This window comes from Corapipo altera, unplaced genomic scaffold (assembly GCF_003945725.1).
Source record: "Corapipo altera isolate COAL_440 unplaced genomic scaffold, ASM394572v1 113, whole genome shotgun sequence".
Lineage (NCBI taxonomy): Eukaryota > Metazoa > Chordata > Aves > Passeriformes > Pipridae > Corapipo > Corapipo altera.
The window spans coordinates 839,673-890,749 of NW_020884895.1; the positions used below are offsets into that span (position 1 = coordinate 839,673).

The following is a 51,077-nucleotide window of genomic DNA, read 5'->3' on the forward strand; positions in this document are numbered from 1 at the left end:
AGATGCCAGATCAGCACAGTGCAGCCCCTGTGCCGCCGCAGGGGACCAGCTCTGGTGACAGGAGCAGGGGGACAATGCTGGCCTTGCTGGCACTGAGTCACAGCCATGGTGCTGCTCGGATGTGGGTGGCTTCTGCTAAAGGCCTGCCCCACCTGTTCATCATTACCTCCTGAAGTGCCAGAGAGGAAAGTTTCTGGAGCAGCCGCCTGGCAGATGCAAGGAGGGTAAACAGGCCTAACAGATTAATCAGTTTTTAAATGGAAATCAGTATGATTATAAATGTCATTGTGAGCCTGTGAAAGCAGAGGGCAAGGCTCAGGAATGCTCCTGGTAACTTCTAGTCCTGAGTTTCCTCATCTGTCTTCAAGGGAAAATCAGAAGCCCTTAAAAATTATTTTCTTCCCAGAGGCAGGAAGAGGGTTTGAGCCAAAATTTGCAAAGGTGCAAAAAATACTATTAGCCTCTCAGGATATAACAAGCTTGAACAGAGGTTTTTGGAGGAATAGGTGAGCTATAGGAATATTCCATTAATTGTGGATAGTGTTTAGAGAAGAGCTATAAAGGCCAGCAGAGGAAGTATTCAACTTGTGTGAAGAATAATGAAAGGATGCTGCCTGCATGTGTGGCTACAACCTATGGCTCTCACAGGAACGTGGGCACCTTGAGAAAAATATTTTGGTTAGGGCAGTTAATTACTGCTATGTAATTTGACAAAAAAAGACTGAATTAAGTCACCGGATATTGGACAGATATATAGGCAGCCTTAAGACACAAGCCATGCTTATGGAAACTCTTTTTTTTTTTTTTTTTTGGAAGCAGATCACCCACCTGCCTCTTCCTTACGAAATGAGAGATCTTAAAGATCACTGAAGAGGAGGGAATCAAGAGCAACACATTTGTTAGCAAGTCATAAATTTGCAGGGAGAAAGCGAGGGGAGCAGAAAAAGAATGAACTTGAATTTCACAAGGGCGAGAGGCACCCTCAAACCCCAGCAGTTGCTCTGCTCATGGCAGAGAGCCACCAACTGGGAGATGCAAAGTAGCAGAGCAGCATCTGACAATGAAGTTCACAAGTCGTTAACCAGCAATGTAAAGACATACTCGACAGGCTGCAAGTGCAACGACCTCCCAGGTTTAACACTTAGTCTTCATAATATCCCAGAGATATTTCTGAAGAGAGTAATTGGCCAAAAGGAAATGAACAATAAACCCTGTGATGGAAGTCGATGCTCCTGGGAACTTTTAATTTTTTTTCAGTTAAAATTCTCTGTATTACTGTTTCTCTGTGTAAAGCATGGATGAAAGATCCTGGGTGAGCCAAAGTCCTCTGCCCATCCTTAGAAGGCTGAAGTTAGAGGACGTTTCGAATCAAGGTTGCTTATCCTGGTAAACATAAAATCTTCATCTGATCTGAAACAAAAGGTGTCCTTTCATGTTTGAGCCACTCAACTTTTTTTAAAACCACTTAAAATACTTCAGATTTGCATTTTTTTCTTTAAGATTTGACTTCTATTTTGAGCACATTAAAATTCTCCCCTCCACTCCTTTTTAGTCAAAACTCTTCACTGAATTCTTCTTCAGTTTATAAATAGTTTTGGTCCCTCTAAACCATCATTTTTATGACTTTCATATTTCTGGAAAAAAAGGCGCTGCTATTATTAGTCATCTACAGCCTTCAAGACATTACCCAAAGTATTGTCAAACAACTTCTGTTCCACTATTACTGGGAGGACACCCTATTAAACGGATGTTTTTTCCTTTGACTAGTCGCTTCAGACAGGTTTCTCAACCCACAGTTGTTTAATCAGTTAGCAAATTATTTTGAGGTTGAAAAATACCCTCAGAGAAAATTTCCAGTTTGTTCTCACATGGTTGTGTGCTCCCAGTAGCCTTTTGATTGAGCCAAGCCACCACATTCAGGTTCACCAAGAATGACCCATGTTCATAGGATGGGGAATACACGTGAGATCCCACCCTAATGGACAGGAGCAGTGCATTGGGTGTATTAAGTCAGGAAAAAGCTATGTACCTGATGCTACAGAATAACATAAGAAATTAAATGTTTTGGATACAAATGTGGGTTTATGGGCAGGAAGCTATTTGTAAATAACTGTAACTCCCCATCACTTTCTAGATATATCTGTGCATAATGTCTGGCTGGTACTTCCCTTTAGCTCCACTTTCCCGCTTCTGCCACACCTGAGATATAATTACAACCTGTGTTACCTGTACTAAAGTCATGTTTAGAGTATAATTTTTAACACATCCAAGATCTAAATGAAAGCTCTCCCTTGCAAAGAGTGGTAGAAGAAAAGGTAATAGAAAACAAATGTTACCTAGGAAGCCAGTTGAATAACTTAAAACCTGGACTTCCTTGTGAGGAAAAATATGGGGCTACAACTCTTCCCTTCCTCATGAACACTCTGCTTTGCTGGTGAAAAGATATCTCCTTAAGCTTTTTACCCGGTAAAATCACCTAACCTATCATTTTCAGCCATGGAATTTTTCTGCTCACACATGCTGTCAGTTGTTCTGTGGGGTTATTTCTCATGCAAACCAAAATAGTTCCTGATTTAAAATGTTCCTCAACCTGACTGTTCACATGATAAATGACATAATGGAGTCGCATTCGTTAGCACCAGAAACAAACTCCAAAATAGAAGCAGACAATTACTAAACAAACATTCTGTAATTATCTTTTCTTTCCTGACCAGCTGAACGATGAAGAAAGCAGCAATGTGTAGAGCTCATGATTAGAGCTGGTCATTTAGGCAAGAAAAAATATCGGACTCTAGTGTATTTCATCAATCAGAATGTGGAGGGAGCTGGTTACAGCTGATGGAACCAATATTGTGGTGGATGTTGATCATTTTCCCAGTGTTGACTCCCACTTACTTCCCTTTTTATATTTTTAATCTGTCTCTTAAATCACTTCACGCAGCTGTGTCTGGCTTATTTTCTTCTGTCTTGCATTAATAATTAATTCCATTGCTTTTGGTATGCCCTTGACCTTCAGCCATTTCCAACACCTTGATATAAATCTTTGGACGTATCACACTATATATTCCATTATACATGTTTGAATACTACATGGAGGTGTTCACAAGCAGGCATGTCCTCATAAGAATTGTGAGTCTTTTGCAGACCTTTTTTAGTACTTCTCTGGAGCTCATTAGTTCATTATCTGGCAACGTAATAGTCTCATTCTGAGGCACACCATTATTTCAATTACAGAATGATCATAATTAGACTCTCTGCTCATTAGGACTTCATTGCTTCATCTACATATGGGAACCTGTATATATCTTAATTAAAAGAAGAAGAATTGCTTGTTGTTTAAACATGAGTTTAACCTTAAATACGATTCTACAAATTAAGGACAAGCTTAAGTGCTCTTTTATGTATAGTGAGGATAACATTTATTGATTAGTTGCCAAAGCAAAATAGGTATTCCTGACATTCAAGGCAAAACAGTTTACAGATGTTGCATCTGCTTGTGAATGAATTCATGTGGTTTGGACTCTGACTCTGGGTTGACACCTCTGCTCTCTTTGTCTCAGGTCCAGTGCCGAGGGTTGTGGTTACCTTGGAAATGTTGACTGTGGGGCTATTTGTTGGGAATGCAAGGGAGGCTCAGGGGAGTTTCTGCCTGATACACTGGTGGGTTCCTTCCGCTGGCTGGTAAAGCCACATCTTGCCTGGTGGCAGAGGGGCAAAGAGTTTGGTTCCTTTCACATTAAATGTTAGGAAGAAATTCTTCCCTGTGAGCGTGGTGAGGCACAGTCATGGGTTCCCCAGAGAAGTTGTGGATGTCCCATTCCCAGAAGTGCTCAAGGCCAGACTGGATGGGGCTTTGAGTAACGTGGTCCAGTGAAGGGTGTCCCTGCACATAGCGAGGGGGTTGGAAGTAGTTGATTTTTATGGTCCCTTCCAACCCGAATCATTCTATGATTCTATAATTCTTGATATGTCATTCTGGTAAACATTTCATTTGTTGAATGAAGAAGCAGTTTCTTTCAATGTGAAGCAAAAGTTGTCACCAGGGAATATCCTGAAGGGAAGAGTCTGAAGTTTAGTCATTATTTGTTCAAAATATTCAGCATGTATTTACAAAGAATGAGGCACGACTCAACCACTGCAATGCAGGGTGATGTTTTGTTTTTCCCAAAAGTATTTTTGACATATCTTATCATTAGTTTAACTCCTGACGAACCCTAACAATGGAGAGTTTGGTACTGTGAAGTTTTGCGGGTCTGTGGAACAGAGTCTCGGAACAACCATGGCACAAGTCCTCTCTCAGACTTGTTCCACATAGTGAAAATCCAAGCCTAGTGGTTTGCTAGAGACCTGCCTAAAGGAGCAGTATGGGCACCCTGTATAGCAGAGCTGGTGAATCCTGCAGGCCTCCTGCGGGCCTGCCTGCAGAGGAGGGGAGCTGCTGCAAGTCCCCAGGGAGCAGCTCTTCATTTTTCTCTCCCACTGTAGCCAGGTGTGCTTGTACTTCTGGAAGTAGCGAGGCAAGTCCTTTGCATTTCAGCTACATATCCAAAGGGCATGTGGTTCTGTTATTGCTGGTAGCATCTGTCATCTCTTCCTAAAACAACTCTCCAGGCATGAGGTAGATAAAATTTGGTGGTACTATGGATAAAATCAACTACTGCTAGTTTCTGTAACAAAATAAGGAACACTCCAGCCTTGCATTCAACAAAAGAAGGAAGGTTTAATATGCAAAGCAATAATTCACAAGGCATCTGTTGTTCTCTTTCTTTTAACCCTTAAGATTAGCCTAGAGAAATGTAGAAGATCAATCCTTTTCCTGTCCTGGTACAGTGCCCGGGGCTTTACCTGATAAAGTGCTACCAGGTAAAGACAACTCTATCATAAGTTGTTCTGTAACAAGGAGTGGATTAAAGATACAAGCAGAGCTACTTCATCACCATGGCCACATGATATTCAGTAAATGCAAGCGCTTTGAACCATTTGGATTCCAGAAGCAGGACAAGCAATGATTGATTAAATCTTTCATCTTCAAGATCAGAAATAAAGTCAGGGAGATGCTGCAAAAGGGCAGGAAAAAGCAGGAAATATTGATTGCAAGTCACTTCAAATGTCAGGAAACATCTCATCCTCCCAATGTCCAGGGAAAACATTTAATCTTTTAATAACTTTTTTTTTAAATCAGTCAATATCACCAAAATCATTCTTCTGGGAGACATTATTCTAGTCTTCCCCATTTTTATATGCTGAGCAGATTATGCAATATCAGAGGAAATATTATTGCTCAAGGACTCGTGTCTTGTGGTTTAAAGATGCAACACACAAGTGGAAGTACTGGAACAGAAGTGGGACTGCCTGTGTCCACCATCACCAGTGGTGAGAGCAGGGAATGGCAGGGCAAGCAGAGCTGCTGGCTCATGGGCCACCTGCCCAGTTGGCAGACACAGGAGTGGGAATTTTTGGGCTTTGAAGATGAATCCAAAAAGTGTAATGATTGTTCTAAGCACTCTTAAAATCAAATTTGGGGAATTTTACCATTTTTCCAGTGAGTACTCCCCACCCTTGTTTCACACTAATGCAATACATACTCAGTTTTTTAGAAGACTCATTCAAGGACTGAATTGGCCAGGTCCTGAGAACAGTCTTATAGGATTAAAACTTAAGAAACTGCAAATATGACAATCAATCAGCTTTTTTCATTTCCTTACTTTTTGAAAATACCTTTTTTTCTGATGGTTTAGACAAAATTATAGAGTATGGTCTGCATTAATTTGTTGGGGTTTTTCCAAAAAGTATCTATTGTCTTGCTAAGAACAGAAAATTCTATCTATCTATGCAATCTATCTCTGCATACAAATTATTGTTTTTAGCTGTGATTTTCTAACTCCTAAGGGAATTAATGAGCAAAGAAGAGCTCTCAGTAATGCATGCATGTGCATATGACTGTATATAGATTTTATATTAGTTATTTATTATTTATGTCACAGGAGCTTTTTCAAAACATCACTGTATATTTTTCTTTGAAAATATTGATCTAGAAGAATTACTGGCCTGTCTCTCTGCCTTGTCCCTCTCAGTGCCAGCTCAGGTCCCTTTTTGTGACCCCACTGTGGGTTCAGTGCAATGCCTCAGCCAGTGCCATGCCTGGGCTGGAAGCTTGAGGACCTAAATCATTCTTATGGTTCCAGTTGCTGGTACATCTGAGACCTGCTGTATGGCACCAGGGAAGTCCCCTGCAGTGATGGCACTCTGAGAAACGTGGCATGCAGTGCATGGCCCCCGTGGAGCAGACCCTCCTGTGTGCTGCACTGCACCACACTGCCCCAAGGAAAGCCTCCATCCCTCCCCAGTGAGCTGGGACCTGTGATTTCAGCATCCTGCTGGCAATGTCAGTCTTCTGAGGCAGAAAGACACAGCAGGCTCTTTTGATTAAAAATAGGTCAAGATTTAATTGAAATGAAGAAACATTTTTGGTTGTGCAGAAATTTGAACCAGCATTGAACTTTCCTTTTTTTTTTTTTTTTCCCCCATTTCATGCTCATTATTTGAAAGATGTGCAAAATTTCTGGATTTCTGGAGTCAGTGGTAATACGATAATGTAGTAAAGCTCTCCCCTTGCTGTCCTCTCCCCCAAAATCATTCCTGAAATTTTAGTCATCATTTCACACATCACTAAGTAAACATCCCCTTCCCATCACTGGCCCAATGGAGACTTAGTACATTACTGTGTAAAGCAGAGTAATCATGATATGAAATGCAATACACAGGCAATTTCAGTATCCTTGAGGTATCTCTGCCAGGAGCATGGAAAGCAGTTCAATTTCAAGAGTAATGAGATTAATTTGCAAGTCACTTCTATTGAGCCTTTTGTGATTTTGCTGTTCTCTCCTACAGTTACAGGTCTTGACTAATAAACAGTGTTATTATATATAATAGAGAACATTTCCCTGTCTCAGAGTGCAGTGTGGTTAGAGAGGGCAGACTTCAGCTTGATTTTTGTAATATTTTCCAATTAGATGACCAGATATCAGTGTTCAAAATTCCTGTTTGGTGGAGGTTTGCAATCATAGCTCCTTAGCAACTGAAGTAACATTAAATTAAACTGATAAATGATGCTCTAAAAAAAAAATTAGGAACTTCAGCAGAGTGATTAATTTTTGATGCCCTTTTAGGAAAGATTTACAGGATGTGATGTGCATTTGCTATCTGCCAAGTGCAGTTCTTCATCACCTGAGTACACAAGCTTTGCAAAACAGTTTTCTGATGAAGTGTAGAGTAGATCAATTCACCCTTCCCAGCTGATGAGGAAAGATCTACCCCTTTGTTAAAACTTTTCCTTTCACCCTGGCTGCAGCCTTGGAGAGTCCTGGCCAGTGTGGGAGATGGCAAAGCTGTCACTTGAGGCACAGGCCAGCCACAGGCACCCTGGTGGCCCAGCTCTGATGTTACGGACCAACTCTCTCCAGCACCTCTTTCTACCATGCTGTGCCACTTCTCTTCATGCACAAGATACTGAACTTACAAACAAAAGAAAACCAAAACCTCCACGCCCCAAACCCTGTTTGACCATTCTTCCTCTTTCCTTTCCTCCTTGGTTTTATTAAAACCATAGTTTTAATCCAGCACATGGAAGACGTTGAGACCAAGCCTATTCCTTTCTTGGTGATGAGAAAGAGCCTGCTCCCTTCACTCAGAGGGACAGGCAGCATGTTCTGCTTCCTACAAGCTAGTCCTTCATATAGTCTTTCATGTCAGGCAATGCTGAGATAGAACTATGAGGGGCGGAGGCATTAGGAATAAGGTTTGGAGTGGATCTTGTGCACAGTGAGGTGATGCTGTGCCTATGATCCCAAGCCCACCCTGGGAGTCTGCCTGTACGTACTTGGAGAAAGGATTCAATGCTCAGGTCAAGGGAAGGCTGAAGGCACTTTTTCTTGACGGAGTTCCCCAGCCATTTCCACGTCTTTCCTCTGGACTATCCTGACATGTGGCACTGCCCTGCTGTGACTTCCAACTCCTTCACAGTGAAGTCACTAGTAAAAGGCTACTTGTTTTATACCCTCCAGTTCTCTTTTCTTTTCCACTGATTGCTGTATATTGCAGGCAATCCTTCTGACATGTGCATTTAATCAGTTTGTGACAGGAAGATGGGTCAATGGTTGAGCTCTGAATAAAGAGTAAGAGGCCAAAACTGGAAATAGGAATTGCTCTGCTGAGCACAATTCTGGTGCCCTGGCACCCATTACAGACAGGTAAAAGTAGGAGAGTAATTATGAATTATATTTCTTCTGCACCTTTGTTAGTGTGAATCTAGTTTATGCATCATAACAGAAAGGCTTTCCAAAAAATACTTCATTGTTCCGTAAATTCTCCTTTTCCATGACGATGTCCAATTTCTTTCTGAATTATGTTTGGCTCTTGCCCACAATAATTTCCAGCAGCCTTGTATTTCACGAGGCATTTATACACTCACTGTAAAATCTTTTGATGGGCTTTAAAAGGTTGGATTAAAGGATTTGACACCCATGAACTACCTGCCAGTTGGCTGACAGTGCCTTCTAGCTTCACTCCCTTCTGTTGTTGCTACCAAGAAAACTCTTGCCCAGAGAATATTTCCAATTTGCCTTGACATTGGCAGTGATTCTCAAAGTATTTTCAGGCTCTTCATCTTTGAAGACTGAAACAACAATCCCAGGCTGACCTCCTTCAAATCAACAAATCTACTCCCATGGGATTGCACAGTCTTGAGGTATGCCCCAGTCCTTTCCCCGGAAGCCAAAGACATTAGAGATGGAAGCAGAAACCACCAGGTTAGTTATTCCATTTCCAGATGAACTAGTCCATTTTTAGGTTAAGTGGTCCAGAGAACACAGAGCTGTTCTCCACACAACACATTCTCCACTCCCCACTTTAACAGCTTTTGTAGCAGGACTCATTCCTGCTTCTTATTCTGCAAGCATAACCCATAGACAAAGTACAAATCATTTACTCCTAATAGTTTTCTATTGCCTCTCAAGACAGTCCTCTGTGATCTTTCCCTGCTATGAGCAATGACTTACATTTTCCAGTGTCTGTGCAGAATAGTAGATGTCCATGAAGCCTATGCAGCCCGAACCTTCTTTCTGGTTTGAGAACAGTCTTTCTTGCATTGTTTGCCCAACAGTCTGCAAAACGCCAGACTGTGGGTCATCAGAGAGGTACAGAAAGCCCAGCTGACCCACTGATTTTAGTGGAGTGAATCTGTGTCAGTGCAGTGCTCCTCCTGTTCTGTAGGAGTTTCAGGAAATGACATTAAAATATTCCTAGACCTCTTGTGAGCACCAAGAAAACAGGTGTTTTGTCATGGAGCACATAAGAATTTGTGGTTCCCTCTTACTTTTAATGTCACCACCCATGAATTCTGTTTATAATGCTTTGGATATACCATTGTGTTTCTCCCGCTCCATGCTGTCCTCCAGCTCTTCAGGCAGAGAGCAGCTCTGTTGCTACTGGATGTGATGCTGGAACTTACCTTCCTTCAAGGAAGATGATTTCCAAGAAAGTTATTCTAGATTTATTGGATCAAGTCTTAAACCTTAAGAGGTAACTTGGGCTGTATTTTATATAGAAAACAGTTTTCCCTGCAGATGAAAACTTAGGGCAGATGAAAACTTATTTTATAGAGCTGCTTTGGCAATTGTCTATCTTCAGATTAATGGTGATGGGGTAATTTAGATTCTGTAGCAACTTGAGATAGATGGATTTACAGAGTTGTCAATAAATCCACTTCCAGGTATCTTTGCTTTAATTAAATTTAGTGCCATGGAAAAGATGACGGAGGAAAGCCCTTCTTCACCTGCCTTGAGAATAAAGGTCCAGCTGAGGCAGGACCAGCACACTTTGCCTTTATTGCCAGTGCAGGCAGTACCCACAGGTGGGATGGCAGAGGAATGCTGCCTGGATGTGCCGCCACAGCCTGTGCAGAGCAGGAGGGAGGTTGGCAACCCTGTGGTGCCCATCCCAGGGCTTGAGCTGGATGGCAAAGACTTGTAAAGCCAATCAAGGGGAGCTTATAGACCACCTGGCAAGTCTGTATTTGAAGTGTGTTTGTTTGCATCACCCAATCTCCTGAAGAAACAGGGCAGCATGATCACATTACTGATGGACTGATGTCCATCCATCTCATTGATCTGACTCCACAAATGCTGGCCATTTTTAGCCTGATTTGAATCATCACAAACCAACTCAAACCTAATAATTCCTACAAGTTTAAAAAAAAAATAACTGTCAGGTAAAAAAGAGAGAACTGTAAATGCTTCCCTGAGGAGGAGGACACATCGAATACAATAACGTTAGGACAATATGAATTTGGGGCTGTCAAGCTGAGACATGAAGTAGGAAAGGGCCATCTCCATAACCAGGACCAGCTTCTCAGCTTTACCCAGTGCGTCAGAAATGCCAGTCTCCTGCTGCCTCACTCAAAGCCTGGCCACCCTCTCATTTTTCTCACTGTGTTGGCAGGAGATTTGTGAGTACATCACCATGTGCCATTTCAAGCTTCATTTGAATAAGCGTCCCATATAATAGACTTTTATAGCTCTCTTCTGTGAATTCTAAATTAACGCAACTAATTAAAATGTTCCAAAGTTTTATGTAAATAACTAATTAGCATTTGAGAAGGAATAGTAAATTCACAGATGGTCGTGCTCCACTCAGGGCCCACTCTGCACCAGTGTTGGGCCCTCGGTGTAACATCCTGCCTGACAGGAATGGACAGCCCAGGCTTCACCCCAAGGATGTCCCAGGCACCATCCACCCTGCCTGCAGGCAGTGGGAGCTCTGTGTCTGGTAGGATTAGGCCCATTCTTTCTGTCCCTGACACCAGGGCTTGCAAGAATAGGGTGATCATGGGAGTGTGGATGAGAACATCAAGGAAGAAGAGATCTCTGCGCAGGAGATGAGGTGGGTGCCTGAGCTGTGATTTTCAGTGAATATCTTTTAGAAATGGAAGCTATTATACTTAACACAACATAGCTGAACCTGAGCACTCCTGGGTTCCAGCCCCAGCATTCCCACCAAGACTCTGGAAGTCTCTGTTCTGTCACACAAGCAATGTGTCCAAGCATCACAAGTGAGAATGAAGCTAAATATTTTCTTCTTCCCTCGTAGTATTAGAGCTCATTGGTATCTGTAACACACTGGAGAGACTCAGGAGAGGTGGTGCAGAAGTAATATCTTGTAAGAATGAGGAAGTTTAAAAAAATAGATTCACATCTAATATTGATTGCCATCCTGGTGGAAGTGAGAAGAGTGTCCCTTCTCTGACATCTAGACTCTCATATATATCAGGAGGCTTACATTTATACAGCCCATTTAAGTGCTATTTCAGTACAAAAAGGACCTCTGCAAATACAAAGAAGGAATTGGCCAGTAGAAGGTTGTTTGCTCCAGAAGAGGGAGATTATCACTAGAGCTAATTAAGGGAGGAGGATCATTTTCCCTTCCAACTACCCTCAGTTGTTTTAAGGTCAGTTCTGAGTGTTTGCACCTTTTCCTTCCAGAGCTGCAAAGACCTGTGGGAGATGAAGGGGGTATAAAAGCCTGCTTCAAGATAGGATAAGGTTTTCTGATGAGTTTGAGCAGGTTTCTAGGGAGGGGAGATGAGTTTGGGAAGATTCATATTGGTAGGACAATGCTGCTTGGCCAGAGGGAAATTGAAGGAGCAGAAGTAGGAGTCAGTGGGGAAATCAAAGCGTGATTTAAAAGAAAGAACTGTGCAGTGCCTGGCTGTTTATGTTGAAACTATAAACAGGAGTGTGTTTTTCAGATATATTACTGGGGAAGATGTAAAAGTGGGAGATTAAGTAAAATGGTAAAGCTGTTGAGGGGGAGAAGAGGCTATGCTAAGCATTCCTCTTGCGTGGTCTTATTTGCAATCCCTGTCTGCCCTGGAAGCATCCCCCATATCTCTCTCTGTTTATATGTGCAGCAAACTCCTGCAGAGCAGGGAGAAGATGAAAGCTCTCCATCTGGTCTTCCAGACGTTGTTTCTCAGCCTGGCACCAACCTGGAGAGGAGGTGAGATGGGTGGCTGGAGGGCAGCCTGGCTGTGCTACGGGGCTCTGATGTGGAGGAAAAGCAAACCCAGAGGAGCCTCATTGTCTCATCTCTACCCTGGTACGGTGCTGCAGCAGGCGTGGGGAATACAAGGCAGGTGGGTACACATCACACCCCAAGCATCAGCTCACCGTGTTCCCAGGCAGAGCATTTGACTCTTTACCTGTCACAAGAGGAAAGCTGGAGAGCAGCCTGCTGATGCCATGTTTCTTGAATCCATAAGTGCTGATATCAGCCCTCACTAATTCTGGGCACACAGGTGTGTGGCTGCAGCCTGTTCTGAACTGACTCTGCCGGTAAGAAATGAGGGTCTGAAATCACTACCCTTCCCTGCATGGAGCCCAGATGGGCTGGGTGTGCTTGGCAAGGGGCAGGCTGCAGCTGAGGCCCTTAGCAATTCAAAATAATCCCAGAAAGGGCAACTGGCAAGAATACAAGATGAAAGGTAGAAGGTAATCAGTCAACTAGGGCAGGAGCCAATAGGTATTGCGATAATCTGAGGAAGCCTTAGGCTGAAACATTAGCAGATGTCTTCACTGAAGGACACAGGATGGCCTTTGGTGCCTGGATTCTGGGTGTTGCAGGAGGCACCAGGAGACAGTACATGTCCCTGTGCCCATGTGGTCCTTCTTGCAGAGTTAACCCCTGGAACACAGGGCTTCTTGGTGAAGTAGCACATGAGCCAGCTGATATAATGACTGGCAGAGTGATGTATTTCAGCACTCCTTGCTAAATGGTTCTGCCTGGAAAATTGACTTGAAAATATGTTTCAGGATGTGCCAGATAGCCTAATGCTAATTTCTCAGCCAAAACCTCCCATGTGGTGTCCAATGTGATATTAGTAACTGAAAAGCAGGGGAAAATGAAGCCTCTATCTGCTTTCAAGCAATTTATTCTCCTTTTGCCTTTATACATCCAGCAGCTAAGTAAATTACAGGGATTAAAATACTAAGGGTTTTTAATTTTCTTAACTGTAATTTCTTACTTCCTGGCAACAGAGTAACAAAAAAAATTATGAAAAAGCATTAACAGCCAACTATAATTTCGAATGTTTAAAATACACATACAATTTTATCTGATTAAAAGTAAGAGGACCTGTTTGAGCACAAAGAAACAGCAGCAGGCTTCAGGGTTCGAGTAGTTGTAGTCAGCTTCGATTTCACATTAGAAAACCAAAAGAGAAAAATTTCTGCTGATGATTGCTTTGTATTTCTGGTATGCTTCATCTTTCTCTTTATTCAAGCTGCTTTTAATTTTATCAGCGTTATCCTTAGTTCTGCTTTTCTGTTCCTCAAGTCTTGAGGGTTATCCAGCCCTTTGAACCAATTTCTGACGAGCTCTGTGGGAGGTCTAGTGGTATCTGGAGAGATTGTGAGATGAAAGGTTTCTTAAGCTCTTTTTTCAGGTGGGTTGTAATACATAGAAGTTCATGGGTATTTGGGAAGTGGTAGAGCTGGGGATTATCTCATGTCCTAGTGTCCAAGCCAGAAATAAGACAAGTCCAACTACCATTTATTTCTCAGATGCAGCAGATCTTAAAATGTAATTCTGAGATCTGAATTCTCCCATAAAACTAAACAACTGCTAGGCTTAGCCCAAATCCTGTTATTTAGGCACTTTTTTTTTTTTTTAGGATCCATCTTTAGTTTTAAAAAAACCATCAAACGGGAGGGGGTGGAATCCTTGCTTTCCTAAATTTTTCAGCTTTCCCCTGCCCCACCACACACAGCTCTCAGTAAAACACTGCACACTGATTTCTGTATTTAATGATGAGAGCAGAGTCAGCACCAGTCATCAGCATACACAACATGCTTGCTAGAAACGTGCACTTCTCAAAGTTGCTGTGAATTCCAAAGCAAGAACGCTCCTGCCTAAATCCTTTTATATAAGCTTAATATTTCAGTTGTTACAGTATTTATTTCAAGTTTTCATTATAGGGTTGGAACAGCAGTATTTGGATAATTCACAGTGATTTCTCATAACACATCAATGGACTTTATACTTTGGGTAGTTTTAAAGTTTTGACTTCCCATGAATGTATCAACACCTATGCACTGAATAGTTTTCTGTAGTTCTCCGTTGAGGATATGCATGCACATATACAAGAAATCTCTTTTACAAATGACTAACCTAAAGGAGATTCCTTTTTTAGCTTTCCAGAAAGCTAAACTTTCTGCCAGGCAAAGGGCTTCACTGACCCCATTCTCTGCTGGATTTTCCCTACTGATACACCAAAACAAACAAAAGGGCTCTCTGGACTGTCCAGAGCTACAAGGTAGCTGCAGTTGCATCAGATCTGAGGGGTGACCTCTGAAGCCTCCAAGCCTCACTCCTGGGGAGGATGCAGCCAAACAATGTCATCCTTGTTTGCATTCATTTAAATCAGTGCCCGAGTCTTTCCTTCCTCCTGTGCAGCACGTCCCCCACACAGGCTCACAAAGGGCCGTATTCATCAGCCAGCAGCAACTGGTTATAATCCTTCTGAAAGACAACAGGCTGTGCCAGCTCTACCAGGGCTTGTTTTAAAGTGTTCATCCTTCCTCGCTCACTCAAGCCTGGGGTATTGTTGGCTAACTCCCATGCACATGGAGGGATCTGAGGGTCTAAGAACTGATGGCAGTGGTTCCATGAGGTGGGAAAGGGCTCCCTGGGTCAGCAAGTCCCACTGAAGTGGTTACATCTCCTGCGGAAGCTCGATGACTTGCATCCCGGGAGCCATTTGGTTTCATGCCCACACTCTTCCCACGGACAAGCTGCTGCTCAACCTCATTGCTCCGGATGGGGTGAACTTTCTTTGCATTTCCAGCCTCAATTTATTCATGGCTGGTTTGCTTCCATTTATTCCCATGCCAGCATTGGCCATTAGCTTAAATAGCTCTCCCCAGTGCTGGATTTAGTCATCTCAGTGTGTATGCACGGGGAGCGAGCAGCTCCTTGTGGCTTTTATCTAGTGAGGATGAGACCAAAGCTGCTTTAGTTCTCCTGTTGCAGTTCTCAGTTCTCCCTGTTACCCTGCTTTTCTCTTTGACTAAACTGAGTTTACACGTCCTGAGTGTTCCCAGGACAGGCCAGAAGGGATGATGGCAGCCTGGCAGTGTAGATGTCAAGGATGCAGGTGAGACAACCACAGCAGCAAAGTTGAGTAGGGAGGGGAGAGATCCCAGTGGCCTTGAACTGGAGGACGAATTCATTGTGGTGGTGATGTGAAAACACTGCAGCATAAAAAAGCCAATGTGCTTAGTTAACCTTGTCAGTTGACCTTAATTTAGAGAGCAGGGCCGCCCTCCTGTACCTTGTCTCCCCTCCACATCATATCTCCATGCGTTCGCCATTCTGTTCCATGTCCTTCCCTGTGTCTGTCCCACCTCTCCTCCTGCCACTCTCCTTGTTTGCCTTCTGAAAAAGTCTTTCACAGTCTCATTCTGGACTGTACTGGGAGGCTGGTCAGGGCTTAGCAAGGTGGTTGCTTTCCCCTAAATTCATCCCTAGCAGCCACCAAATGTTCTGAAGGCAGCTAGGGAAGAACTTTAAACACGTTTAAACTGCTAACTGTGCTTACAGGCTGCCAGGGGCTCTGTGTGGACTCCTGTTTGCCAGTAAATTGCCTCCCACTCTCACCAAAACCCAGAGGTTCCCTGAAACTTTGTCTCAATCTAGAAGCATGTCCGAAATTAATTGTACGATCTTCAAGCAATTAAAGACCATCACTTCTAATGCACATAAATACAAGTTGGAGCTCAGTTCCTGAAATGCAGACCCTGAATCCCACCTTGACCCCGGCAGACTTGAGTAGGTAAATCAGCTTCTCTAAATTCCTCCTTTGTCACAAGCTCTCATCCAATTTTGTGAAGCCTAGCAAGAGCCAGCCCCCCAGTGGAGGTGGTTTCTGTGGTAACTCTAAAAGTCACCCTTTGGATGATCCTAGAACTGCACATCTTCCTCCCATTGAAAAGACTGGGCACATTAAGCAAAGAGATAATGGACAGTCATAAATTGCTCTATGTTGCAGTAGTCCCTGTTGCTGCCTGGGAGATGCATTTGTCACCTAGCAACGACATAAGGTGATGAGGAAATAACAGAATGTTAATCTAATGGCCACGAGTTAAAATCTATCAGGGAGCAACCTCCCAACTCCATAGATGATGTGGATATAAATGAGGAGGGAAGAGTTACCAAACTTTTCATCCAGTAGGTAGAGGAAGAGGGAACAGGCGATACCTTTGTGTATGTGTGCATGTATCTCCTCACAGGGGGCAGGAAAAAAACCCTAGAAAAAATTGCTCAGACTGGAGCTAGCCCTTGGACACAGAGCTGCCCAGAAGGTGGGTCTCTCAGTTTTGCAAAACCCCAAAGGCAGTGGAGCCACAGCAGGAGGGGTCACAGCCCCCTGGGAGTCTCAGCACAGAGCTCCTCTGGGTTTTTTGTGTCTGGTCCTGACTGCCTTAGAGCAAGTGCTGGTGCTCTTTATGTTATATATTCATGTATTCAAGCTGCTCAGCTGATCATGGACAGGGAGAGTTTTCCTGCTGAAGCAGCAGCTCTTTTCAATATCAGGATCACGCCTGAAGCAAAAGACAGGGCTATTCATGGACCCCCTTTAAGCCAACTCTCGCCTCTTGGCATCATTACAGAAAATGCAGGGACAGGCTTCACAAATTGCCATCATAACTTGAAACCTCTGTATGGGACTAACCAGCAGAAAACATCAAAGTTTACCTCAAAGCCAGGAAGCTGAGCAGTGGCAGAATTCAATCTCTTCCTTTTTTTTCTAGAAATAGACCCAGAACAGATGCTATGTGTTATTTTTCAGTACCAGGAGCTCATTGAGGTACCTGCCCCCCAAAATACTGGGGATGATCCATTTGGTGGCTCTAAATTGGAAGTACCCTGGGTGATGATGCTAGGGAAGTAATTGTGAGAGGAAGAAATCTGAAATTAGTTCAATGATGGATGATCTCTTTGAAGCCTGAAATTGTAAGAGTCACACAGTTTCCAGCAAGGCTGTGTACATTTTTATACTGCAGGAGCTTTTTCTTTTAAGAAAACAGCTAAGAAATTGGTTTGGCAATTTACTGTTGAACAACACTGAAAAGGATTGGTCTGAAGCAAGACAGCGTGTTCAGACCACTTATATTACATAGCACATGCACTTGGCAAAATCATGAGAGATGCCTTCTCAGAGGGCATAGTTTCAGAGGCTCACCTTTCATTAGTACCGAGCTGAAAGTAAACATTTGAGAACACCAGGACTTGGCCTAGGTTTATGCAAAACCTGAACATTAAATAACAAACCTTGGATGAAGTACGTATATCACAGTTGGTTAGACTTTTTGACCTTTCAGCTGAAGCAAAGCCACAGAGGTACATCTCAAGAGCAGCTCGGCTTTGTCAATCATTACGGAAGTAATGGCATCACAACATAATGCTTAACTCTGGAGTGAGGATTAAACATATTCATGGCAACACCCTTTGTGTTAAATCTGGAAGAACTGTAGTTAATGGTGCATTTCAGCCACGGGCTGTAAACTCCTGTGACAACCTATTACTGACTGCTGAACAAACCAGGATTGTCCGTTCTGAGAGGATCAGAGCTCTGGTGCAAACCATCTTCTACCCCTTTTTAACTACATCACCTGGATGTATCTAGAGGAATCTAATCAGTCCTTATGAAAGGAAGAATACACAATGAAATACTGTGTCCCTTGTGAGAATCACCGGGTATATGTGGGGTTTTTTTGGCTGCATTTTCCCAGCAAACCAAACTCCGGAAGCTGTATAATGGAGTTAGGGTGCTGGTGGTGGTTGCCTCTGGCTGGGAAGGGTTTCCTTCACCCTTGGTGCACATTTGAGGTGGTAGGCACAGTGCATAGGACGTGGTTGGAGGTAGTTTCCCTTTTTCTGTAATGCCAGTACTCCAGCTGAAGGCAGCATGAAATGAAAGCGTGGCCTCATGGTACGGACTCCAGTGACTCTTTATTTGTAGCAGGTCCTGTTAAATGCAGCCGTGGGTTAATATGGAACTAAGCTTCAGCAGCAGGAATTTGTGAACAGCTATGAAAATACTGAAACAATTGCAAGGTGCTGACCTTAAACTAGTGTTCCTTTAACTTCTAGTAGCTGTTTGTGTCCATGCAAACCCAACTCCCTGGCTAGCGGTAATTTCTGAAGCGCAGGAAGCCATTGGGTAACGTGTTCTCTGGCTGAAGGCACAACGTGCAGAGAAGTTTTAAAAGCACCAAATTACAGAGGGTAAAACACTGCTGCAAACAAAGCTCTTCTAAAGTTTCTTGCACTAGTAATGCAGAGACCTGGAGCTTTGTGTTTCACTTCATGGATCATAGGAACTGGAGTTCTGTGTTTAACCTTCTTCCAGGTAACCAAACCCTTTACTGGGACCCAGCTGATTTTAGGGATTTTCTGGGGGGAAGATTTCAGCTTTTATGGAATTCAGTCATCAGCCCTTTTTACTTTTTTTTTGGTGAAGGTTTTTTTTGAGGACCTGATGAATGTGGGGAAGATTTAATGGTCAAAACAGTTCCAATTAATGCAGAGAAAACATGACTGCCTTAATCCTTTATTCTGTCTACAGCTATTGAAATGGAAGAGTTTGGGGCTTCAGCAGCACGGATGGGTGTTTGGCTGCTCTGACAGATTACTGCCTCAGAGCAGATGCACTTTGCTGCAGTTTAACTACACTAAGGTGGCTCTGCTGAGGTAGTTTGAACGATGATAAAAGAGGGTCCAAAGGATGTCATTCAGCCATGAAGAATACTCAGGGTACATGTAATCACAGCAACCACCTATTTGCTTTTGATCTGTTATTTTAATAATCACTTGAAGCGCAAAAAAAAAAAAGAATTAAAATATTCTGCACCAGAGTGCATGTGTGACATGGCAAATTAGCTCAGTTTTAAAAGGACACGTCTAGAAGAGTTGAAGCTCCTGTCTTTTTCTCTATTCCTCATTTGTATTTCAGCCACTCATTAAATTTCATAGATAGCACTTTATATGAAAGACTTACTATACCTCAAGGTCTCTGGTGAAACTAGGGATGGAAAGGCAGTTTGTGCTCAGGATCAGACACATTATAGAGATTTGGGGGGGGATTTCTTGCTGTTTACAGTGGCACAAGCTTTGCATAACAAAGTCCCTCCAAAGAAGTCCTGTTCTTAGAAATGTAAAATGAGATCTTTCAATTATACATATTTGATACAAATTTATAATTCAGAAGAGAGCATTCTAGTTGGACTTAAAGAAAGTCAGAAATCTCTACATGTTTTGGATATACACAGAGGGAAATCCAAACTAAGGATTTACAAATTACATTCTAGCACTTTTTTCCAATAAATAAATAAATCTAAATCCTTCTATCTTGTTCATTCTACTTCCCAGTGTCATTGCAATTCTATACCTGATCTGAATTTTTAGTAATAACATTGGGCAGCTATTATAACACACCTAACACAAGTCAGCCAAAACCTCTATTGAATTTGATTTAATTATACTGATGAACCACTCTGGTTACTTTTTGCCCAGATGATCTGAAACTGAGGCTAAGATCAACAAGGCTTGCAAAAATAAACTTCCTTAAGCAGAGAGTAGAAAATATACCTGAAAAACAGGTTTCAGGTTCACATATTTGCAATACCTGAAACTTGACTCTGGGAATGATGCACCACCACTCCCTGAAAACAGGAAAATGCTTGGTACAGCATACATCTGGTCAAAAGAGCTCCTATTTATGGATGAATTCACACACAATTAGCTGATGGAAAATGATCCACAGATCAAGAATTTGGTCATAGGACACTTTCAGCAGACATTTCTGAACAGCAAAACCCAGTTCAGCAAACAGATCTCTGATTCCAATGGGTGTTTCCCTGCTCGTCTTCCCCTCTTTCACATCAAAAGGAATGCTTTCTCCTTGGCCTAGCTTTCATCTGCAAACTACTGAATTTATTGAGCTCTTGGTTATCTGCTGGTTTTGATATGAGCTGGCTCAGAGCAGAGATCCACAGAGGCAAGAGCTCAGCCTTATGGTCCCTAGGGAGAGGTCTGGTTTTCAACCCTGCAGGACCAGCACCTGTACGGCTCTTCCTCTCGGACTTCCCACTCTAAGAACAGTAATTGTACTGGTAAATTGTGAAAAAACCAACACATATCTGCCCTCTGTGATTTACATGTGTGTTTTCAGTTAGCAGACTCTGAGTTGGACTGTGAGCTTGGCGAGAGGTGAGTGTGGCTTCATTCTCTCACCCGTGGCTGCCTCCACCCTGGGCTCTTTCAGAGATGCTGTGCTCCTGCCTTGGCACACCGGCACAGTAGAGGAATGAACGCTTCCAGGAAAGGGCCATTTAGAGTTTTTTCCCAAAGAGGAAATGGAGATTGGCAACTCTTTGGGTTTTCAGCAAAAACGCTGGTGGCGGGTGCCAGTGTTGAAAGGCAAACCAGTTGCACTCTGCTTCATACATCATCTGCATCTGCTCCCATCTACATAGAGAAACTTTTAATAGGGCTCCCTTGATGGAGGAAAACTCTCAGTCTTCTACTTTCTGATGATGCTTTTCTTTGTGTTGGTAGATGTGTTGGAGTGGGTACAGTCCCCTCATGCTGGACTGAAAGTCCCTTTTATTTTTCCCTTTTTAGGTGCATTGGACAGAGCGATGAAAATTTTAGCAGCTGGTATGTGTGGTAAGTTTCAGATCTGCTTTAGAGGGAAAAAACTGACAAATAATATTCTTTGATGGATATACAGAGAGAAAGGCATTGAGAGAGACTGATAGCTAGAGAGCATTGCTCCTGGGCTGTCCCTGTGTTCTGTCTTTACAAACTAATGGGAATCATTTATCCATATATTCCTCACTGTACGCTGACAACTGAGCTGGGAAAAAACGATGGATGATTTCAGGGAGAAATATTTGAATTTCCAGCCAGCACTTGTCACTGAGCACTCAGGCCTGAGACATTGGTTTCTGGAGACTTTGATCATGTCCAGTATGCTGGTGGGGAAACGGCAACATTTAATGGCTATTTGCAAAAGATGTTAATGATTATGTTAATTTGAAGACATGCAGCCATCTGTCAGTGCTGCCTGCAGATGGTAATGGCACTGTTCCTCCCCTGCTGCCTCTGCCTTAGGTTCCTGATGTTGTTTTTCCTGGCCTTGCTCCTGTCCTGTGGGATCTGCTACTGCCTGCAGTGCTGGCTGAAACAGCGGAGCTGCCTGTCCCACCAACGCGCCGTGGCTGTCTTCACCCTCAGCAGCTCAAACACCTTTTGTGGTTAGTCCTGTCTCTGCCTGCTGCAAGGTCCTGCCAGCCCTAGTGGGCTTTCTGTGGACCATCCATAACCCAGAAAGAGGTAGCCAGGCTTAAGTGGGAGCTGGGCTGTGTTTCTAGTGAACAGTGAGGTGCCCGGTTCAGGCATCTTGAGGGCATGTTCAGACCGTGGACTGGAGGGCTGAAGCCACATCCACTTTTCCCCAGTCCTACATTCAGCTGAACTTGGTGCCATCCCCGTGTGTCCATTATGTCCCAAAGGTGCTTGGCCAGGCTCACATTGGAGGTGTGTGGGACTTTCTCCTCAGTGCTGGGCGCTCAGTGGCCCAACATGCAGACACAGGCACTGGGGTCAGGCAGCCCTTTCCAGCATGTGTCCTGCATTTCTCACTCAGGCAAGACTTCACTGGTCTAACTTGAGCCACCCTAGTAGGCAGATTAACTGGTTGATACACTCTGGGATCTGTCAAAAGTTTGTCTTGGTGGGTTTTGTTTTGGTAGCCACCCTCAGCATTCCCCCAGGAGCACCCAGACTTTCAAGGACTGGGCTATAATAACTATATGTAACACCCATAACTGACCTGGAATATGGTCAGCAGCACCATCAGGCTGGGCCAGACAACATTCCTCCAAGAAAAATTAATCTAGTCCTGTCATTAACCTAAGCTCTTCCCAGAGAATGTATTGAATGTATTACCTGCTTTCTGGGTGGTCATGGGCAGTGTCTTCACAGGGAAGACCCACCCCAAACCCACCCATATGCCTCTGTCCTGACTTCTTGTATCTGGAGTTTGTGGTGAAAGGCTTTGTGATGTCATGCTTCAAAAATTACATCCATGCCTTTCTTGTTTCCAAGTGGTTTGGCAGCTCCTCCCAGGCTCACCTCTCCCACACTTGCTCTTCATGCCTGTCTCCTGCATGGTTGTGACTTTGCTTTTTCCCCAGCGAATGAAGCATCTCAGTGCCCATTCTCTGGATCTCTGAGCCCCTGCATGACTGCAGAGATGTCCTCCTCTTCTGCCCCACAGTTCAGCCTTGGGGGAACTGAGTTGCCTCCATCCTATGAGGATGTTATGAAGGAAAATAAGCTCTAGACACCACATGTTGGCTTCCAGTGATTCCACTTGGCTCTTCAAAGGTCTTCCATCACGCTACAGGAGTGTGAGAGCAAATCAGCCCTTACCACAGGCTGGCCAAAAGACTGAAAAGCAGCACATATTTCATCTGAACCTAAAAGAGGAGACTAAATACAACAGAACAAATGCCAAAAGCATGTGTTGAATCTGTCACAGGAGCTCAGCTTGACATTTTGATGGCTCTGGATTTCAAGAAGCTTCCTCAAAGACTTGTCTGTATTTGGAGTTTCTGTCTCAGACTCCAGATTTATCTCTCTAAGGCTGCTAGAGCTGTTGTAGCCCCATGTGTTTTAGGACCGAATGTTGATAAATGACTTGCTAGTTACTTCTCAAACTTGGGCTGCCTCCTTCACTCGGCGTGGTGCCAAGAAACACCCTCTGGCAAAGTCATGTTGTTCTAATACATTGTAATGCAATCATGCCACTCTATGATGAAGGATCGTTTGCCACATTTAAAATATTTAGCACAGCATATCAGATTTGTCTAGTGCAAAAGGCAGCAAATTTATGGTCAGGGAAGAGAAAACAAGAAGTTGGGATTATGAGTAGCAGCAGTGGCAGGAGCTGATTACAGAGCACAGAAAAAAAGTGAATTTGCTCATCTGAGCTGTTCTTAATTCCACTGTGACTGTCCTCAGCTACTCTTGCCCTAACATTGCAGACCAGCAGGCTTTGAATGGCCCAGGACACTTGTGGAATTTCCCCACAGACATGAATTAGAGGCTTAGGTATTTAATACTTAGCTACAGAAATCTATTAGGATAAAGGATGTCATTTTCTTTGAGGTGATCACTGCAGACAGAATGGAAAAATACTTTAAGAAGCCATCCAGACTGCCTAATGCCCAAGCAGGATCAGTGCTACATAAGTCATTCCTAGGAGGTGTTACCCTAACTAGTTCTCAAATTAGTGAGGAAAGATGCTGAATTTCCCCCTTAGCCATATTCCAGATGAAAGCAAAGATTTCCTTTTGTTTGTCATGGGCACGTCACTGAAGGCTGAATTCAGCCTACCTGACCTCTCTGCCTCTGGTCTCTCAGTGGCAAAGGCTGAGGGGGCTGCAGTCAGACCTCTCTGGTTGCAAAAGGTGATGTCACACCATGCACTGCCTGTGCATGGAGCCATGAGCTCATGGTCAAATTGGGCAACTGGGTCCATCTTGGGTTAGTACCCCGAAAGATTAATGGAAGCCCACAGCCTGGCTCATGGAGCAGCTCCCTACTTGTAGAGCAAGGTTAGTACTGCTTCCCGTGCTCAGAAAGAAAACTGGGAATATAAATCCACTAAGGGTTTTGAAGTGCTCACGTATTCTCATATTGATTCTATATGAGAACATTTGCCACATAAAGAATTACAGCATATTTTGAGAGAAAATTCCTTGCCAGCACCACTGCAAATTATCTCTCTAAAATCCTATTTTAGAAGCAGCTTTAATGTTTGACTCTTGTGTGAAAGGAAATAAATGTTGCTGTAGCCAAATGAATGTTTGTGCCAGCAGGCTAAAATATTACCACGTTTATTAATAAGGAAAATTAGTAAGCACAGACTCAGCCAGGGGAGAAGTCAAGCAAATCCTGAGTGTCCTTTTCCTGGCTGAACTTACTATGAATTGTAGGTAATCAGCACCTCTCAGGATCAGACCTTTTATATACATAACTGCTTCCACTACTCAACCCCTTCAATTTATGCCCTAAAGCATGAGATTTGATTATGTTTGTCACTTCAGCTTGCATAGCCTGTTAGTGGGCATTAAATCAGCCATCACTTGCTTCCCACCTACACACTGTGCTTGCTTCAGTGACCCCTTCGTGGCAGTGAACTCCACAGGTTGTCTGCATTGTGTGCTGCATAAAACATTACCACCTCCTGCTTATTCATTGCTTGGCTCTAAATACATTGCTGCCTTTAATTTCATTGAATGTCACCTTCTAATCAGGTGGCTAGAGAGGCTAACAAGCAAGGACTGCTCTGGTTTCAATGCCTCCATCTCTCTGCATCCCCCCTTTGCCAGGACCAGTCATTCCCGAGGCCGTAAATTCTTCCCCAGCCACCCAACAGAGGGCAAGCGAGGCTTTCAGCACACTGAAACATTTGTGGAAACGGGTTTGTTTCCCTGCTGCTGGTGTGCACTCAATGCGTTCAGCTTCATGTTTGCAGTGCTTTAATTATTCACAAAAGGAATCAAATTATCCCATCAAAATTGTGACAAGTGGCTTGTAGTAAAGTGAGCTAGTGGTTGTCACAAAATCAGGCTCCATCTGGAGTTCCCAGCATGGAAGAACCTGTGTGCTGTGGTACCTGTGCAACACGACAGGAAGCCACGGGAGCTTCCAAAAACTGCTGAAGGCCAGGAGGCATCTGCAAAAAAGTGTAGGGTTGCTGTGGGGGAACACAAACTGACCTTGCTGCTGGCTTGGGGTGGGAAAGGAGACTGCCCCAAGAGAGGGGTAAGTGGGCAGTGCCCTGGTCCTTGGCTTGATCATTGAAATGGAAAAGAGGATTGGCTCCTTTGTTCTACAAATGTATTTGGGGTGGCCCCACTGACCTACTGCTGCCTATGAAAGCTGCTTCCCCCAGCTTGCCCCCTTACCCACAAATGCTCCAGTAGAATGAACAAGGTTTCTCCAGACGTGTGTTCCCATTCTTACAAAAGCAGAGATTTTGTCTGGTAATTTATGTTTTTGTAAGCACTCAGACCTTAATGAGGGTAGTTAATGCAGTTTGGCTGATGTTTCCAGAATTGTGAGGAAAGATGAGCCATTCCCTTGTAATTCATCACATTAGGAAGAATAGAGTCCACTTTGGAAAAGCACTTGTTCTGCTGCAACTCTCTGGCTGCCACTCACCCTCTGATTTATACTTCCTGCTGACTTCGAGAAGAAATGGCAAAAGGCTTTAGAAAAAAGCAGAAAACAGTAGAAGGCAGATGTATTTGTGGAGGAGCTTGTTGTCAGCAAGCCTTCTGAGGGGGAAATGGGAGCAGTACAGAGGCACTAATTGCTTGGTGACCATCTGGAAGCAAAAGACAAAGGGAACATGGTGAGGCACATGGCTGGACTTTCACCTCTACACGTTAAGAGCTGAATAATAAAGTCAGAAACTGGCTCTCAGGCAAAATAGAGCAAAACCAAAGCCAGCTGAGCCATAACAGTGCATCAGTCTGGAATGCCAGGAGGGTTGGACATGAAAGATGGGAAAATAATTGTTATGCTCATTAATCTGTGGGGGTTTTTATTGTCATCTAAAGATTCTGCATTATGGGTTAAAGACTTATGCTCAGGGAGGATTAGGATGGGGCCGGGGACAGATGCCCGCCCTCTTCAGGTCACTAGATGGCACAATTCTGGTTCATTTCTTCCTCGCTCAAAGGCATCTTACAGTAGGGACCCAGAAGCTACTGGAAGAAAATTGTTCTCTGCTCCCTATAACAGCGGTTGAACAGAGTATTTCAGCCATTAATCACCTGCCCACAATATTTAACAGATACAGAAGGGCAAACTGTGGGAGTACAGCCCCAGCTGAGCGAGAAAACCTCACTTTCTTGGTGGAATTTTACTTTTCTCTCGTGAAAACTTTACAAAATTACTTTAAGTATATGTATCTGAGCTGGAATAAAGTCAATGGCTGCAAAGAGCCGTTGCTATTGAAATAGAAATAAAAATGAAATAAAATTTAGCTATGTTAATTTAGCTATGTAAGTGTGACTTTGCAAAATGTAAAACTGCTTAAAAGTTTCTGCCCAAACTGTGGGCAATTAAGATAAAAATAGCTTAGGGAACAGGGAAGGCTTTTTAGCACATAGAGAGGGGTGGGGAACCTGGAACTGTTTGAAATGATAAAACTTTATGTAACTACTCTATAATGGTAGGAATAGGAGGTAAAACTAAGTGTCTATTTAGATAAGGCAGACTGCAAAAAGAGTGTGTGTATAGATAATTTTAAACTTGCTACTTTCAAACTGTATAAAAAGCTACGGTATTCCTTTGCGCAGTGGAGTGCACTAGGGAGAACATCTGCCCCTTTCACATTCCCCAGCCGTAATAAAAGTGCTTTTCAGATTGTTCAAAGGTTTCTTTGAATCACTATAGGTGTGCACTGGCGTCCAAGGTCTGTAGCTACCAGCAAAGGTCTGGACAGCCTGCAAAATCACTCCCCTTTACCCAAGAGCTGGTCCTGTTTGTGCTGCTGCCTTTTGTGTGTCTTTGCAGGAGAGCACTGATTTTCCTCACAGAAGTCAAAGCAGGTCACTTGGCAAAACACCTTTCTGGGCAAAACTTGGATGTGGGTTAGAAAGACAAGACACTCAAAGGCAACAACGTTTATTATATCTCACTGATGTTACAATATGTAAGAAAAGCAGAATTCTGAAGTATCATTCCTATCTACTGAAAATAGTTGTTCAAATCTACTGAATCCACACCAAAATCACATAACAATTTTTGTGAAGGGCAGGAAATTTGTATCTTGGGAAACATTCATGCAGCTGCAGTAGGAGACAACCTAGTTCACAAGGTCACAATAAGAGTGAGCCCTAATCACTGCTAGGGTAATTAAAAGTCTTTATGAACAAGGCTGATTAAGGTAGTGAGAGGATGGAATGTTGCATGCAGAAAAGGACAGCCATTGTAGGTGTCATTGTTTTATTATCTATCTCACTTGCCCGTATCAAAATGGGAAATCAATACCTATCTGTAAGGCATGAAATCAACGAAAAGCTTACCTACAACATTTCACCGTTTTTCATAACCTGCAATCAGCTGGATCCCTGGCACACTGCACCAGTCTGTGTGCTGTCGGTAAAGAGGACAACAGCAAGCCCCAGTTCAAGGAGACACCATGGGGCAGGTACAGCAGGGAGGAAAGATGCGAGTCCCAGCTCTCAGCTAAGTCCCTGACTTCTCCTATGCCCTGGGAAATGAAGACTGAGGTGCCCAAACACATAAAAATAGTCCTTGGAAGTTAGTTAAAATCTGGAGAAGCCTAAAAAGCTGTTGGAACTGAAGGATTAAATGTTGGGCCTCAGCTGAAAGTAACAATTTAGAAAAAAAGCCTTGGTAAGTCATCAACGGCGATCAGGAAGTTAAAATCAGTCTATAGTTATTCCTAGTCAGCTACTGCTTGAATGAAATGTAAGTAGATATTAAGGAAATACCTTAATAACTGAGCTCACCTGATATGTCTTTAGCCTTAGGGACTGTTTGTGATTTTGAAAGAAAAAAATAAGTCCTGTATCCTTTCTGGGAGGTTTCTTGCTAATGAATAAACAACTAAACTAAAATGGATCTGCACTGTGACATGGTAATGAGCAAATGAGGAGTGAATCCTGCAGTCATGAAACCAGTGTCAGTATTAAATCAAACAGGGATTAACAATTAAATAACAACACCTGATCAAAACATCAGATAGATTGTCAGCAGAATTTGAATAATGAAGCAGTGCAGCACTGGACCAGTTGTTACAAAACATTAACCTGGCAAACCTAAGGGTTGCTGTGACCTCTTCCTAGTCCTCTTGTGCAGGTGATGGATTCTCAAAACCTATCATAGAGTTCGGCTAGAATAGTATGGTTAAAAAATTAACTCTTATTCCACACAGATACTGAAGAAGAGAGGTTCACAAGTGTTTATGCAATATTCTTTTATGCAAGAATATTTGTATATATATTCTTTGTATGCAAAGTGTATTTGAGGAGGATGGACCCTGAGTTAAGATAGTATTTGGGGTATGCATGTGCTCTATTTGTGTATCCCCAGAAGGAGCACAGGGTTGCAGGGACTAATGAGACAACTCCTTTATATTCACCCCTGATCAAGGCACAGGCATTAGATCCCAAAGTGCCCACTGAGCCACTGCTTGGTGTGTCCCACACATTGCAAGTCACAAAACAGCTCCCACCACCTTAAATCAAGCTGAAGACCACTAGGATGAAGGCCCAAAATTCTCCTCAACTACTGAACAGGAGAAATCAATGGTCTGGGATCTGCAATTACATCTGCATTTCTCCTTTGCTAAACAAGGAATAAGTCTTTGCAGCAAGAAATAATCTTCATGCTCAGAAAAAGCTATTGAAAACAGCAACAAGAGGCTGGAGGGTGTCCCTGAGTGTTTGTGGGGAGGAACAATGTGCTGGCTGTATAGGCTGGGGAGGTTTTGATTCAGAATTTTGGTCCAACTGATGAAGTCTTTGCTCAGCAAGTCCTACCCAGGAGCATGTGTGTGCTGTGTGAGTCGAGCTGAGGCTGCCTGTGGCACTGCAGCATCTCTCCTCCCTCGGGGAGGTTGAGGGACCATTTGCCTCTCTGGGCAGGAGCGGGGATGTGGGCAGTGGAGCAGCCACTGAGCACAGCTCTGCCTTTAGGGTGTGTTCACCCTCCATCTCATTTCCAGTGTGTCCCTGAAGGAGCAGGGATTCAGGGGCACAACCCAGGAACCAGACTCAAAAGAGTTCCCAGAGCTTCCTTGCCCCAGCAGAGCATATCAGCAGCGTCAGCTCTCCTGCCCCAAAACCCCACAGCAAACACATTTCTGATGTGACTGTGAAAAACTTAAAAAAAAAAAAAAAAAGAACAACCAAGCTCTGGATGCAGTTAACAGGCAGAAATTCCTGTCACCTCCGATCTCTTTGTGCATTCTTGGTGAGATCCGTGAATTCATCACATCACTCATAACTCTTGTATTCCTTGTCTCCCAGAACCTTGTAAAAAAGCCTCCATTGCTTCCCCTACTGTGTTTACATCTGTTCAATACAGTTCCTCTGTTGGCAATAACCTGCGTTCAGTTGGACTGACACAAACATCTGCCAACCCAAGCAGCATGAACTCTGCAGGCACGAACCTCCATCGCCTGGGCAGCAGCGCTGCCACAAGGGCTCTTGCTGAGATGGCTGCATTATGGTCTAGGCCCTGTGGAGGTGCTTGAGCCTGTAGCAGAGCCATAAGGACCTGCTGTTGTCCTGTCTGTTCCAGAGCCTGAGTACTTCTTGGCTAGGAGCTGTGTCAGGACTGGGTTATGTTTTAACGATGCTGATCAGCTCTGTGCTGCAGCACAAGATGCTGCTTCCAGGATAATCCATCAGAGGACTCAGCCCTTCATTTTCCATCGTAAGGGCTATCAGAGGTGATATCTGAGACATAGCCCACTCCATCCTCAGCCATTCCATCCCCCTCTGGCCCACATAACATAAGGTTTTACTTCATACTCTCTGGGAGAAGAAAATCCAGTCTCATCACCAAATAGTCCATGTAGGAAGCCTACCTTTGGTGGTGCCTGAGTACTCATGGCTGTGTACACCCTGCTGACACTCCACTGTTGTTTCTTCACTGCCCCTGAGCAGACACATCTCTATGCTGAGAGCCTTTTCTCAACCTCCAGTGCCTGTGACCTTATGATGTGGTGCCCACAGTAGAAAGGACTGAATTTGAACAGCTCCTAACAACCCTAAGAAAGCCCTGTCTAAGCTTTTCTTTCTGTTAAAGGCATGGAAGTATTTTCACATTCATCCTTAGGGAATCTGTTAAACTACAATGGGTTTTTGCCACCCACCCTAATGAAGACCTGGCTGATGCTCCAGCCTCATCCAGCCTATGGCAGCATGGATTGCAGTAGGTCCTGAACTGGATTTAAATATCTTTTGATAGAAAGGGACAACAGATTTTACTATCATTTATCCTAGTTTCTAGCTAATATAGACCTATTGTCATGCACAAGGTCAGATTTTGGATCTTCACTCTCTTTGTCCAAGCAATGTCTTTACTAAGCAGGATGAAGCTGCCAATTTCCAGATCTCGGTGAGTTTAGAGCATCTGTAATGTACATTTTAACACTGATTGAGAAGGATTCTATTCTGCAGGGAAGAATGCACCTGGGTTTGCAGTGTTTTCTCAGTGCAGCAGTACATGGACCAAATAAAGGGTCAGATGCTTAATACAACTCTTATCTTCTGAAGAACTCTCCAGCTGCCTGTAAGAGAAGCAGACCCCCATGCTGGGTGCACAGGGTCCAGATGTTGGTCAGACAGTCAGTCCCTCTTTTTGACAGTATTTTCTGCTTTGTACATTCTGTTGATATGTTGCCAGACATGAAACAGATCCATCTCGCAGTCTGGGGCTCTTCATGCAGAACGCTGTGGTCTGATTCAGGAACAGCTGATTTATCTCCTTGTACCAATAGTGTTGAGACAAATGCTGAAAGAGTTTGTGTTGGTTATTTCAGTCCATGCAAGTGGCCTCAGCACTCAAGAAAACAGGATTCCCTAAAGCAAGATCCTCTCAGAGACTACTTTCTCGAAGGAAGGCTTTTTTTGAAGCTCACATAATGCAAACATTGTAGCATACAGTAGATCCTTGAAATGTAACTACATCTGTATCACAACCACAAGAGCTTGGGTCTCTGTGCAATCCACTACAAATGAAAGCAGAATGCTTTCTGGAGCACCTACCTGCTCCTCACACTCTTGTGTCCACTGCATACATTTTGGCAGTGGCTGTTTGTGAGGATGGCAAATGCACATTTGTTACGATGGTCGCAGCTGAGGAATAGCCTTTCCTCAAGGAGTAAGCAGGGTGGAATCTTCCAGAACTGGTCTCTGTGAGGCACAGGAAGAGAAACAGGAACTGCTCATGTGTGCTTGGTGACTTTCAGCTGCAAAGCTTCATAATGCAGAGGAAGCAGCACTCCAAGATGTGACACAATAACAACACATTTTATGTCATACTTACACCTCAGCTCCCACCTGAAGACCTAGGTTTGCTTTCTAGAGATGCCTAAGACTATTCCCATTTTACAGCCAAAAGTATTGCTACTGGGGATGAACAACCATCCCAAAGGATGTCCTTGAAGGACTTCCCCCACCCTGTGCACCTGTAGCACACCCCAAGCGATGGCTCTTTCTCTGAACTGTGCTTCAGCCCTGCCACGGTTCCTCACCTCTGAAGAGATACATGCAGCAGGTGAGCAGGGACCCAGATAAGAAACAGCCGAGTGACCCTGCCATGCCGAGCCAGCAAGACCAGCCAAACTTGTACTGAATGCCCAGAAACACATTGTGGAAGACCAGAGAGGAGCGCTCCACGTAGACATCAACTGCGTACCACACTGAGCCCGTAATGCCTGGGAGACCTGCAGGACAGGAGCAAGGTGCCACACAGCTCTTAGGTGGACCATGAGAAGAACACAAACAAAATCTGAAGCTATAGCTACTGTCTGCTGGGTCAGACTTCAGGATGGAAAGACTTTCCATGGATGGCAGGTTCTGGCTCCTGTTCAGCCTCAGCCTTTGGCGGATTCCCCCTGGCTCCTGCTGATATCAGCTGCAGCACTGTCAGGCAGAAGCTGCACCTCACAGCTTGGCACTGCACACATCACGAGCATCGGCTGGCAGCACTCAGCTTTCTGCAGTAAAAGGCAGAAAGCTCCTCCCCTCTCGGTTTGTTTACCAACTTGTTGTAAAGTTGCTTCCAGAATTTAATTTTCTAATCTCTTTTGATTTTCAGAACTTTGATGCTGTTTGTCGCACAAACTTTGAGAATTGAATGCAAGATGTTTAAAAGAACCTCTCCAAGTGTTTTACATGCGCTCCCAGTAGCCTGGGTGAGTTATGTATTAAATCTGCTCACACTGAACAGAGGTAGCTGCTCAATATTGGCATGAAGTCAAATGAAATTATTTGGTACCTAGTCACATATTTAATTTTGTATTTAAAATTCCCCCACTAGCTGTAACAGCAAAGTACCTCAGCCAGTTGGGTATTTATCACCTAGGAAAGACAGACACATTATTATCCTTTTATTAGAGATCAGCTGCAGAGATTTTGGGCTAAGTGACTTGCCCAAGGTCACACAATCTGTGGCAGAGCTAGGAACAGAACCAGGATGCCAGAAGTTTCTAGTCCTTCAGCAATTAGGTCTCTTTGCTTTATCAACAAGGCTGACTGCTTCACAATAAATGGAAGTCAGTCAACTCAGAGCCAAGTCACCTGGTCAATACATGAACTGAAAGCAGATAAACTCAACTACATGCTGTTAGGGGCAGCTGGTGAACAGAGGAAGTTATGTTGTACAAATAAATCAAATAAAGATTCTTCCCCTGTGTTTACCACACAGAAAATCCCCAGCCTCTCTCCCTAAAATAAGAGAAGACTTCAGTGCTTCCCCAGGTTGCTAAAGGGTTTCCTGAAGAATGGGGGCTCAGCAGGGAATACCTGCAAGGAGCAACATAACTCCAGACACCAGGCAGATGCGCAGCTTGATGAGTGGCTCATCGGGAAGGAATTTCACGCAGTCCAATCCCAGTACAAGGAAGAGAAATCCAAATCCTGCCAGGATATCTGCTGTGATCATCATGGCTCGGGTCAGCACCAGCTTCACTGCAGGACAAAAGCAGAGCATTCTCGTTCACAAGGAATGGAAATGTAGGGGGTAATGGGGTCAGATCCTATGACATTTTTTTCTGGGGTGAAGCTTTCTTCAGCTTCCCTTGGGAGTAATACCTCACTGAGAAAAGAAACATGCCTCTAATTATCTGTCACTGCATAGAACAGATATTCTTTTAGTCTACACTCAGGTGTCCCCACTACTTGTAGAAACATCTATGACTTACATACCAGGGTGCTCGGCATAGATGGAGTCGTACTCATCGCAAGTTTGGATCCCATCAAAAACATTCGTGACGCATTCCCACCACAGGCCACGGCATTTTGTACTCACCTGTGGATTGAGAAGATAAAGTTTAAACATCCACCAACATAGCAGATGGTCAGCTTAGCCCTTCAACAGAAATCCTGGAGGTTACATCAATGGCAAACCAGAGTGTTTAGCTTGAAAAAGAGAGAAAGTAGCAGGATGAGGACAAGGACAATGTTACAATATTTTCTGTGTACCTGATAATATTTTTACATTAGAGGAAAAGAAATTCAGACTAGACATTAGGGAAAAAAACCCAAAGCCTACCTATTGTTAAGAATAAAAATTCTGAAGGAAATTTCTGGGAAGAGCTGGGGGATGGCTGACCAGGGAGACCTAAGAGCAGGTTTGATCTCTCCTTGCCAAATGCTTGTCTAGGCTGAGCTGGTCAGGGCTATGGACCAGACGACCTGAGACTTTGCTGTCCATGCTCCCCTTACACTATCCTCCTTACAAAAAGGAGCAGCTCAGAGAGTGGGAGAGACGTGCGAAGTAGAGGTGTGGGTGTGAGCCCCTCTGCAGACACCTGTGCAGTGCCGCCTCCAAATGACTCAACCGTAAACACTGGCTGGAAAATGAGAGGCAGCCAGCACTGATCCTGGCCCTGGGGCTCCAGGTGTGCTGCCAGCTATGGGACCACGCGTGCCCAAGCCTCAGTCATTGCTGAAACATCCAGACTGGGGCAGACACTGTAGTAGCATCATGGCTAATCGTCTCCACTGTCCTGAAGCCGTAGATACCATTCCCAGCCCAGCCTTCCATAAATCACTTTAATATGGGAGGTATTTTCATTACCAATGCAAATATGGCAACAAGCACAACTAAAACATTCCTGGAATGGCTCATACAAGGAGCAGAGCTATGTTGGTGCAGCTTGGGACTCCAGCCTGCCCACTGCTGCCAGTGACACCCACTGCAGTTAATGGAAGGAGAAACTCTTCCATCAATTGAGTTTCATGCAGGCAAAGGGGACCAGGCTTGCTTAGATGATGCAATAAATTAATTTTTCTTGCACTGTGTAAATCACAAAGCAGATAATAACATATCTCAACCACCTAATAAAGTCTTATTCAGGATGTATTGAAGTCTGTAGCCAGCCACAATATTTTGTTCACAATACAATGTCTGAGCCAAACAGTGCAGCTCCTCTGTGATACTGCCCTGTGGATCAAAGGCAAGTAAAAATTACTCACTACTTCAGGTTGGCAAAAGAGATACTATTTATATTTGAATGAAAACAATCTACATGTTTTGTTTCATGAAGATAAAAAGCACTTAAAATTTCTGAGAATTTCAGGGCATGTTTAATGAACGATCTCATAAAAAATGAGAATCAGTGGTAAAACAAACTGATTTCATTGTTTCTGTGTTTTTCAAGAGAACAGTGTCATGTAAAACAATTTGCCATGTGTGCATTAGATGTGTTTTTACTGTGGCCCTCAATGCAGCTGCAGCTCCCCTCCTTTCTTAACTCACCACTCTTCAGGCTATGCTTGAAATTAGCTTATTTTTATTAAACTACATTTTGTTCTACTTACATTTATATCATTTCATGTTCCTCCCAAACCACCACAGGCTTATTCATACTACTCTGTATTCAGCTAATAATGTCAGTTACTTCCTTACTTGCTCACATTAGTATTGTTTTTTAAATCTTACAAGCAGCATCTTCCTCTAAATTATTTATGAAGAGACTAACAGGATTCCAGGCTTTGTCAGCCTCCAAGCAAAACAGAGGTCTTAAGGCGCAACAATTATGATCATGGTCTAGCTTGTGAAATAACTCCCTTCCCAGACTAACAAAAACTTGATAAATGTTTTGCATTTCTTGGGATGTTTCAGTTGTCATGTACTCATACTAGTGCTGATCATGGTCAAAGCAGGGATCAGCCCATCTCCATGCAGTCTGTGCACATCCAAGGATAAATGTCTCATTGCCTGGTGCAGGAGGGTTGGGAACAGATATTGGAGTGGCTGCCCTGAGCCACTGCTTAGCTATTCTGCTTTCTGTTATCTGCCTTGTAACCTCCTTGACCAACTCTTTCTCCCTTCTGTTTTGTGCACCTGGTTGTTGGTCCTCCTGGTTGTTAACCTGCTCCCAAACCACCGTTGGGCATCTGCCCTTGTGCTGACAGCACAAATCTTCAGGCACATGGGAACTCGCTGCTTGAAAGGGGAGGGGGATCAGGGGTGGCTGGGGCATCATGTGGGGTTATGGATTTCTCCATCCCATGGCTGGACCTGTGCACCATTCTGGTAGCACTAATTCCCCATCAACTCTCTCCCCCCATAGCAAATGTGCCCCAGCTTTCCTGGGCCCAGCCAAGGACTCCCTGAGCAGTTAAGCATCTCTGCCACGCTCCTCATCTCCCACTTTGATTACGACACACATTGCCACAACCTGCTTTCCCTAACGCAAGTATGCATGTAAAACATGAACTGCATAATGACTGTAATATATATAATTACATCCTATTCATAATGTATAATTAATATTAAAATAATTCTCATACAAATTTTAAAAAAGGCCAGAACAAGCACACACCTCCTTCTGGGGAAAGTGGAGAAGACAAACATGTGAATGATGTTAGTCACGGTGTTTTACCACACTGTGAAAAGGTGCCAACATACAATGATTACAAGCCCAGCTCGAGAGTAAAACAGGCAGTGTTTAACAGTAGTGGTAATCTTTATAATCCACCTGCAACAGGGAGTGCTCCTTGAGAAGCAGATTATGGGCTTTTTCCAGTACAAACTGCTGCAAAAATTGACCCAGCCTTGTCTTGATGCTTCACAAGGAGTCATCAGCTTAAACCACTTTCTGTGTGGCCATAACCTGTTGTTTCCAAAGGGGAGGTGAGAGGCTGTGAGAGCTGAGCTCTGGCCAGGGCCCCTGAAGCCCCTCTGGAAGTGGCTGCTCCTGGTGCTCCCTGGCCTCTTCCTCCTGGGCTGCTCCTCTCCAGTGGGACCACAGTGAGGGCTTCATCCTCCCCATCTGCTGGAGGCCAGGGTCAAAACCAAGCAACCAGACAAGAGCCAGTAGCTACAGCTGCTGCAGGATGGAGTTCCCTTCTCCTGGAGTCAAAGTTGCCTGACTTACCCTTTTTCCAGCAGAAAACAACAGCCATTGTGGACCCCACCACCTTTCTGGCCATGGACAGTCCACCTGCATTTCCCTGTTTACAGAGGCAGTGAGTCATTAGGGTCATTAAGATCAGTGGTCAGGTATTAAGGCTGGGGGCATTTTGCTCCATTATTTAGTATTCACACTCAGAGCAGGAATGTGAGAATAGTGGCTGCTAATAACCAAACTGGGTGTTAATGGAGCACTTCGGACAGCCCATCAGCAGGTGCCTTTGTGCCAAGAAGACAAGGTTACACAGCCTCAGGGTAATGGACTGGTTCTTTCCTGGACTCATTTTGCTCAGGAGCCAGGTTTTCCTCTTCTGATTTTCCTCACAATCAGATTCACTTGGCTTTTCTGATTATACTGATATCTTCATCTGACTACAAACAATTCACATCTTCCTGAAAGAAATCTGAAATACCTCCCAAATGAAAAGTGAAATCCCATCCAGCATCACTGGGTGCATACTATTTTCCCTGGAAAAAGCTCACTGAGTAGACATGCTGACCATCAGCAATTGCACTGCATTGGATCTGTGACCACCACCTCAGCATCTACAACCACCTTTCAGGGTAGGATTGACAGTCAGATTATCAAGACTTCTTGTGGCATAGAGGAAAAAAAAAGTGTTTTTCTTGTAATCAGTTTTATCCTTCTTTCTTCAGATAATTCACCACTTCATGTGATGCATCTAAATGCTGCATTGCAATCACTGAGTGCAGAGGAGCTCTTCTGGTTTCCTATGCTGAACAGCAGATAGAAAGTTTCTTCCTGATATATTCAGCCAAACTTTCTGGCTTGGAAGGTGTTTCACCTCCACTGCATAAGGTATCCAGTTTGCCAGAGAGCAGATTCCCACACTGTGGATGTGCAGCCCCTAAATGTGCAGAAATAGATGGCTGTGCTGGGACGAAAATTACAAATTTGCAGTACTGAGTGCTGCAGAAACAGTGATGATTTGGGGCCTGGAGTCTTTGGGGCATACCTTGCATGTAAGCAGCAATCTTCTCCCTTATGTGCAGTTTACTTTTTCCAATGCCTTTCTTTAAAATGAGAGTGCTACTGTCTGTACAAGTTCAAGAAGATATTGAGTCCCCATGGCCCCCTTAAATTTCTGCTAGCCCTGTAGCTCAGTGGCTGTTAAGAAAAAGACAAAGAACAGAGTTGTACATGGTGGATGTTTCCACCAGGAAATCTGACCTACAGAACCAGAAACATCTCCAAAATATCCATGCAGGCTGGAGACACAGGATAACTGTACTCAAGTTCACGCACATATAAACCTAGAGCCTGTAGAACTTTCCCAAACTTACTAAATGAGAGCAGAGTCTGGATAATAAAGCCTGGCAAAGAGAACTACACAAAATACCACTTTTCTCCTGCTCTTGCCACAGTAATTAATTTCATTTTCATCCACTTTCATCCAGTACAACAGGGAAAAAGTATATGAGAGTGGAGCAATGACACCAGGAACGAAACTCTCCCTAGGACATGTTGGTTTTGGTGATCAGGCTCTCCTCACCCCAATCTTACCTCCAGGGAGTCATCAGCATTCACCATCCAGCAGTCTGTCCAGGTAGATGTTATCAAAAACCCAGCAGAGAAAAAAGCAAAAAAGCAGCCCACATACTGGAGGAAAAACCTCATGCCAGCAGGTGCTCAGCACATCCAGGGGAATGAGAACAGCAGTGCCCAGCCTCGTTCTTAAAGCTGAGGTAGAGACAGAACCTCAGTGTCCCAGGTCACCACCACCCTCTCCCAGTGACCACGAGCAGCAGGACCTTCTCACTCGTGCAGATGCCATCTGTTAGTGATGGCTGTAGGGGCAGCACTCTCTTGCCACGGGGTCAGGAGGAGGGTGAGCGCGCCCACGGGAGCTGCTGCAGCCAATCCACCCCGCACAGTTACAGCTCTTGTCATGCCTGACTGAAGAGAAATGGGGTTGTGCAGAAGTGACATGCAGGTAAATGGAGTCCTTGACTTGCAGGGAAAGCAGGTATCATGGCAGGTTTTGTCAAAGTAGGGATTAGAGAAGAGAATCAAAATTTGTTCTTCAGGGCGGAAGTTTTGAGCACTGCTTACGGGCACACAGAAGAGCTCTCAGGTGCACAGACATGTTTAGTTCTGTTCTTTGGTTCATACCTTAGCAGGAAGCAACTATAAATTGTCTTGGTGTAGATCCCCGGTAGCTTGGTTACCATGCACTCTGATGCAGATCTAGTTCAATGCAGGAATGTTACTGGAGAGGGAAGGGAAAAGGTAGCAGTCATGGGCCTTCAGAGCCTACGCAAACCACCATCCCAGCTCAGGTACAGAGCTCTGTGTTCTGCATTTGAGTCAAACCTCAATACTTCTCATGCCCTGGGCTTCGGTTTGTTCATAACCTGAGTACAGCTCCCATGAGGAAATCTTGAAGTTTTCAAGCCAGTGGAGGATTTTGGGTTGCTGGATTTTTCCCTGCTTGCTTACTGTGATTGCAACCTTCCTGTTCCCCTAAGGGATTCTCTGGATGATCAGGGATCACACAGGCTGCCAGGGGCAGAAGGTCGGGACTCTGTAAGGAGTTTCCCTATGTCTCCTCTCTCGCAGTGCTAAGAAACCTATCAGGACTCCAAGAGCACCTTTCAGGAATACCAAGGGAGAGTGGGACTAGAAATTCCTCCCACCCCAAAGGTACAAATGCACAGAAACCATCGCATCCTCAATTATCTTTATTTTTTAATATAAAGAGAAGCAGCAAAAGACTGCCTTGAGTGGGCAAATCTTCAACACAGGGCAGAGGAGCAGATTCTTGCTCTGCTTTCAGCCCTGCTTACAATCGCTTTTCCAAGCTGACCGTGTCTGTCATCTCAGCTTTCACCTCCAGATGGAGCCAAGCGGTACCTTTACAGAACTGCTCAAAACTTCCTCTTCTCCAGGATTTTCCTCCAAATACTGTAGCAACGAGTTTATTATTCCTACAATATGTAACCCGTGTAATTCCTATCATAACCTCGTGAGGCAGTTTTACTGTCAGAGAAAACAATTTTTACCTTTGATCCCAGGCTCACTCCATTCCTCAGAGGTCACACCATGGAATAGGTCCTCAGAATGTGCTTTGGGAGATTTAAGTGGAGAATAAAAGTCCCAGGTCATAAAGCCAGGGCATGCAGGAGACTCTGCTGCTTTAGCTTTCTGCTTTCTGTTTCCTAATTCCATTTGTAGAAGCTGCTTGTCTTGATATTATTATGTGTGTATGATCCTTTCCACTGAGATTTCTGGTATCTGAATGTCTGTATAGGTCAAATAAACCTTTGTGATTTTTACTTCATGGCTTTCTGTGACAAGGATGGGTTTCTGTTTTTAACAGTTCTGACCCACAGGGACACAGCAGCAGCCACACAGGTCCCATAAAGGATAATGGGTTTCATTAGACACATATTAAATAGATTGCATTTATATGAGACAGGCATTGACAATATAGATCATCTTCCTATACTTGTCTTGCACTGTATTCATTACCTTGTGTCTGCACCCATTTGTAAAAGGCATTCTAGTCAGTTGTCATTAGTGGCAACTCAGAAAAAGTGAGCTCAGAAAAGGCCTGAAAAATCTGAGAGAGCCTTCTCACAATCAGAATTAGAGGTGGCAAGACCTGAGTTTGACAGTAACAAAGTCTGGATTAGCCAAGAAATGTATTATAGCCGTATGACTCTCCCTGCCTTCTCATTCTGTCCTGTATCCAAATACAACCCTCTTTCAGAGAGGATAAGCCCAGCTGGAAAGAAAGGGGTCATTTTTCCTTACTTGGTATATGCTGAAAATGTCTCAATAAAAGCATGACAGAGGTGGAAAGTGAAAATATCCCAGAGAAAGAGTAGGACCATGGTAATAGCCAGAGAGGTGTTTCTAAGCTTTTGTGATGGGCACATCATAATCTGCTCTTCCAGCTTAGCCCATCAAACATCCACGTCAGACCAAGCAGCAAACTCCACTAAGGGATGAAGGCAGCTTGTGAGGTACCAGTGCTGCATATGCCTTGCTTCATCTCTCCATAGCTGTCATGGCAAAGTCTTGTTTATTTTCCATATGCCCAGCAATTTGTGTTGCTGTCCCAGCTCCAGCCACCTCCCTGTGTTCACCTTCCCTGCAGGGCAGGGCAGGAGAGCGACCCTTCCTAGAGCAGGATGCCGGTGCTTCCCTGACCATGAGTCACCGAGGACAGGAAGTGGCTCCAGCCATTTGCATCTAACTCAGGGCTCAGGAGCATCCTGGCCTCAGCAGCAGAGCAGGTCGGGATCCTCCAGTTTTCCCTGGTGTAAGACTGTTCCATTGTGTGCAACACAATGCAGATGGTTTGTGATTTTTCACCTAACAGGGAGGCCAATCCAATACCTGGTCCTTCTTTAGGTCCAAATAGTTCCATGCAATCTGATGGAGTTACTGGAAAGAATACAATATTCTATATTAAGTGGAAACTGGCAAGGTTCATGTTTAATATTCTTCATTTTAAATAAGTCAGCAGCTTGAATCAAAGTCTGTTGCAGTTTCTCATCATAGTCTGCTTTCCTAACTTACATGACAGATGTCCCCTCAGCTTTGGAAAACAGCTCTCCCAAAATAACCTCCCAAGATGTCTTTGTGTAGCCTAAAACCTGGCTGACATGACTCAGTGCAGCTTTCCAATGGATTTGTAGGCTGTACTACATATGCTAACTGTACTTTGACACTAACAAAAGCATTAGGGTATCCTAATACTTAACTGTCAGAGCTTGGCCTTGTCGGGCTTTTACTCTGCATGGCATTGATGCAGTAAAACTTTGCTAATATAACAGCCTTATCACCTTGACTACACACAACCCCAGCTCAGCAATGAATGCACTATGGGTCGATTGCTTTTATTACTCATTAACACAAGGTGGTCTGTGCTCTCCATTAAAGCCAAGCCATTATGCTGGAGAGAGAGAAACTACTACCAGTCTTGGGATGACTGGTTGTCATCTGTCTACCTACATTCCATTCTTACAGCAACACCCCAGTGAGGTCGCAGTCCCATGATCACAGAAGGGTTGTGTTATCCCTTTACTTCCACAGTGTCTAATATATAGTGTGGCAGAGGGCCTTGAGCAAGAAGGAAGTGGTGATGCTTTAATGCATGAAATACAGACCTCACTGCAAGCAGGCAGTGAGGTGACTCGTGTTCAGTGCCAGGGGCTTGTCCAGTGGGCATGGCTCAGGAGTCAGAGGTGACAGAGAGCTTTGGAAGGGGTTTCCCTAAGAGTTCTTCCTCTCCATGAGCTTGTCTGCCCAATCCTTCCTACTCCTCCCTCCTCGTTGTACCCTCTCCATTCTCCTGCTTCATATACCACCATCTACGGTCTCTAAGTGTCTTCATCTCCAGAGCAGTGCCCCTTGGACACGAGATGTGTACACACATGAATGACAGAGCAGTGTCTGTCAGCTGGAATGTACCACTTCAGCCATGTTCATACCGCCACAAACCCCGGGATTTAGCTTGATGTTAGATCAGTAACCCCATGGAAAATATTAAGATTTCTAAGCAACCTGTGACTTCTCAAGCAGGCAATATATACGATTAATAGAAAATATTAAAGAAAAGGCATTTTCTAGTAGATATGATCTTAAAGGATTAAACTCTGTGTGTCTGTGTCTGTTTATACTATACACACAGGTATGATGCTTGTATGCAGCCCTTTAAAACAGCTTTTCTAATCACTTCAACAAATACAATAAAAGCTAAAATAAGCATTTCAATGCAGTCTTTTCAGGCTCTCAAAGTACTGAGTACCTTCCCTCAGTACAATAAATTTAGTTTTATGGCTGCCTGTGAAATCCCACACCTGGGAAACACATAATCTCAACTATGTATTACTAACCCCATTTTAGAGATGGGGAAAACAAGGCCCTGACTAAGTGCCTTCAGATCGAGAGTGAGGAGTCACAACACCGCTCCTCTTTAACACTGGGGCAGGACTCTCTGCCTGGGTGTGGCAAGATCCTTATCAGAGAAAACATGTGTGACCACTCGGGTTTCCTGAAAGCAGCCAGAGAATATACGATGCCGTCACTGCATACCAGCTCCACGGGGCGTGTATTGGCAGAGGATCTGGGTAGTGGATCAGACACACCTTTTCTCGGCATGTCCCTAGTTCCAGTGGAGAGCCCTCATCCCCAAGCACCCCGGGGGCTGTTGATGTCCTGCCACGTCCCAGCGGCGTCATCCTCATCCAAGCGTGCATTTCCCCGTATGAGCTTGAACTTTCCCGTGCCCCGATGCAAACGTGATAAAATGCAAGTGAAGCACAAGGTCCGCACCACTATTAGCTGTCCTGCGGGAAGGGAGAGCAGCGTGAATACTTAGCTCTTTCCAGAGTACCAGAGAAAAGCACAGGAAAAAAAGTCCAGTGGTGGGAGGGGTTTGTCCTGTCTGTGCTCCGGCTGCTCCTCAGGACCTCGGCTCACCTCAGCTGAGTGAGAGGGGCCGTACGTGTGCTTCACCCTGCAGGGCCCTCCTGGCAGGAATCCACCTCCTCTTGTGACTCACTTCACAAGAAATATACGTTTCAGACCTCTGTGCCCCTCGCTGATACTCACCAACCTGCTTTTCAGAGAGTGATGAAAGACCCTCCAAGAGACTCATCGAGGAGGGCATAAAAGTAACTACAGGGTTAGAAATGCACAGTCTGGTAACAGGATGTTTGATCTACTATGAAAAGCCAAGGAGGACAATAGCTGAGGCTCAGGGAAAAGAGTTGCTGCTGTGATTCAAAGACCATGAGCACAGGGCAGTTTTGAGACCTGGTTAGATGAGCTGGGGTCGGGTTTGCGTAGAGGATCTGCAAGGAGTTTCCCTGCAGAGGTCTGGTGCTGCGACTGTTAAAATCAGTGTCTGCCCACCTGCCTGTTACCAGTTCCTCCCCACACACTCATTGTCCCCTTCTGTTTAATACTCAACATCCAAACTGCACATCGAACACTGCCCAGAGCTGATGCAGAGTGACCCCCAGGTCTGCCCCCACGAGGCACTGTACCCTCTGTGCACAGACGGGCTCTGGCAAGGGGGAGAAGCCAACTGCAGACAAAGGCTCCTATAAGGCTACCCCCTCACTTCAACACTCTCCTTGTGCAGGTAGCTGACAGAGATGGGATGTTTTTGCCCCTGCTGCTGAACAAATTAGCAGGAGCAGAGCCCTTAAAGTTCACATACACCTTATCACTCTCTGCCTTCATCGTGCAGGCAAGATGTGCTGTAGGCTGAAGGGCAAAAACATGGAGGAGGAGGAAAGAGGAAAGAGAAGGAAAGGACAGCCAAATCTTTGGCAGAATCACTAAGGAATGGGGAGACATGGGCAGAGCTGCAGTCCCAGCCCTGGGACAGGAGACAACAGCAGATGATTCTACTGCTCATCTCACCCAAGGCATTTATACAGGGAGTGTCTTCAGAGGCCTCTCCTCCCCTCGCCTCCCCTCCCTTCTGTCCTGTCCTGTCCCTCACATGGGAGCCTCTCTGTGCACCAGGAGAGGAAAGCACAACATGTCCTTTCCCTCTTTATCCTATTCTGTCTGTGTGCTGCCCTGCTGGTCCTGGTTCATGTAGGGTCCAGTTTCTGTTCTTTATGGAGATGTGCTCTTCTTCATCCAAGCTCTCCTTCCATCCCTCTGCCTCCTGGTTTGGGCTTCGTTTTCACCTTCTTTGTCAACAGCACAGGGTGTGGGCTCACCAGAGTGCTCCTGAAACACCCATCAGCAAAGCTTCTGTGTACATCGCGCTTAAGGAGTTTTCATGAGCAGAGACACACTGTGAGAGAAACACCCCCAGCCTCTGACCTGCAGCCAGATAACTGGGGTTTTAAACTCCCTCTAGGCATTGAAATGTGACCTTGGATTGCCAGTGTGTTCTCCCTGTCCTAACGATAAAGGGTGTGCTGGAAAGTCCCAGGGAAAAATCTCCTTCCCTCCTCGTCCTCTGCCTACACACATGAGCATGCACAAGCTCTGCTTTCAGTGCAGATATGTCTTTCACTTAGCAAAGGCTTTTCAAGAGTTTCATTTCCATATAGGCTCTAGAGTAACTGCCCACATTTAAATACTTCTTTGAGTGCTTAACCCTGATCCAGCCGTGTGTTTCACAGCAGCAGCTACTGAGTGCTTCAGAAATACCTGGCTCTGATTTTGGTGTCTTAAAGAGGACTGAAGCATATTGCCAATATTTAAAAATACCATCTTTCTGCTCCTCTCAGTTTCCAGAGACAATTCTGTGATGGAAGAGGGTTGTACAGAGTCAGCATGTCTGTGAGGGTGCTGAGCAGTTGTTGACTGGTTCTGGCATGTCATAAGATTTTCTACAGCACAGTAATCTTTGTATCTTGAATTGTTCCAACATCCAAGGGCATCACAAATAGATTTGATCTTATTGATCCCCGGAGGAATTCCTAGCAACATGTGAAAGGGACTAAGTTCAGCAACCCAAAAAAGACCTGAAACTTCATCTCCTACCCTTTACATTGCCCCTAACAGCCTGATCTAGAAATCTTACAAGAGTTTGTGGTGGAGCCTTTCTAGGAAGGACATTGGATCACTTTATCTTCCCAATACCAATTATCTGACGTGTCATAAGGGCTTAGGAAATGGATAGAGGTTGTGGTCCAGGCACAGAAAGGTGAGACATAGCCATACCCTGGGATGAGAATCTTTGAGTAATTTCTAAAATGCTGAATACAACTTGGGCCTTTCCTTGACATGAAGATTGCCCAGACTCACAGGTACTTGATCTTTATGGTTCAATTGCTCTGTGGTTGAGCAATGTAAATGGTGGTAACTCTGACTTCACAGAGGTAACTCTGTCTTCAGTACTGTCTGAACATCAGTCCTGTGGAGGACTTTAGATTTAGTCATTAAGAATCTTCTCTCCTTCCTTCTCCTATCTCTTTGTAATATCAATCCATTGCCCTCTCCTTCCTTCACGTGATTTCAGGAGGCACAACCTGAGGTTATTCCAAAGAGAAAAATTTTTCAGTGGTGATTCTGCAGGTGATCAGATTCTTGTCAGTCTCTGGAATTTCATTCCATAACTAGGTCATGAAGCTTATAAATGAGCACAGCCACCAGCTACCACCGAGTTTCTGGTGGACACTTGGTGAGATTTGGGTAGAAATGTGATTCTTGCTCGTCCTGGAGGATCAGGACCAAGACCTTGGAGGCATCAGGAACGTGGTGAGAGCAAACAGGATGGGTGCATGTCAAGGGTTAGGTCTTCACAGAGCCCATTTCCTGAAGGATCTGAGAGATGTTTTTCTAACTGCACTTAGAAAACTCTTCCATGGATAGTACTAGGGATGAATTTTATCTTGTTAGGACCTTGGTGCACCTCTCTCATGGCTTATGCACTTGAGTATGACACTCACGTATGGATCTGCCTCTCTCTCAGTCAGGCCTGGGTCTCACTTATTCTCACTGCTCCCCCTCTCCTGCCCTGGGACTCTGACAGCAGGAGCTGCTGTGCTCCATGTGATCCTAGTGGCCACACTTTGTGGTTGGCCCTTCCAACAAGGCACACTCTTCACCTGCCACTTCACTGCTGAATCCCTTCCCTAGATGCCTCACCACACCTGTCCCATCATCTGAAACCATGATTAGTTTCATACATTTTGAACATGATGTTGTTATGTTATTGTATGTTATTGTTGATATGATGTAGCACTACCTTCTACCTACAGCATATAGTAACTCCCTGCTTTTCCCACCATCACCTCTCTAGTACTATGAAACTCATTGTTTCCAGTACTTTGATTGTGTCTGACTTTTGTTTTCTATCTGGCCTCTGGTACAGAATGTCCAGTGAAAGAACAATACTAAAATAGAAAAATCGAAAACAAAATAAATCCTACCATGCAGGTCAAATTGCGTGGCCTTTAAGGGATGGGTTTCGTACCATGGAATCTCTGTCAGAGCTTCCAGTATCACTTTGGGAAACAATATGTGAGCAGCCAAGTGCAGGACCACCTTTATTTCTCAGCAGCTCACTGCCTTGCACAGGCAAGCCTGGGTAATGTGGGTAATGACACACACAGTGCAGCTTTACACATGCCAAAACCATTTATTTACAGACGAGAAAGATTTCAGTGTTCTGGGGCATTCTGAGGCACAGTCTTGGGCCTCGCAGTCATTTGTGGGTAGCTGACTCAGGAGAGGAGAAAAAACAAAGGAACAGGTGAAAAATGAGAAGCCGGGGAGGAGACTTGATCCCTTTCGGAGCCCTCAGCAGAGGGTGGTTTGGAGGAGAAGTCAGAAGTTCAGCCAGCCTCATGCAACTTCAGTGTGTTATATATAAGCACATTTTAACTACAGCCAGATGAAATCCATCACGTGAAGAGTAGAATGAAATTACTCCCAAAACTGTAACTTTATTACAGCAAGTGGGGAAATGTGAATGTTTGAATGACTGCAAGAAGAGGGTTGATAATTAGCTTGGTTTATCTCCAGCAGATTAGAAATTCCAGGTCATGTCTGCTGACCAAACACAAAGAGGTTTATGCTGTTTCTGTCTCACAACATTTCAGAAGGAAACAGAGATTTCAATTCAACTGTGCAGGTAAAAGCTCTGGTTTTGGTGTTGTTCACTGTCCTTTTTACTGAATGGCAGCCCTGCAGTAGGGAGCAGCAGATGAAGGGCTATGCTTTCTTTGTGTTGCTGTGCTCTGCAGCCCTGTAAGCTGTGATCTTTGGCTGCTTCAGCTGCTACCATGGTCAAACACAATGTCTGCCCCTCACTGCAGACTGGGCTGGACACAATCCTGACTAATCCCAGGGAAGATTTGCAGCAGTCTTAGATCCTCCTGACATCTGGGCAAAGACATGTGGGCGCTGCCTGCAAAACTGCTTGGAGCAGGGGTGTTTTACCTGGATGGAGTAAGTGGGAGAGAGAGAAGAAAAAGCAGCCTGCAGATAAACAAGAAAGTCTTTTTAAGTTTTTTCTAGACAAGGTAAACTAGAGCTAAATGCATGAGGTCTCACCAGTCTGCCCTTTTCCTCTAGAACCTTTGGGACATCAAGTGAAACAGCAAGCCATAGGGTTCAAAAGAAACCAAATGTTGTACTTTCTTGTAAAGCACAGAGTAATTCTGCAAAACTCCTGGCTGCAGAATGCTGCAGGTGCCAGAAGTTTCAAAAAACAAACAGCTGAATTTACAGAAAAATAATCGAGTGTGAAGAATTAAAGTTGAAAGCACTGGTACTGGTTCAGGGTATATTCAGACATGGATCATATTTTGGGGAAGGGTCACTATGTGCTTGCGTTATTCCCTGGCTCTATGACTGGCTGCCACCAGAAACAGTGGGCTGAGGTGATGTTGTCTGGCCATTCCCATTTTCTCGTCCTGTTGTAATCTTTTGCCTTCACTCTGAAACTAGGAAAATGCAGCTGTGCCTGCTCTGTGCACCTGCCCACACTTACAATAACTTAGAATTAGATTTTTCCCCCTAATACATGAGTTTTAGCTCAAGGGTGAATTCAGGGCAGCCTGGGGGCCAAGTTTAGGGGATATGAGGACAGAAAATTACTTGTGAGACTGTGCTCCCCAAACATGGGCATTGCATAGTGAAACCTTCCCCGAGAAATGTCTGAGAGAAGTGGAAACCAGGCTGCTCACCTGCAAGTCCTGGCAAGTGTTAAAGCTTGTTTTTGCCAGAAAAGGAAACAGGTATCGTTTGCTACCCACAGAGCTCAGATCTCTGCTGAGTACAGTGGCAAGGCTGCTCTCTGACTAACAACCCCCAAAGGAGCGACATGACCAAGGTGTTAGGCATTTGGCCAGTGCAACCAGGGCTGTTGGACACGAGGACAATCTCTGTGAACAATTAGAGGAGTCTGTCTAGCTGCAGATGGAAACATTCCAGTTTGATTTCAGCCACTGTCTATGCACATGCCTCTTCTCACTTGATCCTGCTTTGTAAAGGGAAAAAAAATTAATATTCACATGTTTACTTAAGAACAGGCCAATCGCTAAGAACTGTCACTAGTGGAGGACCTTTAGCCTAGAGAATACAGAGGAGATTGCAACATCTTGGATAAACCCAGGACTTTCAGCTGAGATTAATGATCTGAAGGAATGGTATTTCCCAAAGTCAGGTAGGAAAACTAGGTGAAAATAGTGTGAAAACTCTCTGGGACTTCCAATTAAAAAAAAAAATAAGAGGAGGAGAGACAGTGATTATTGAATAAAAGGAGTGTTTATTTTGCCCATTGAAGCAGTACAGAAAATCATCCAAATAAAAGAAATATTTCATGTCTCAAAGAAAGGAAGGAAGTTCAGAAGAGGAGACTAGATGCTCTTAGGAATACTGTAAAATTCACTGCAAATTCCAGAGCACTGAGAACACTGATGAATGATGAAGGGGAAAAGTATAGTTTCAGTGTTTATCTTAAATTCCTTGTGATGATTCGACAGAAATAGTTGCTGGGTTTTGAAATCTTTCATAAAATGTGAGTAATAAGTATCAACCTCAAATTGTTCTTAGAAAGCAAAATATGAATTAGGTGTTCATGATGCTGGCACTCTGTCCATGAGGGGACTATGTATGGGTTGTCAGGGATGTTCAGTGGTCAAAGAGACATGAGCAACTTGTCTTCAAACTCTCATTTCCACAAAGCAAGATGCAGCTAGTGAATTTGTGCCTAGAAGGTGTGCACAAAGGCACACCTATGCTGCAGTCTATGAGGAATGTAGGAGGTCCAAGAGCACATAGATGTATGTCACTATTGCCCATCATTGGCTTTGTTTGACCCAAGACCATTCTGTCACCCAGTAACCCTGCCCATTGCAGCAACCATCAGGGTCAGAGGAGCAATGGGAAGGCTGTACAGCCCCTCAGGAACACAGCACCCACATCCAGGCAGGTGTCGACCCTAATCCCACAGTACCCCTCACAGAATATGGCTATCTCCAGTCTAAGTTCTATGGTCTTGTGGAAGGGGTAGAAACTGAGGACACGTGTCCTACTGTATGTCCAAGAGTCAGATTCACAGTATGGACACATTTGGCACAAACTGGCCCAAAGGATACCACCCAAGCCCTAGTCTTCCCAAGTGCAGGATGGTCATGGATTGCAGTCATTCCAAAACCCAGCAGCACGGTCAGGGTGCTGCATCATGCAGCACAATGCCTGCTGCATGAGTGTCCTCAAGACCACTCCTGATGTCTCTCCCAGTGCAAGTGCAATCGGATCGTTGCCACCCAGGACTCCTCCCTGTACTTTCCTAGAAGGTTCAGTAGAAAAGTCCAAGTCCTTCTCATACAGAACAGCTCTGTTCCCCCTCCTGGCTGCTCAGAGCCAGTAGCCAAAGGATCTAAACCTGCTAAAAGTGTCTTTGGAACTTGTAACCTTGCCCAGAACTGACCTTGCACTGCAGGAGTCAGTGAGGAGCTGCCCCGTCTGTCGGGGTTGGGGGGTGGTAGGAGGATCAGGAAAGGGGTGAGTCAGTTCAGCTCTCCGAAGCACTGGGGAGACTGCACATTCCTTTGCAGATGGACACTACTGGACTGATATGGCTATGCAGACATCAGTGATCAAACCCAGACACTCCTAAATCTGTTTTCCTCAGGTTTGCATAGGTTTCTGCCCTGCCTCTTCATCAGGCAAGGAATTGTTCCTCACAGGAACCGGCTCCAACAGCCAGCACCGTGCTGGTTTCTCTGCTCCCGGTATCTCAGGGAGTTCTCCATGAATACACAGAGAAAAGCATCTACTTTGTTATCTCTGCCTTGCCAATACAGAACTATGCTGCTTTCTTCTTACTCCCAGAGCTATAAAACTGTGGTCCACAGAGACCCCGTTACTTCAGCTGCAGATTCACAGCTCCCTGTTCCTTCAAGACTGAAAAATGACATTACTGGAAGTTTGCTACCAGGTAACTAGGATAGATTTCGTCACACCAGCGCTGCTGCCGGGACGCTGAGGACCGGCAGCCGCAAGTGTTTTCCGGGCAAACCAGCCTTGCTTTGTCTCTGCCCGTGGGGCGACATTACAGTTGCTTTTCTCCCCCTTAACGCCCCCTCCCCCCGGCATTGCACAGGACGGGTCAGGTAATCACGAATCTGTTTGTTTGTCTGTTTGCAAATCTCGGGAAGCAGCTCCAGCAAAATCTCCTAAGTCATCAGAATGCAGCAAACCACAGTGTCAAAACAATGCAACCCCATCTCTACCTCCAGCAGGACCTTTATCAGGAATTATCACCTATTTATCTCAGAGTTTGGGATTACAGCAGGTCCAGGCTGAACGTCCCCTCCATCCAGCCCGTGGTGAGGCCAGGCAGCACCACCCAGCCCATGCCCTCTGAAGGAGACAGTATTTCCTCACTTTGCCTATTCTGAGTCCAGATCTGTCAATATTCAAATATCCACGCAGGAGAAAGGGAAACTATAGTAACTGGACAAACACACGCCCAAGCGAGAGGGCACTCCTTCCTTCTCTGTAATCCCCTAGTTTCAATGAACCTTAGTAAATCACTGAAGCATTCAAAACCCGAAATTTCTCCCAGTAATGAGAGGTCCAGTAACTCAGACGTGTACAGCACATCGTCCTTATTAAAATGGTTGGTTCAAAAGCTTGGATTTGTACATGTATGATGAGTGTTTGCGCAGCTGCCTGCCTGAAAGCCCTTTAAAATCATAGTACTCATAATTCCCATTATTGTTCTACTGCCTCCTCTGCAGCCAAATATCCCCACGTGTGCTGCATGTCCAGGGAGCCCGGCAGAGTCTGCCAG

At 44.5% G+C, this 51,077-nt stretch overlaps 2 protein-coding genes across 3 annotated transcripts; one reads left to right on the forward strand and one right to left on the reverse strand.

The window, feature by feature from the left end:
• The first annotated feature begins 18,325 nt into the window (after positions 1-18,325).
• TMEM207 (transmembrane protein 207) lies at positions 18,326-25,248 on the forward strand. Of its 2 annotated transcripts, none has more exons than XM_027647575.1 (5): positions 18,326-18,466; positions 20,288-20,325; positions 20,740-20,784; positions 21,232-21,374; positions 22,317-25,248. In XM_027647575.1, the coding sequence occupies exons 1-5, from the start codon at positions 18,392-18,394 to the stop codon at positions 22,463-22,465; spliced, it is 450 nt and encodes a 149-aa protein (XP_027503376.1). In that variant the 5' UTR covers positions 18,326-18,391; the 3' UTR covers positions 22,466-25,248. The 2 variants fall into 2 exon arrangements, with proteins under 2 accessions (XP_027503376.1, XP_027503378.1); XM_027647577.1 differs by having other exon boundaries at positions 22,228-22,387.
• A 1,562-nt stretch (positions 25,249-26,810) lies between these two features.
• CLDN16 (claudin 16) lies at positions 26,811-38,118 on the reverse strand. Its single transcript, XM_027647574.1, has 5 exons — positions 37,847-38,118; positions 33,108-33,210; positions 32,706-32,870; positions 31,433-31,624; positions 26,811-31,091 (listed from the first exon to the last, which is right to left on the reverse strand). Exons 1-5 carry the CDS (start codon positions 37,958-37,960, stop codon positions 30,952-30,954), a joined length of 714 nt encoding a protein of 237 aa, XP_027503375.1. The 5' UTR covers positions 37,961-38,118; the 3' UTR covers positions 26,811-30,951.
• Between the last annotated feature and the right edge of the window lie 12,959 nt (positions 38,119-51,077).

Excerpts from the sequence above, each read along its gene's own strand:
- TMEM207 (XM_027647575.1), top strand. The coding sequence starts at position 18,392 with ATGCAGAGACCTGGAGCTTTGTGTTTCACTTCATGGATCATAGGAACT. Across the intron at positions 20,326-20,739 it reads GACTGTGAGCTTGGCGAGAG|GTGCATTGGACAGAGCGATG; the intron begins GTGAGTGTGGCT and ends TTCCCTTTTTAG. Across the intron at positions 21,375-22,316 it reads CAGCTCAAACACCTTTTGTG|CGAATGAAGCATCTCAGTGC; the intron begins GTTAGTCCTGTC and ends CTTTTTCCCCAG.
- CLDN16 (XM_027647574.1), bottom strand. The coding sequence starts at position 37,960 with ATGAGGTTTTTCCTCCAGTATGTGGGCTGCTTTTTTGCTTTTTTCTCT. Across the intron at positions 31,625-32,705 it reads AGTTATGTTGCTCCTTGCAG|GTCTCCCAGGCATTACGGGC; the intron begins GTATTCCCTGCT and ends CCTGTCCTGCAG. Across the intron at positions 31,092-31,432 it reads CTGCATGTATCTCTTCAGAG|AGACCAGTTCTGGAAGATTC; the intron begins GTGAGGAACCGT and ends TGTGCCTCACAG.